General features: G+C 34.7%; 1 pseudogene; it reads right to left on the reverse strand.

Annotated features, from left to right (window-relative positions):
• Nucleotides 1-23,254: 23,254 nt before the first annotated feature.
• LOC137776235 (serine/threonine-protein phosphatase 2A 56 kDa regulatory subunit gamma isoform pseudogene) lies at nucleotides 23,255-43,768 on the reverse strand (annotated as a pseudogene).
• Nucleotides 43,769-72,089: the final 28,321 nt, after the last annotated feature.

The raw sequence follows: 72,089 nt of genomic DNA on the forward strand, positions 1-72,089 counted from the left end.
TCCCGGACCAGGGCTCGAACCCGTTTCCCCTGCATTGGCAGGCAGATTCTTAACCACTGCACCACCAGGGAAGTCCTAGAATGTCAATAAACTTTAAAAAGATATTACAATACTTATTAAAGGCATAAAGCAAAATTAAAAGAGAATGTAAGAGGGCATGTTGCTAACAAAAGTTTGGAAGTTGAAAAGCGTGGGAGTCAAGTAGTAACTGAATTAACAGATTGTTGAAACCTGAAACTTCTCAGCCATGAGAAGTCAGAGAGTAGGCCAATATATGCCAGAAAATAAAACTAAAAATCTCTTTTAAAGTGGGATACATATGAGATAGTACTTAAAAGTGTTGGTTAAACATTTATATGTGAAATAGAGATAACCATAATTCTTTTCCTTACTAAGCCTAGTGAGATAACTACTACTCCTGTCTCCAGAATATAAAACTGATGGTAGCTCCCTGAAAGGGTGAATCTGAGTCATCATGAATTGTGTAGATCAGAAAGAGGAAAGGTCAGACATTTAAGGAAGATCTTGGACATGAAAGACAGATAAAGGAAATGAATAACAAAACCTAATTCATAAGGGTCATAGATAATGAAAAGAGAGGAAATCATAAATAAATATATAAGAATTGTTATATCTTCAAAATGATAAGTGGATACATTATGTTTATGAAACAATAAAGGAATCTATGTACAAAGGTTCATAAACAAAAGAATGATTCTGATTAACACTGTGACAGTATCAATTGAGAAAGATTAAAATGTTAGAAGATAAGTTTGAGTAAATCTCTCAGAAAAATAACAAAATAATCAGTAAATTATAAATCCAGTATCTGAATGAAAGTTTCAGAAATAAAGATGGAAAAAGGGATTGAAATTATGATAAATATAATACAGAAAGAATTTCTATAAGTGACTCATTTGTATCTTTTTATATAAACTCATGAGAGGCCCAAAATGAATGAGATTCTCTGAAAAAAGAAAAATTAGAGAAATTGTTCAACTGCATATTAAAAATTACTAAAATGCTGCACACAAAAATAATCAATATATCTCACCAGCATAGCTCTGAGCAAAGGAGGCCAGACCCCAAAATATATATTTTGCATGATTTCACTTATATAACGTTCTAAAATACAGGTAAAACTATAGTTTTTAGAGATGCATAATTTGGTGGTAAAATATTTAGAAAATAAGGAATTTATTACTGTAACAGCCAGATAGTACTTACCCTGGAGAAGGAGTAAAGGATTAGTAACAGAAATGGATCACATAGGCCATTGTCTCAGTGTTCTCTTGCATCCTAAGTGTTGGTCACACAAATGATTGTGATATTCATTGTTTTGTGTAATTTTCTGTATATATGTTATATTTTATAATTAAAGAAAAAATTCAGAGAATAGAAAAGCTTTCTACAAAAATAATTGTAGAATAACACACTGTAATATTCAATTGTGAATAATAGTTAACTCTTATAAAAATGTAGACACCCAAATACTGTTTTAGTCTAAACAATGGCATAGTATTTTGGATTTGATATAGCAATTAGATGTTCATTTGGAGATATCAAACAGACATGGACATACAGGAGAAAGTTCATGGTTGGAGGTATATATTTGTGAGTTATTAGTGTGAAGATGTTATTTAAAGTCATGGAACTGAATGAATATGATAGGAGATAATATTGTTAGAGAGTCCCAAAGGTTGTGACCTAATGGTACTCTCACCTCACGTGTAAAGGTGAAAGAACAGATGTCAAAAGAAAATGAGAGGGATCAGACAATGAGGTGAGAACAACACCCCTTAGTGAATGGCATGGCAGGTGAGAGAGGTGTTTTAAGAACGGGGGTGTGATATAGTAGGTCAAATCAGAGACAGTACCAACTAGATTTGACATGATGGAAATCATTGGAGTATGCAGAAGAGTGACAGGTGATGGAGATTGGGGGGTGGGAAACAGAGATATATCACTGTGGATAGTGTCAGTATTCAGTGAATTGAGAAGCAAGATTATCAGCTTTAGCTGATGTTTTAGCTTGAATAGGTAGAATTGTTTGAAGTTTGAGAAGAAGGATATATAATTAAGTGCTTTATTGGAGTAGAAATTGTGTTACTAAAGATTGTATTTGTAGAAACTGGAGTATACAAGTATGCTAGGATTTATGTGAAGTGCTGAGGGACCATATTATATTTGTGATAAAAAGAAACAGAGAAATAGAGACAGCAAATGAAAGCTATCAGAAAGATTGTATCTGTGTAATTCTCTAGCTATATTTAACTCACTGGGTACAGGCACAAAGTAGGTGGAAATTTGGGTTTAACCATAATTAGGGTTTTTCCAAGGGAATGACAAAAATAGAGAGGGACAAAGGAATTGAGGTTGGATAAAAGTGAAAACTTCTCATGAAAGACAATGAACTCTAAGCTGGGCTAGGATGGAAGTAAGAATTCAAGGAGTAGTGGAGAGTAAAAAGCAGAGTCAGTGGATAGAGATCAAGGCGGGATTGAATACTTTTGTAGTGTGGTTACTAAAGTAAGTAAACTTGAAAGAGAATAGGTAGTGCTCATATTGGAATGTCTGAAATAAACATTTTAAAGATGATGCAATGATTGCCAATGACAAGTCTGTGTTATTGTGACCACAGTAGCGGATAGCTGGTAGAGGGTAGACTAAATAGAAATGAGGGAGTGAAAGAAATGAGAATCCAAATTCTGAGGAAGGTCATCTTCATGGAGTTTGAACTGACCAAAAATAATTTTGGTGTTAGTGGAGGGGAAGACAGTGATCCAGGTGGTAAATCTGAAGGAAATCAGGAGTGTATTAGGAGTCCCTGAGAGCTTGATAGACTGCAGGCATGAAGGGTCACAGGAGTCTAGTGTGGAGCCATGAGCTTCAGAGAAGCTGATGTTTTTGAGAGAGGAGAAAGTGCAAATGATTCTAGAAGCAGCAAGGTGGGTCAGAGAGGATATCACCTCCTTTCCTGGAGGAGTATGAGAAAAAACGCCCCTCATTTTAATGTGCTACAGAGGTGGTGCATCCTCAGGACAGTATCTGCATTTCAAGGAAGAACAAGAAAATGAAGAGAATGTTCAAAGCAGAATTTGAAGATTTAAGGAATTGGCTGATGACAAATGATACATTCCAGAGGACACCCTGGAAGGGTTTAGGGAGCTCATAGAGATACAGGAGATGCCACCAATTTTGAGGGTATACAGATTGATACAGGGACAGCAATTGCGGTGATGATGGTTGGCCCAGGATCTTTGAAATTCTGTGAACTGAGGCAAACCAGAATATGAGGAATGATTTAATTGATGCTGAGAGTGTTTCAGGGAAAAGTGAGTAATCAGTTCTGATTATAGTTTTCAAGATTTATATTTGATAGGTGTTCAGTATTGAGGCTGATGAAAGGAGGAGGGGAAAATGGCATGCTGGAAGGATATTTCCCATTAGCAGAGGGCACTGTTGTTGCTAGGTGAGGGGCATTGACTGGCTGTCACCCAGAGAAAGTCACAGGCTAGCATTACTTGGTGAAATTTTATTAACACCTAGAAAGAAAACCATAGCACCTAGAATGTGATCGTTTTTATTCAATTGCCTAGAACAGCAGTCCCCAACATTTTTGGCACCAGGAACCAGTTTCGTGGAAGACAATTTTTGCATGGATCGGGGGAGGGGAAGTATGATTTCGGGATGATTCAAGAGCATTACATTTATTGTGCACTTTATTTCTATTATTATTATGTTGTAATATATAATGAAATAATTATACAACTCACCATAATGCAGAATCAGTGGGAGCCCTGAGCTTGTTTTCCTGCAACTATCCCATCTGGGGGTGATGGGAGACAGTGACAGCCGAAGTGTGTTGCTTATGTCCAGTCCACTCTGTAAGATGCAGCTTAATTGTCACTTGCCACTCACTGATAGGGTTTTGATATGAGTCTGCAAGCAATTGATTTATTATGGTCTCTGTGCAGTCAAACCTCTCTGCTAATGATAATCTGTATTTGCAGCCGCTCCCCAGCACTAACATCACTGCCTCAGCTCCACCTCAGATCATCAGGCATTAGATTCTCATAAGGAGCACGCAACCTAGATCCCTCACATGTGCAGTTCACAGTAGGGTTTGCGCTCCTGTGAGATTCTAATGCCACTGCTGATCTGACAGAAGGTGGAGCTCAGGTGGTAATGCGAGCGATGGGGAGCGGCTGTAAATACAGATGAAGTTTCGTTCGCTTGCTCGCCCGCCGCTCACCTCCTGCTGTGCCAGTTCCTAACAGGCCATGGACCAGTAGCAGTTCGTGGTCCGGGGGTCAGGGACCCCTGGCCTAGAGTAAAATGACAACTTTGATTTTTAATATAAAATGGTGCCTATAACTATCACGTAGAATAGAATACTCACAGTAGCCATTCTGGGGGAGATAACTCAAGAAATGCATGCCTGGTCATCTGGAGATCAGAGCAAAGGCAGGTGAATTAAGTGTTTGTGACACCAGAGTAAGCATATTGCACATGAGGGGTAAATGATCACGCCAAAGACTCTAGAATGTCAAAGTCTGAGGGTAAAAGTCTTTCTCTGCACAGCGTTCCCATGGTCCAGCCCGAATTGACCTTTTCAATCTCATTTTTGATAATTTTACAGCTGACTACTCCCATTCTGATTGAAACATTCTTTAAATGTGTGATATATTCAAACAGGGTTCAGTCAACTCAGCAGGTTTTGAAATCATTCTCTCACTTTACCATGAAATTGCAAATTTTTACTTGCAATTAATTCATTGTGTGTTAATTTACTGTTGATATCTCATAAGACAATTTTTTTCTTGTGATATCATGCACTTGAATGAATCTTCACTGTTGCTCTATATGCTAACAATGTGGTACAAGCCTAGATCTCATTTATTGTGATATCCACAGCACATAGCATGGACCTGATGAAGATATTCATACAGTGACTTTGGAGTATTTATTAAAGCGGGTACTAGAGGGTATTTAACACTATTTCTCTCCTTGATCTTCAGCACATGATATGTATCACATTGTTCCTTGGTACTTAGTGCAGGATTTAGAGACTCCTCAACTGGCCTGAATTTGAAACTCAAAGGAATATTTTTAGAATATTTTATAGTACATAAGTGTGTCTACTAATACCTTATTCATATATTCAAATCCATGAGCACATCAACGTCTATATCTGTACACATGTCTGTATTTATATAACTGAAATTTATTTTTCATCCTAAATACCTCACATTCTTCAGAATTCCTAAACAATGACAGCATATATTCCTAGTAATAAACAATTTCCTTTTTCCTTTTTTCCCAGATCTAGGCTTGGGGTATTCAGTGGCAAGCCTTTTTTTCCTGAGGTTTAACCTTATAATCGGCTGTTACTTCAATTCTCTGTGCTGCAAAGTTTATACAGTAGCATATTTAATTTAAACATTTTCCTGGATGGGCCCACCTTCTCTACTTTTAAATAAGATAGTTATCACCTATCTTTTTTTTAATTGAAGTATAGTTGATTTATAATATTGTGTTAGTTTTAGGTGTACAGCAAAGTGATTCAGTTATGTATTGATGTATATATATATTTTCAGATTATTTTCCATTATAGGTTATTACAAGATACTGAATATAGTTCCCCCTGCTATACAGTAAGTCTTTTTTGCTTCTCTATTTTATATATAGTAGTGTGTGTATGTTAATCCCAACCTCCTAACTTATCCCTCCCCCCCACCTTTCCCCTTTGTCTGTCCAAGTGTTTTTACTCAAATGTCATTACTTCATTCTTTTTTATGGCTGAGTGATGTTCCATCTTCTTTATCCATTCTTCTGTCAATGGACATTTAGGTTGCTTCCATGACTTGGCTATTGTCAATAGCGCTGCTATGAACATTTAAGTGCACATATCTCTTTGAATTAGAGTGTTCATCTTTTCCAGATATATGCTCAGAAGTGGGATTGCTGGGTCATATGGTAGCTCTATATTTACTTTTTTTAAGGAACCTCCATACTGTTCTCCATAGTGGCTGCACCATTTACATTCCCACCAACAGTGTAGGAAGGTTCCCTTTTCTCCACACCCTCTTCAGCATTTATTATCTGTACACTTTTTGATGATGGCCATTCTGACCAGTGTGAGGTGGTACCTCATTGTAGTTTGGATTTGCATTTCTCTAATAATTAGTGATGTTGAGCATCTTTTCATATGCCTATTGGCCACCTGTATGTCTTCTTTGGAGAAATGTCTATTTAGATCTTCTGCCCATTTTTTGATTGAGCTGTTTGTTTTTTTGATATTGAGCTGTATGAGCTGTTTGTATATTTTGGAAATTAATCCCTTGTCAGTTGTATCATTTGCAAATATTTTCTCCCATGGAGTAAATACTGCTCCCATATTATAAATACTGCTGCTATGAACATCAGGGTGCTGATATGAACATCAAATTAGAGTTTTCATCTTTTGCAGATACATGCCCACCTCTGGCAAACCCAACATAAGATTGAACTCCTTTTAAGATAGGTGATAACTGGTTTAGCAAAAAACAACCCACAAAAAACCAAAAGCTAACAAACAAAAAAACCAGATAACTGGTTATCACCTATCTTAAAGGAGTTCTAATGTCAGGTTTGACAGAGGCGGATATGGGACAGGGATTGATGTACAAGTGAGTTATTAAGAAGGTATTTATAGTACAAATGAATTGATAAAGAGTTGGGGAAAAAAGGCAGGGGAGGGATAGTGGCCAAGCATGCATGTGACTTTAGGCAGAGTCCCACAGTTGATAGCCCTTGCCTAATTCCTCAAGGAAACTCAGATGTGTAAGGATGCCTAAGAGCTGTTCCTTCCAGATCATGGCTGAGGTCTTTCTTGGTGTTGTACCTGTCTTTCACTTGTTAAGGATCTCCCGGAGTGGGGGTGGGCAAGGGAGAGTCCTAGGCACTCCCGTTCTCCAAGCATAAGCACAGTGGATCCATTAACCCTAAAACAGTCTTCAAAAGTGGTTTCAGATTGAGGAATTTGGAAGCAAAACACATGGAAAATGGGGAAAGTTCACAAAGGAACAGGACATGAGATCTGAGCAAAACTGGGCAGAGTGCCTAGAGTGTCCACTGAAACTTCCCTTGAACTTACTGCATCAGAGATCATTTTCTGATTCTACACATATTTATTAACTATTTGCTATGTGTCTGGCATTAGACTGAATGCCGAGAGCATGAGATAGTTAAGGACAAGTTCCTGTCACTGAACAATTTATAATTTGGTGGGGACAGGGAAGGAGAAGAATGTGTGCAGAATGACAATCAATGCTATAACAGGTCATTTTTCAGGAATTCTAGAAGCACAAATAAGGGGTACTAGTTGACTATGGGGTAGGGTCTTAGGGAAGATTTCTCTGAAGAAGTACCTCTTGTTCTGGATCTTGAAGTATGAACAGGATTATTCTAGTAGTTACATTCTTTTTCTCATTCTTTTACTGGCAAAATTTTTCCACACTCTAACAATTTAAAGTTCTGCTATGTGGCTTCCTGGAGCACAGCTCTCCTAAAACCTACCACTCATAGGTTAATTGATAAACGACCCAATGATCTTTGCTCAGCTGTTTTTTTAAACATCAGTTTCCCTGTAACATTTTATATATATATTTTTAACACTCCAGTCATCACAAAACTCTCTAGTTTTGCTGGTTCTGCCCTGCCCTGGCTTTCTTTGTGCCCACCTAATCCACCTTTTGCCCAGATTGTTTTTTCTCTTTTATTTACTTCTTGTGTGTCATTTACTAAGGTTTAATCTCCTGCCCTCTGCTCTGCTTGCTGGTGTTTGGTTTTCCCCCTTGAGCAGTCTTTCCTTGTGCTTCAGGAGTCTTCATAATGATCAGGTCTAATTTTTTTTTAAGCTTAACTCTGTTCTTTCTCTGAAATCTTAGTTTAGTTCTACACACTACACTTTAAAGAAAGACACAGTCAAAGGACTAAAAGCACATCAAATAATGTTTAACCTAGAGAAGAGAAAGTTCAATGGGACATAAAAAGTGCCTGCAATTATTGAGGGGCATTTTGTGAAAGAAGGATTAAATTTATTTTTTGTTTCCACAGGGAACAGCTAGCACCATAGCTTAGCATTTTAAGGAGGCACATTCTTGAATCACTATAAGAAGGACATTTATAAAAATTGGATTTGCAAAAGTACATTAAATTGATAGCAAAATAGGGAATTTTCCTGTCATTAAAGGATGTCAAACATGAGTTGAATGGCAATTTGTTAGGAGTGATGTTGAAAGGAATTGAAGCCTCAGGTGAGGATAGAGCCTTATAAGTGTTAAAGTCCGTTGCAACTTGGAGATAATATCGTGCTATGATCCCTTTGGGTTTTCCATTGTTCTTTCAAGCCAAGCATATCTCAAATATAATTCATCACGTTCCTTTTTCAGCTGGCTTTCCGGATGACTTCCCATCTGCCAATAGAACTGTCTTCCCACAGATCATCATACACGCTTGACACTTCAGCACCATCACTGGCTCATTTTTCTCTTTCGTTTCTCATTTCTAGCCAGTCTTCCAATCCAGTCAGTTTTCCCTTGGTAAAATTTCTTCGATTCATCCTTTATTCTTCCCATGGTAACTGTTGTGATTGAGCACCTTACCTAGAACTCTAGCAAGGATAAAATTAATTTTATCTTACAGCATTTTTGGCTCCAGAGTCTCTGTCCCCACAATCTACTGTGTAGAACATCCCTCATGAACTTTAAGAACTTCATTTTCTGTAATAAATAAGAGGGATATAAATAACAACTATGCAAATAAAATTAAACTCCTTTAAACTGCTTTTAGACCATACTAAGTATCATTTCATCAACTTCCCCTTTAACCAATGTTCCATTATGTTAAGAGCATAAACCTTCCATTAAACAATGTTTGATTATTCCCTAAGATGAGCTGGCCTGTCTATTAAGAATTGCAAGAACACTTTATCTTGAATACATCTTTCTAATTCTTTCACCTATGCTTTAGTTTCAATCCTTTTTGTACTTTATCTCTTTGTAAAAACAAATTTCGTTTCTGTTTTTTCCCAGAAAGTAGCTCTCACTTCTGAATACTCTATATGTATACTTCATTTGGCACTTAATATATTACTCTATTTTATATAACTTGATTTATATGCTTAATATATGCTAAAAAAACTAACCTCTTGAGAGCAATACTCTTGTACTAAGCACAGTGCCCAGTATTTCAAAACCATTTGAATATATATGTTACAGTTACAGATTTAGCATACTGTTCACATGATTTTTAATTAATATTAAGTGAATCAGGCACCAGCTTCTCCTTTATCATATTAGGTACAGCTGAGGCAAGCAGGGAATATTGTTCACTGAAATATTCTGACTTGCAATTATTAGTGCTTTGTGGCTCCACATGTATATTAAAAATCCACACATAAATTAAATGAGAAAGTCATAATATCTGACTCTGTCTCCTATTTTCCTATTTGGCATAATGTATTTGGTTATCTTTTGACCCTGTGAATAATAACATCAAAAATCCTACTGATGCAGGAGGAAAAGACGTTTAGTTTCTGTTTTACTTTGTTTTATTTTGATAGTAGAAGCCTCCCTATCATGACGGATCTTAAGCACCTTCTGTAGCTGAAGGTCTTTGGGATGATCCTTGCATAACTGGCGTGGGAAGCACACAGGTTGGTGTCATCACAGAGACCCACCAGCTAGGTCTCACTTGGCTCTTGCAAAGCACCACTAGCAATGCTCTGGAAGCACAGATCTCCTTTGAAGTCCTGGGCAATTTCCCCCATCACATGCTGGAAGGGATGCTTCCATCTGATATTAAGGAGGTGTCACAGCTCTAGGCTGTAAGAGATGCCTTCACTGCTTAGCAGAGGGTCACCTTTGCAAGCAGCTTTTGTATCTAGGCCCTTCCTGGTTACTTCAGCCTGTTGTCAATGACATATTTCTTCAGTTTTTTGCTTATTCCTTTCTCTTAGAGTTGCACATCAGCTAGTGAGGTACCTCAGACTCTGGGAGGCAAGAACAATACAAAGAGTGAAGTAAATTGGGGACGTGGTGCTGCATGCAGATAAGCACCCTACTCTCATCTGGCCTCCTGGGCTTCAGCTGCCCAGAGTAAACCTGACCAAAAATAATTACTTAACAGCAGCAGAATCAATACTCCCAATACTTATCTAACTGTTCTTCCTACCCAACTTTTAAATTTTTAATTAAGCGAATATTCTTTAAAAGATGAACACTTGGAAATGAAAAATTTCAAGAAATACTGTTTTTATGTAGACATGCTAAATTGTTCAGAGCTTCAGATTCTCCACCTTTAAATAGGCTTGATAAGGGGCCATGTTTGTTACATTTTGTGGCCAAAAATGTGCATTGAATTGAAGAGAAAATTTAATACATGCTTCAAGCAGATTGGTAATTTTCTTTCTTTTTTTTTTTTTTGCTTTTTTTTAATGTTTTTTTTTAATGTTTATAGAAGTTATCAGTTTAATCCTTGATTTTTGAAATAATTTTAAATCCAAGATAATTATTTTCTTAAAAATAGGTTATTGCTCACATAGATCTATAGAAAAAGGATCTTGTTTATTGCAGTTGGATTGTAATATTAAAGCTGAATTAATAGTGTGTTCTTCAGCCCTCGAGACTATCCTGTGAATAATTCATAGTATCCAATATACCTCCTTTTAATTTGGTATCACCAGGACATTTACTTTATAGACTGAATATGAAAGCAGCTTCTTCTTATCTGAGGATTAATTAACTATGAATGGGAAATGATCTTTTAAGTTAACTTTATGCTTTATTTTTTTCCTTTATCATTCATAAGGTAAGGAAATGACAAGGGATTATTTTTTCCTTTTGGTCATCATTTTCTTTTTTCAAAAAAATAGAAATACATATTCTATGGATGATTGCTATATTGTGGAATGTAAGGACTCTTTATCCGAACTAACCTTTACTTGTCTTTGGTCTTGTCTTCTGTTAGTAATTTTACCCTCAAGAAAAACCTATATCTGCAATCCAGGATATTTTTATTTCTTCATTTTCACCGTGGTTCTTAAATGCCCATGGTGTCCAACGGGTTCCCCAAGAATGTGTAGTTAAAAAGCTACTTTTCTTTTCTTCACAGATACTCTTTTAGCAAGTGTGAAGATAAGGAGCCTTAGGGGTTTTTCTTCTCCCTCTAAAAAAATACTCAAAGTTCTTCCTGTGATTGTATAATTGTGAAGATGATTAACTTCACAGCAACAGCAGAACTTTAATCCCAGCACATGAATAGTACACTTTGATCTTATTTATGACTATAATACTCCACCCATTCATTTAAATATCATAGGAAAATCAGTCGACTCGTGGGAACATATGAGTTTCCTTCTTGGCCTGATTATAATAGGTATGGTATGAATTTAATGAGTTTAAAATATTAAACATATTTTCTTTAAGTAAAGATTTATTCTTTTGTTCTCATGATACAAGTAGATTTTATAGTATTTTCTTCTGAAATATTTTTATCCATTAACTTTTTCATTAGGACTTTATCTTAGTATCTTTATAAATTATGAAAATCCTAAGAAAATATGTTTGTCATCAAACATAAATAATGTTAGAATCAGTGTTCTCTGACAAACTACTTTTTATCCAACAGTTTAAATTCCAATACTTCCTATGGGCAAACTAAAAGGATCATTATGAGGTCAATATATTATTTTTTAAAGAAAAAAGAAAAAAGAAAAGGTTACACTGGACAGTAGTTCTTGGGGATCTGGGACCAGTAAATGTTAGAAGAGGCCTACATGAAAAAAATTTTCCTATGAAAATAAAAATTTTGGTATCTTCTGTCAATAATTTAAAAAAAGGATATAGCAAAATATTTTTCCAGAATTCTGTTCTTTTAATAGTTGAAGTAAGAGGCAATGTTGATATCTATTGGTTTAACCTAGGAAGAGTAAATAGAATTAAGTACAATCATCAAATGTAACACACAAGAAAAAATGACATTGAGGCAAATACCCCGAGAATAACTGGTGCAGAGAAAGGAGTAGGCATGTAGGAATCAATTGAAATTTGGAACCTGACTCCTGTTTGTCTGTAAGAATTTAGTGTCCTTGCTGAGACTCAATTTCACCATATGAAAATTGGAGATAATCATTAAGGATATCCATGTGTGTGTGTATGTTATATGTGTGTATGTATGTAACAGTGATCTTTTCCAGTATGCTATAAGGTGTTTCTCCCAAATCATAACCCATCTGCAAGATTTTTTAATAGACTATTTTTTTTTAGAGCAGTTTTAAAGTCACAGCAAAATCGAGTGGAAGGTGCAGAGTTCCCATGTACCCTGTGTCCCATACTTGCAAAATCTCCCCAGCTATCAACATCTCATCCATTGAAGCATGTGACTGTGTCCAATATGCATTTAAGAACTTGTGAACTTTTGTCTGTGGATCTTGAATTAGTAGGCTCTTTGGTTGAAACAAAGAATAAGATATAATCTTCTACAGCAGTGACACTTCTGGCTTATATTATGTATTGGTGACTTCTGTTTTAAAGAGCCTGTTTGGTGATATTTAAATCAAATTAAAAACCAAAATCTTCTCTATTGCATTCGAGAAGATTTTACATACGAGGTATGTTTTCAGGCAGTAAAATGTGTTTTGATTTCTTTAGCGTGGTAAAAATACAAAACTCTTGTTTGTGTAGCTGTTTTATTTCTGTTTTACTTCTGACTTATTGAGGCCATATTTAGATGTCTAGTCACCTGGCTGTGGAATAGCTTATCACCTCTCGCCACCAGTAGGGGCTTTCTGCATGCTTCCAGGCATAAATAACACATGCAGGGCAACAAAGATGTTCCACAAAATAAAAATAACAACAGTAAATAAAGATGTGCATGAAACCAAATGGATATTAAATCAAGTACCTGAAGTTCTTATTTACAAACAGAGCTCAGTATGTATTATTAGATTTGTTTTATATAAACCATTTTCCCCCAAGGTTATAATGCTTAAAAAGCATTATAACACTTGGTTATTTACATTTTCTTTTTCTTTTTGAGGGAGGGTACTTTGAAAAACTCAAACTGGTGTTTTCAAGCAGGAGAAAGAGTGTCTGATAAAATGTTCATCCTCAAGCTAACTGAAAATTGTCATAAGTCACTGTGAATTTACTCACAATGGATTTGTGAATTCTGAAAGTAATTAAGGGCCCTTATGTGTAGCACTGCTCTTGGTACTAAAGGTGAGGTATCTTATTAGTTCATCGTTTAACAAATATGTTTTTAATATTTAATATATATGCCAGACACTGTGCTATGCACATGGTATTCATAGTGGACTTTAAAAACAAATTCTGTTCTAATGGAGCTTACATTCCAGGGGCTGAAGGGAAACAGCAACTAAACATATAAACACATCAAGATAATTTCAGAGAGAGAGAGATGAATGCAATGAGGAGAATATAACAGAATGCTGTGATTGAGGGGGACAGGGAATGAGTTGGGGCTTGTTTATGTGGAGTGAATTGCGTAGAGTGGCCATCAGGGAAGATCTTGGGATGAGAGAGCTCCAGGCAAACAGAACAACTATAGCAAAAACCCTCAGGTGAGAACAAAGCTGCACTGTTTGAGGAGCAGCAGAGTGGCCTGCGTGCCTGGAACAACGGAGCAGAGGACGATTGTGGTAGGAAACACCCTCTGAGAGATTGTCAGGGTCCAGATTAAGGACTATAGACTTTATTCCAAATACAATGAGAAGACAGTGCTGACATTTCACTTAGGCGAGAGGAAACATCTGATTTATATTTTTAAATGACCACCCTGGCTTCTGCAGATTTAATGGACTGTAAGGGAGAATTCTAAAGAATAGAAGCAGATGCTAAGTAGGAGACAACTGCAGCAATCCTTGGAGGGATAATGGTACCTTGAACCCTGGGTCATATCAGTAGAAATGGAGAGAAGTGGGCATAATACATTTTGAAAATAGACTTGACAGAACTTGATGATGATTTGGATTTGAGAAAGAGTAAGAAAAAAGAAAAATCAAGAACAGCTTCCAGGATTTGGAAACTGAGAGAATACTGTTTCCATTTGGTGAGTTGGCAGTGGCCGTTGGAAGAACAGATTTGGGTTTGGAAATCGAAAGTTCTGATGTGGACACAATAAATCGCATCTCTGTGGAGATTTCTAGTTGGAAGTTGGAGAAATGAATCTGGATTTCAATGAACAGGATATAATAGTACAGTTTAGATCAGGATTAAGAAGACATTTTGTGAATTTATTTTTATAAATCTTTCTTTTTTAAAGTTTAACAATGTTTCCCTAGTTTGGTATCAAAATATTATAGCCTTTGAAATAAAATGACTTAAGGCAAAGTCTTCTACAACAGGTAAGTCATTAGAGCTTATCCATGTGTCATAAATTCATTGTTAATGTATTATTAGAGCAAGGCAGACAAGAACACATTTACTGATGAAACACAAGACATTTTCTTAAGGCAAATAAATAGTTGAAAGGAAATAAAATATATGTAAGGGCAAGAAATTCTTTTGATCCTATTTGGATGGATCTTTTTTGAGCTGCCAAAGGGATTATTAAATAGCACCTCCAGTCTACAAGGAAGATAAAATGTAGGTCCCACACACTGTCCAAAAACTCTTACATTTGGGTGTTAGTGATTCATTGCTACTATCTTGGCCAAACCTGTATTAAGAGAGATGTTTTCTCCCAAATGCATTTACTTTCTTAGAATCTTGTCAATTTTTAAGCTTTGAAGAACTCAGTTTATAATGTATGGATTTAGATTAGAAAGCCTGGGAAGGAAATAAAATTATATTTGTCACAGATTCAATTTCTCTGAAAGAAAGCCCCCCAAAAAATCAAACAAATAAACAATAAAAAAAAATCAAACAAACATAGATCTGCAGCTTCTTTGAATATATTGTCTCCAGTTTAGAAAGCATAATCCTTAAGGGCATGACCCAGTTCCATCAAAGACTACCCAAGTGTTACCATCAAACAAGTCAGGATGCTCAAATGTTATTTTGGTTTCCATTTTCAGGTCATAGAAAATTACCAATCCTCTGGAAACAGTAAGTCTTATCTTTATGACTTGCTTAATGTGCATTGGGCTTTCTTCCCACCCTGTGGAAATGTGCTTTGCTAGGCTTCTAAAAGAAGCCAGGTACAGAAAAACCAACCAAGGTTTGCCACCCTCAACTTGAGCCTGTAGGGAGGTGTCATAGATTTTCAGGTTATTGGAAATCAATGCTAATTGGAATTCTTTTCAAAGCAGCAAAAATATTACCTGGAGCAGCCTTGCAGACATATCTAGATTTAAGTTTAACAGTCCCGCCACTGAACTAAGTATTGTCTGGAGAGATAGACTTTTGATGATGCTTATATTTCAAAGGAAGATTCCTACTCCTTGAATTTGTATCATATTTCTAAGAGTCTGTGAACCTAGAGAACTAATCATTCCTGGTTGATGGGACACAGAAAGCAATATGATTTACTTTGCAGTAACATTCAGTTGATGTTTTCTGAATCAGTGATGCTCAAATAACAATGCCTATTCAAAAGATTACATGTGCATATTTGAAAGCAAAGTTGACCTGATTTCTACTATCACAAATAGAAATCCTCAAAGTCTTTCCTGAAAATGCATATACTCCTGCACACATGCAGGCATGCACAGGCACTTCAGGAACTGAAGCTTGCCTGGTAAATCATTCAGTTCCAAATTCATTAGCCCCCCCCAAAAGCTGAGTTCATTTTGAAGTCCAGGAATGTTAGAAGAAAGCAAAACCAAAAACTGCCTGCCCAACTTTAAAACGGGGTTTTGAAAATTAAGGATACATCAGTCAGTGGCTCATACCTTTAACCTTTCACTTCCGGAATAACTTTCTGGTGCAGGGCATCCCTGTGCCTGTTTCTAGCACAATGTATCATTTCTAAACATGTAAATTCCTTGGCTTCCAAGAAAGGATTCCTGGAGGAAATGAATCCTGATTAAATCTAAAGGCATTCTAGAGTTGTGTAATTACTATGAATTATAAAATTATAGCTGTTTATGTTCCATTCTTTCCGAGTAAGAGAGTAAAAGTGTGTACTAATTCTTAGGCTTGTTCAGGTACTGCTGGGGTGATATATTTATGTTCCAGAATTACACTAAAAGCCATAAATGGCCAGGGAAATCACCAGAATGACTTCAAATATAACTTAATTGTGAACATGCTTATAGGAGAAACTTACGTGAGCAAATATATTTTTTATTACCATGCCATTTTTACTTTTCCAGGTGTTTACATCCTAAGGTATGCTACAAAGGATTTTCTTAAAGTCTTATTTTATACCCAGTGCTGACTTTTAAAAATTTAAGTCAATATTAGCCTATAAAATTTTAGAATGTTAATGTGAAGCATTCTCGATATAGATATTGTGTTTCCTGACGGTGGTTCCTTAAATGTTATGGAGGTAATGAGCACTGCATTGACCTCACTGCTTTTGGTTAGAGGTTTTATAGCTCTGAGATGACAATATGGGTTATAGGTTCCTGTCCATTAAGAATATCTATCCAAGAATATAAAAGAAACCTGTTTCTCATTTGTGTAATCATTTCCCATGTCTGGAACCATGTACCATGTGGCAAACTGAAACCTGGAACTTCTGGCTCCAACATTTTGGTCTGAGGACAATTAATGTGACTATACCAATAATCTATTAACTACAAAGTTAAAGAAATTGTAAATTGTGAAACTGTGAAAAAGATTGTGAAGATCCTTTTAGTGTCTTTCCTGCTTCATCTGGCAAAGGCATGAACTTTCTATAGCTCGTTGTACTCTAACTTCATGGGCTGCTAGATGTCTGAATTAACAAGATGAAAAACCTATGCTCTTAAGATCACTTCATTCCCCTTTCTGGGTTCTTATATTCATTCACAAATATTTACTAAGCCAGTTTTGTGTCATATTCTGAAGCTTTCATGGTTATCAAAAGCAGACAGTATGACTGATTTCATGGAGCTTACCATCCAGTGGAGAAATCAAATATTAATCAGTTGATCACTGAAATAAATAAAAAGTTGAAAAGGCACTAGAGGGGACAGTACTATGAGAGCATATAATAGAACAAGCAGAAATCATGCAAGGCCAGGAAAAGCTTCCCTGAGAAAGTGATGGTTTAAACTGTGATGTGAGAGTAGGTAGGAATTAATATATTCAATGAAAATATAATAACAAAAGGAAAACATGATGTCTTGTGTGATGCTGATTTTTTTTCTTTCAAAAATTATTTGTATTAGAATAGTTTTAGATTCATAGGAAAGTTGTAAAGATAGTGCAGAGAGCTCTCAGATGCTCCACACCCCATTTCCTCTATTGTTAAGACATTACATCAGTGTGGTTCATTCCTCACAATTAATAAGCCTATATTGGTACATTGCTATAAACTAAACCCCATACTTTATTTGGATTTTATTAACATTCCCATAATGGCGATTCCTTTCCCAGATCCCTTCCAGGATATCAAATTGAATTTGGTCCCCATGTCTTCTTAGGCTGCTCTGGGCTCTGACAGTTAATCAGACTTTCCTTGTTTTTGATGACTTTGACAGTTTTGAGGAGTACTGCTCAGGTGTTTCGTAGAAGGTCATTCGACTGGGGTTTATCTAAGGTTTGTATCATATTTAGATGGGGGTTATGGGTTTTGGGGAGGAAGACCACAGAGGTGAAATGCCATCGTATCCTCATCACATCATATCAAGGGGCCATGCTATCAAAAATCCACGCAAATGTTCACTCATGATGTTCGCCTTGATCACCTGGCAAAGGTAGGGTTTGCCAAGTGTCTCCACTGTAAATTTACTTTTCCCTTTCATACTCCACTCTTAAAAAGCAAGTTACCAAGTACAACTTACACTCAGAGGATTTGGAGATAAACTCCATTTCCTTGACCAGGGAATAGCTACTTAAATTTTTTGGAGCTCTTCTGTGTGGTAGATTTGTTTTAACAAATTTTAAAGTTTGTTAAATTTTAAATGGCTCACAATTTAACCATAAAAATATTGACTATGCCTCTATCTGTGCAATGTGGTTTAAGGGGATTTTAAATATAGTATATTTGCCTGTACTTTTCTGTATTTCCAAAATTTGTACAATCAATGTGGTTTTATTATAAACAAATGTTATTTGAAATAAAAAAGAAACCAAGATGTGAAGTAGTCTAGCATATTTAAATTTGGAATCTACACATATACTACAATTAGATTTTTCTTTAAATTTTTGTATTTTGAAATATATTATACAAAGAGTGTATATAAATTACATTTACAGCTTAAAGAAATGAAATTTATAATAAACATCAGTGTACCCATCATCTAACTTAAGATATAACAGTATCTTAGAAGCTCCACTTGCCCCTTTTGTGACTGTAGTTCTCTTTATTATAAATGGATTGTCATCCTGATATTTGTGTCCCTCAGCCCTTTGTTTTGTTTTATAGTTTTAACAAATATTTATGTATGCTTAGACAGTTTTCATAGCAATATAAATGGAAAAGTACTTGTGTCTTTTGCACAATATTATATTTGAAAGATTCAACCATAGTGTTGTATATAATTGTAGTTCATTTTCACTGCTGTATAGTGTTCCAATATATGAACTTATCAATAGTATATTTATTGTCTCTAATATTGATGGCCATTTGAATGATTTTAGGTTTATGAATATCATGAACAGTGCTGCTACAAACATTCCTGTGTACTGTGTCTTGGTGCCTGTGTGTAAGAATTTCTATAAGGTATATATCTAACAGTGAAATGGATAGATTACAAAAAAGCTACATTACTAAAATATGCCAGATTATTTTCCAAATTTTTTGCCCAATTTGTATCTCTGCCAACAGTGTATGAGTTATGATTGTGCCATAGTCTTGCCAATTCTCAATATTCTTAGAGTTTTAAAATATTGCCAATGTTTTGTGTGTGAAATGAAAAGTGGTTTTAATTAAAAGTGGTTTTAATTTTACCTGATTAGTATTCAAAAAGAGCATGTATTTTCTTTTTTAATTGGCCATTTCTTTTCCCACATTTGTGAAACACTTATTTTCACACTGCTTATTTTTAATGCAGATTACCTTATTTTCACACTGCTTATTTCACACTGAAAACACTGCTTATTTTTAATGCAGATTGCCTTTATTCATATTGATTTGTTAGATTTCTGTGTATATTCTGAAATCTTTTCACTGGTAAGTATTACAAATATCTCCCAATTTTGGGTTTGTCTTTACATATTTGTTATTCTATTTATCATGACTTTTAATAAACAGAGGTTCTTCTATTTATCAAATATCCCTTTTATGGTTTACACTCTTTGTTTAATCCTTTAAAAAGAGATTATCCCAACCTCATGATCCTAAAAATGTTCTCTATACTTTCTTCTAAAAGTTTATTTTTCATTTACGTTTATCTTTTTGTTTCATGCAGAATTGATTTTTGTTAATGATATGAAATAAGGATTTTTTAAAATAAATTTGTTTATTTATTCATTTATTTATTTTTGGCTGCGTTGGGTCTTCGTTGCTGTGCGTGGACTTTCTCTAGTTGCGGTGAGTGGAGGCTACTCTTCCTTGCGGTGCGCGGGCTTCTCATTGAGGTGGCTTCTCGTTGCGGAGCACGGGCTCTACGTGCACGGGCTTCAGTAGTTGTGGCTCATGGTCTCAGTAGTTGTGGCTAACGGGCTCTAGAGCGCAGGCTCAGTAGTTGTGGCGCACGGGCTTAGTTGCTCCGCGGCATGTGGGATCTTCCCGGACCAAGGCTGGAACCCGTGTCCCCTGTATTGGCAGGCGGATTCTTAACCACTGCACCACCAGGGAAGCCCAGAAATAAGGATTTTTTTTTAACTTGTTTTCTGTATAGTTAATGCATTGTCCCAGCATTATTAAGTGGTCCGTAATTTATTCCCTATTCTTCAATGTAAATTCTTTATATATTATACTTCAAGTTTATTTAGGTCTATTTCCGAGCTTTCCGTGCTGTTCTCTGGTTATTTATCTCTGCCAAGATCAGACAGATTTTCATCAGTTTGGCCTTATAATCAAGAAGAGGTTGTCTTGTATAATTAGAAGTGGTTTCATTTTTCTCAAACCTTAGCCTCCTGATATCCACGGTATTGTCAACTTTATATGTTCACAAAAACACCCCTCTTAATTGAAATTGCATTGGTTTTTAAATCAATCTGAGTAGAAGTAATCTTTTTAATACATTGTAACTTCCTATTTATAAAATAGATGTGCATGGATATATAATATAATAATATAATATAAATAATATAAACAACAATAGTATATAATCATGTACATATTTGTATAGATCTCCTTTAATATATTTAAAGTAATTTTATAGTACTTACTTATAGTACTTACTTACTCTTTATAACTTTTGGGAAACTTATTCTTGATAATTAATGTATATATATGTATATATGTATAAAATTTATAATTAGTAATAATATTATACAACATACAATTATATTAATTATATAATTTATTAACATATAATAATCAACAACATATATTATAGATAATATATAATACAATGCTGACAATATAAATATTAATTGTTATATATAACAGTATATATATTTATGTAGGCTTCTTTTAATATATTTTAAAGTAGTTTTATAGTACTTACATAGTAGTCTTGATAACTTTTAGGAGACTTATTCCTGATACTTCATATTATGCACTAATATTGTGACTGGTAGGTATTTTTGATAACACTTTCTAACTGTGGGTGGTATATAAAGTGTAATTAAAATTTTATATTGATCTTTTATTTAGCAACAATGCTAAAACTCTTTGTAATCAAATAATCTTATGGATTATTTTTAATGTAAATAAGCTTATCAGCTGGGAAAAGTGGTATTTTCCTTCCTTTCCAAATTTTGTACCTGATCTTCATTTTAGTTGTCTCATTTCAATTGCTATGATGTCTAGTACAGTATTGAATAAACATTATTTTAGCTGTCATTGTAATCTTGTTCTTGATTTTACATTGTTATTTTATATTATTATTTGTTTATAATTATATATCAAATGTATATCAAAATAATATAATTATACCAAAGTACTGGTGGCTGCAGTTTCTTTCATGTTTGATTTGTATATTAGATCAAGAAATGTCCTTTAGTGTAGCCAGAGTTAATCTGATTCAGATGGTAAGATATGTTCACATTAATTGTATTTGTTTTGTGAATATTTTTAAATGTACTATTAGTGCTAAAAATAAATACTAATATATGTATAAAAACTATATTTCCACATATATTGATTTAGTTCAATATTTAATCTAGATCAAGCATACTAAGAATCTATGTTGCATATATTGATTTCAAACTTTTCCTCTATGTAGAAGCTACACATTTAAGTAATATCTGTGTTACTCAATTACTCAGTATGTATTTGGTCCCTTGCAGATTCATGTGTATAGTGGGTAGTAGGACAGAGAAGAAAATTATTTGGGCAATGGATTCTGAAGAACATTAATATAGAGCCTAAGTATCACTAATCTTACCCACACAGGTGTCTAGGAAACTATTTCCCTCTAACTCACACATGTGGCCATCACCAAGTTCCCAAAGAAATCAACAATATTTCACTAATGTACATGAGGTTGCAGATTCCTTAGGTCCTTCACTGGGGAAAGGTCACCCATTATTGTTTCCCTTTGAAGGAGAGAATGAAAAGAGATACAATGCAAACTAGGCTCTTTCAACCCTCCTCCTTCTGACCTTTATCCCTGCATCCTACTTGTTTTAAAAATGTCTTTTTGATCACTCAGTGGAAATTGAATTTGGAAGAAAATGTTTCCCTATAAGTAACCATTGTTGACAGGAGTTCAAAGTGAAACCAGTGAGTGTTTTAAAAGGCGACATCCTATCCTATTGCCAGATTTTGCTTGGGTTGTAAAATATTTTGCAAGTTGAATGCAGAACGATCTTGGAATTGACAACAGTATTTATCCTGCTTTCTTTCTGCTTTATGTAAAGAAAGTTATCTTGTTGTGTGTGCATGTACATGCATACGTTTGAGTGTGTATGCATGTGTGCTTTTGCCTAGCTTTTCCTTTCCTGGGGAGTGAACAGCCCTGGTAACCACCACTGTTACTTTGTCTCTCTAGCTCCTCAATTTCTGTTGCATCGCTTTCCAATCATGTCCAGAGAGGATTGTGATATTGAAATAATAGTATTATGTAAGAATTCCCTGGCCACATTACCTACTCATTCTTATGTAAATTAAAATGACATTTTAAATGGCTGAATGTACAGAGTGCACAGAATAGCTAAGAGTAGGCAAAGAAACATATTTTTTTCAAATTCAGCTATTGTATTACATTGTAAGATAAAGAATTACATGTATTTAAACAGTTTTTTCAATAAATGGCCAGTGTTTATATATGTATGCCCCCTCCATATTCTTTCCCATTCATTCAAGAAAAAACAAGATAGAACAAAACAAAAAGAGGTTGTTCTAATATTCCAAAAATATATTCTTTGAGATGTTTGTACCGCATCTATTCTGAGGAAGGACAATGAACAAAATACTCTGTTGATCCATTGTATTCCAGTAGATTGGGACTAAAAGTAGGACAGAGTTCTGTTGAAATTCAGATTTATTTTGAGGCTAAGTCTATTTCTTTGTAAGGATAAAAATAAAGTAAATCACCATAATTAAATGATTTTAATAATGAATTTTATGTTCTTTTTTGTATCTGGGACATCCTTCTCTCTCTTTTATGGCTTAAATTCTTTCCCATTCTCATGAACCAACTTCTGCCCCATCACTTCTACAAAAACACCTCAATCAATCACCTAATAATGACCTTCTTTTCTTTAAAAATCCAGTGGCTTTCTTTCAGTGTGTGTCTACTATCTTAAAGCTCTTGGAGCCTAGGATTCCTAACTTTTTAAAAACTTAGTAGACATTTTTAAAACAGTTTTAGTTTTATAGAAAAATTGAGCAGGAAGTACTGAGAATTCTCATATGCCCCCTCCTCCCTCCCATACCTTTCCCCCTATTATTATTATCTTACATTAGAGTGATATGTTTGTTCAATCAATATTTTTTAAAGTTGAAAAGTATTTTTATTGCAGATAGTCTCATATACAATGTTAGTGATATTGATTTCCATCCCCTCCCACGATGGAGCCACATTCCTATCTCATAAAAACATTCAAGTTACACCGTAGACGTTTTCATGTTTCTTTTTTAGTAGCTGGGGGTTTGCTTTCGCTAGGTTTTCTATTTTAACCCACGCTTCTTCTCGTTCTTTCATTTTTAGCTTCTCATTCAGTTTCTCTGCTTTAAACTGCTGGGTGCAGTCATCAAATAGTTTTTGGTTCATCTCCATGAAGAGTTTCAGCGTGTTGTACTGATATATCAAGCCACGTCTTGTCTTGTTCCAGTGGGTCTTTCAGTTGTGGTACAAGGATGGAAACATGATGGGCAGAATCTTTGCTGCACTGTCACTGATTAGACTCATGATGTACTCGTTATTCCAGTAATATGGCACTTGTTCTGCCACCTGGAAGTGGGGGCTGGAGACACACTTGGCTAAACGCTTCATGATCTTCACAAACTCTTGACAGTTCAATGACATCTAGAATCTCTTCTAATTCATTTAAGAACATTACTTCTTTTAGACTGTGAGTCTTTGGCCAGTGCTTGAGAAGTGCCATCACCACTGGTTCAGTGAGGGTGCTGTCCTTTTCTAAAAACTGAACTACACAGTATGCCAGCTGAGGATGATAAACGATCAGAGACTTCACTTTTTCCAAAGGTAATAACACCTTCAATAAGAAAATTTTGTGCTCTTCTTTCAGTGGTAAGGCAAATCCTTTTTTAAATATTTTATTGAAGTATAGTTGATTTACAATGTTGTGTTAATTTCTGCTGTACAGCAAAGAGATTGTTATATACACACACACACATATATATTCTTTTTCATATTCTTTTCCATCATGGTTTATCACAGGGTAATGAATACAGTTTCCTGTGCTATACAGTAGGACCTTGTTGTTTGTCCATCCTATTTATACTAGTTTGCATCTGCTAATCTCAAATTCCCAATCCTTCCTTCCCCCACCCTCCATGCCCCTTGGCAACCACAAGTCGTCCTCTATGTCTGAGAGTTGTTTCTGTTTAATAGATATGTTCATTTGTTGTTTCTGTTTAATAGATATGTCATTAGTGTTGTATTTTAGATTCCATATATAAGTGATATTATATGGTATTTGTCTTTCTCTTTCTGACTTACTTTGCTTAGTATGATAATCTGTAGGTCTACCCATGTTGATGCAAATGGCATTATTTCATTCTTTTTCATGGCTGAGTAATATTCCATTGTATATATGTACCACATCTTCTTTATCCATTCATCTGTTGATGGACATTTAGGTTGTTCCATGTCTTGGCTATTGTAAACAGTGCTGCTATGAACATAGGGGTGCATGTAACTTTTTGAATTATAGTTTTGTCTGGGTCTATGCCCAGGATTGGGATTGCTGGATTATATGGTAACTATTTTTAGTTTTACAAGGAGCCTCCATACTGTTCTCTATAGTGGCTGCACCAATTTACATTCTCACCAACAGTGTAAGAGGGTTCCCTTTTCTACACACCTTCTCCAACATTTATTACTTGTAGACTTTTTAATGGTGGCCATTCTGACTGGTATGAGATGGTACCTCATTGTAGTTTGAGTTTGCGTTTCTCTAATAATTAGTGATTATGAGCATCTTTTCATGTGCCTTTTGGCCATCCATTTCTCTTCTTTGGAGGAATATGTATTTAGGTATTCTGAACATTTTTCAATTGGGTTGTTTGTTTCCTTTGTTATTGAGTTGTATGAGCTTTTTGTATATTTTGGAAATTAAGCCTTTGTCAGTTTCATCATTTACAAATATTTTCTCCCAGTTCATATGTTGTCTTTTCGTTTTGTTTATTTTTTCTTGCTGTGCAAAATCTTATGTTCAATATTGATGAACCAATATTAAAACATTATTATTAACTAAAGTCTGTGGTTTACTCTTTATGTTCTACAGTTCTATGGGTTTTGATATATATATTGTCATGTTTCTACCATTATAGTATTATACAGAATAGTTTGCCTAAAATATCCCCTCTATTCCACCTATTCCTCCCTGCCCACTGTCTCTGATAACCACCATTTACTCTCTGTTGCTATGAGTTTGACTTTTTTATATTCCACACATAAGTAAGATCATGCAGTATTTGTCTTTCTGTGTCTGGCTTATTTCACTTAGCATAATGTCCTCAATCTCCATTCATGTTATTGCAAATGGCAGGATTTCCTTCTTTTTAAGACTGAATAATATTCCATTATAGGTATATACATATGTGTGTGTGTGTGTGTGTGTGTGTGTGTGTGTGTATACACATACCGCCCATTTTCTTTATCCATTCATCTGTCAAGGGACACTTAGGTTGTTTCCACATCTTGGGTACTGTGAATAATGCTGCAGTGAATATGTGAATGCACGTATTTCTTTGAGATAGTGATTTTATTTTTCCTTTGAATATACACTGAGAAGAAGTATTGCTGAATCATATGGTAGTTATATTTTTAATTTTTTGAGGAACTTCCATACAGTTTGTCATAATGGCTGTACCAGTTTATAATCCCACCAGCAGTATATAAGGCTTCCCTTTTCTCATCATCCTCAACATTTGCTATCTTTGACATTTTGATAATATCCATCCCAAGAGATGTGAGGTGATATCTCATTGTGGTTATAATTTGCATTTCCCTGATGATTAGTGATAATGAGCATCTTTTTATATACCTGTTGGCCATCTGTATGCCCTTTTTAGAAAAATGTCTATTCAGGTCCTTTGCTCATTTTGTAATTGGGTTATTTGTTCTTTTGCCATTGAGTGTTATGAGTTCCTTTTATATTTTGGATATTAACCTCTTATTGTACATACAATTTGTAAATATTTTCTCTCGTTCCTTTGGTTGCCTTTTCATTTTGTTGATTGTTTCCTGGGCAAAAACTTCTAGGTTTGATATAGTCCTACTTGTTTATTTTTGCTTCTGTTGCATGTGCTTTTATTGTCATTCAAAACAATCACTGCCAAAAACAATGTCAAGGAGATCTTGCCTCTGTTTTGTCTTCTAGTTTTACAGTTTCAGGTCTTAGGCTTATATCGTTAATCCATTTTGAGTTGATTTTTTTATATGTTACCCTTCTTTTCTTTGCTCGAAATATAAGCATTCTACCCTTTATGGATATTTTGGCAACAGTTGTATTCTCTAAATTCCCCACTTGTATTTGTGGCCCTGGTTTCTATTCATTTAATACAAATTCAGTCATAATTTTTGTACATTTGCAACATTGACAATAAAATTAGGTTTAAATTAACATTGAGCCAGCTATGTTTTCACAAGGCACCACAGTGGCTGAAAGCTAATGTGTTTTCTTTTATTTCTTTTTCTGTATTAGGTAAAATGTTTTTGTGAGAAAGTGCTTTTGAGTTCATGGGTGTTTATACTACTTTCTCTTGCTCAACACACTTGTTTTAATCCTCTAATCGTGGTCTAAATGATATAATATGCTAGCCCACTGGGCACAACTAGACTTGAGAAAAAACAGTTTCATGCTAGGTGTGGCTCATATGAGCCTTTACTGCTGGACCCTTACAAAATCATCCCAGAATATCTGCTTAGTCAGTAAAGATAATTTGTCCTAGCATCTCAAAATTTGAAAAGTTATCAGGAAGAAGAACATAGTGCATGAAATTCATAATAATTTTGCCACCTGAAGGATACAGGTTAGAGGTAAACTTTATGATTTTAATAAGAACATGCAAGTTGTCCCATTTTTTTTTCATAGAGCAGTCTCCAGCTTTCTACATTTAATTACACTTGGCTTTGGAAGACCTCATAGAACTTCCGAAATGCTGTGCATCACACCTCTGTGGAACTTGAGGAAATAGTTTTATTTTCCCTTTCTGGTTTTATCCATTGGGGTATTAAAATAAATACTTTAAATTTGAGATTTATGACTGCCTCTTTAAGCAGTGCTGGGACTTCTGTTAATGGTCTGACTTACTAGATTGAAAACTTTATAAAGGGCTATATTTTTTAAATGCATGATTGTAAGACTGTGCAGTACAATTATGCACACATGAAAGAAAAATGCAGAGCTAATAAGGACATCTGTGAAATGCATACTCCTAGAAACACCAGTCCTCACAATATGGACAGAATTCTTTATTTTTCTCTAAACAGAGTTGGATCACTGTTTTATAATCCTTATGGATAGCTGGCTTGTCCTAATTATCTTCTCAGTCCTGAAACATGTATTTCTCATATAGCAGGTATTCCATTTAATAACTACTGAAATAAATTTTATATAAATAGAATTTTCTCCAAATACCAGAAGACTTAGAAAAAATAGGAGAAATTATGCTGTTCCACAAAATATTTATGTAAAAGGAAACATTTGAAGGAAAGTATACTTAGTGCATTATCATGAAGTGTAGAAATACAAAGTTGGAATGTTAAATTATTGCAAGGATTTGGAAGTAAGTCTGACATATTTTGTTTTAATTACATGCCTCAGTACTCACCACATAAGACATCCGACTGTGTTGATCACATGATGGTCAACATTATTATCATATATTTTTTATTGCTAGGCAAAATATGAAATAGAATCTTGAAATTATCTAAATAATTTAGTGCACATAGACTCTAAATTCAAATATGTCAGGCCAATCTAAATAATTTAGTGCACATAGACTCTAAATTCAAATATGTCAGGCCAAATAATACACTTCTGACATTTTATTCATTAAAGTATTTCTTAGTGTCAGCTGTACTCAATGATGAAATTAGCATAAACCATCACTTCTGACTTTTGTCTCAAGCCTTTTGAGAAAAGCAATTGAATAAAAAGGGAAATTGTTTTGCTAGATTCAAGTAAGTAATGTAAAATATTATTCTGATTCTCATACATTTTCAGACACTTATGAGAGCATGCAATGAAATAATAGATGTAAGATGCTTAGTCCTACACTGATGCAAGGCAAATATGCAATATTTGTTTGAAAACATTATTGTTGTCAGTTTTAAGTGGAGCTCTCTTTCCTTTAGAATTAGAATTCTAAATCATTCCATTAAAAATTAGAGACAATGCATTGGAGCACACATTGACTCCAACCTGTCTTTATAAAAACATCTCTATACTTGCCTTTTGATCTGCTGGAAAGGGTTTTCTGATATACTGTATATTGATTATCCATAAAACGTGTTCAATATACTAATTTTCCTTTCCTTCTTTTAATAAAGAGGTTATTTTCTACAGTTGATTTTAAATTTTAAATTGACCAGTAAATTTAAATTTAGTTAGGATTTCATCTTTGCATAGAGAAGACTAGTCTTACAATCTTCACAACTTAAAGTAGTTTACATTTGTATAGGTACCAACCAAGATATGTTGCTTTATTATCAATAATTTCAGCTTGAGAGCTCATAAATTCATAATTTCAGTTGGTAGTGTCTAAGAAATATTTGTATTTTTTGTTAGTTTCAACTGATGATAGACTATAACAGAAATTAATAATATCACAAGAGCTATGTACAAGTATCAAAAATATTATTTAGATGTAAGAGAAATTATAGATATAGTCGTGCTGCCAAATCATGTCACACAAATGCAAGGTAACAGTCAGCATATATATGTGAGGACATCCTTACAACACTAATTCCATGTGTCTGTGAGTGAAATCACTGCACACAAATATTCACATCAAAGGTAGTGTTTTACTTTTGTAGCTGAGATATGTTAGTGCTGTTTGGTTTGGTGTGCTTTTCTATCTTACCTACCTGTATTATGACTTTTGGGGATGGAGGAGGAGATATAAAAGTTTACACTTATTGTGTTATATGATGGCATCTTGTTCTAAATATGCAGCTCTTCCTCTCTCTCTAACCCTTATGTTTGAAATGCATTGTTGGAAACAGCATTTTTCCTTCTCTTGCCTAAGAGGCTTGGGGACTAAAAACATGCAATTCCACGTAAAGGATTAGGAGAGAAATGAAGTATTTTTGAGCTGAAGGGTATCGTTAACTGAGACACTGCTGAGATTGCAGCAGTTCAACACCACCATGTAAACCAAAAAAAAAAAAAAAAAGTTTCAGATACTGTAAAGGAATCAGCCTTTAAAGGAAAGATGAGCAATATCAGAAAAAATTCTGAAAAGTGATATAACTATTCTGGTTGATAGTACAAATTGTGAATAAATCATATACTGCAAGGGAAACATGAAAATAGGTTAGTATCTAGAACGTTGGATGTTGAATTCCTAGAGAAAAAAAAAGGTGATAAACATATTGTCCCTTGCATTTCCTACAGCAGTAAAAGGAACTAATCTGTTGAAATTGTTGACTTCTATTGGACTCTAATAGGAATATGTTGTTTTCTGAAGGCTAGATTACTTATTTATGTTTTAAAAATGTATTCTCTGTGGGTTTAGTCAATGTCTTCTTTTTTTTTAATCCCCAAATGATTGTACAGAAATGTCAAGCATGTCCACAGATTTGTTGGGTGACACTCAAACCAAAACTTGCTCTCAGTTAATGATTGAAGTTATTAATTACTAATTAATTATGAATTTCCCATATTGATATTTTCAACTTTCTAAATTATCACATAACCAAAGGTATGAATTTCAACTCAGAAAGTTGGAGAAAGAGTATAGGAAATTGATATTTTCCCTATTCAGGAAGGAGTAGGGGATAAGCAAGAGTCTCACAGGAAAGTGAGATGAAAATGCTGGAATAATTTCTATATCCAACAATTAGTAAACACAGTTAGAATTCCCTAATTTTATTTGTAATTGGATTAATTCCTATTATTTCGTAAATGTCAGTACTTGTATATACACCCATGTATGAAAACTCAAATCCAAATGATGAACTTCCCACAGCATCTGCATAAGCATATTTTGTTGATTTCCCTCTCCTCTCCCCACCCTTAGACTCGAAGCTCTTTGATGCTTCCTCTTTACCCCATTCTTAAGCACTTGACACAGCCACCAAATGTCAATAGCCCATGTGTATATTTTGAATAAAATGAAAACAATAGCTGAAAATGTTCCCATGACTGCCACAGCTCATTATGACAGAGTTGTGAAGATGTACCTTTTTGACATAAATAGATGAAAGTTGAGTATGTGCCAGGGCTTGGTTTGAAGCCATACCTTCTTTCATTATTTCTTATTCTGGCATAGGAAACTCCAAAAATTAAGCTTCTATAACGTGTCCTAACTATTATCCTTCTCAAACTATTCCAAAATTTTGAAGAGGAAGGAACACTTCGGAACTCCTTCTATGAGGCCAGTATCACCCTGATACCAAAACCAGACAAAAATATCACAAAAAGAAAGATTACAGGCCAATATCACTGATGAACATAGATGCAAAAATCCTCAACAAAATATTAGCAAACCAAGCCTAACAATACATCGAAAGAATCATATAACATGATCAAGTGGATTTAACCCAGGAATGCAAGCATGGTTCAATACCTGCAAATCAATCAGTGTGGTACATCACATTAACAAATTGAAGAATAAAAAATGTATGATCATCTCAATAGATGCAGAAAAAGCTTTTAACAAAATTCAACATCCATTTATGATAGAAACTCTCCAGAAAGTGAGTATAGAGGGAACATACCTCAACATAATAAAGACCACTTATAACAAACCCACAGGTAACGTCGTACTCAATGGTGAAAACCTGAAAGCATCTCCTCTAAGATCAGGAACAAGACAAGGATGCCCACTCTTGCCCATCTTATTCAGTATAGGAAGTCCTAGCCACAGCAACCAGAGAAGAAAAAGAAATAAAAAGAAATCCAAATTAGAAAGGAAGAAGTAAAACTGTCACTGTTTGCAGATGACATGCTATACATAGAAAATCCTAAGACAGCATCAGGAAAATACTACAGCTCATCAATGAATTCAGTGGTTTCAGGATACAAAATTAATATACAGAAATCTGTTGAATTTCAATACACTAAAAACAAACTATCAGAAAGAGAAATTAAAGAAACAATCTCATTTATAATCACACCAAAAAGAATAAAATGCCTAGGAATAAACCTACCTAAGGAGGTAAAATACCTGTACTCTGAAAACCATAAGATGCTAATGAAAGAAATTGAAGATGACATAAACTGATAGAAAGATATACCTTGTTTATGGTTTGAAAGAATTAATATTGTTAAAATGACCGTACTACCCAAGGCAATCTACAGATTCAATGCAATCCCTTTCAAAATACCAGTGACATTTTTCACAGAACTAGAACAAATAACTTTAAAAGTTATACAATTTTAAAAGTTGTATAAACTAACACAACATTGTAAAGCAACTATACTCCAATAAAAATTAATAAAAAATTTATATAGAAACACAAAAAAACCTGAATAGCCAAAACAATCTTAAGAAAGAACAGAACTGGAGGTATCACACTACTTACTTTCAAATGATTTAGCAAGATGATTGATAAATTAATGGCTGGCTGGCTGGCTGGTCGGCTGGCTGGCTGGCTGGCTGGCTGGCTGGCTGGATGGATGGAACGAGAGAGCAAATATGGAAACATGCATTTAATTGTTGAATCTAGTGGTAGGAACTTAGGTTATTGTATAATTCTTTCCAATCTTTGGCATGCTGGAAAACTTTCAAAATTGTAAAGCAAATACTAAAGGAAAACACAAAAAATGCTTTATATTGGCCTTATTAGTAACAAATCCAAGACAGGGATTTTTGAGCAAGTGATATATATAAGGGAGTGCTCTCATGCAAAATCTTTGAGAGAGTGAAGGAAAAATATATAGATTGATGCTAACAAACTTAAAGGTTAATGATTTTAAAGTGGCTGTTTTTCCCATAAGAGAGTATAGGTAATGAATTAATAAAATAAAAACTAAAATTTTCTGATGAAACGATGATTTTTATACTTCCAGTTTTTGCTTGTGAGTAATCATTCTATTCAAGAAATTGTAACTCTTCAAACTGACCCCCCCCCTTTTAAAGTGTTATTATATCCAAATAAGATTGGCATTACATGTTGGCTAGAACACTCAAAGCTCACATATAGATAAAACAGTATCATTTGCCTGTTTGTAAAGCATCATATAGCACACACAAATCATACAATTCAGAACTGCATGAAGTATGCCACTGTTTGAGTATAACATGGCATTTTTCAAGTTGGGATTATTAGATCATCTAGTAATAGTGGTTCTTGAAAATTGAGGGTCTCAGAGGTTAAATGAATTGCATAAAACCAGTCATTAGTCGTTAAGTCAGAGTTCAAATTCTGACTTTTGGACTGAAGATCTCATCTAAATCTACTCTGCCACCCTTCCTTCCCAAGTAGTTTGGATCTGGCTGGACCCTGAATTAATAAAATTCTCATTAGATCTTTCCCCCTCCCAGCTGCGAGAAATTAATTTGAGCTACTGGAATTGGCAGGGACAAATGTCTTTCCTCCCTATAAAAAGAAGATCAAGCTGATATTACATTTCTGGGCTTGAAATAAATCTAATAGTATAATAATAATCAGATTGAAAACAAATAAATGTTGTATTTAAATGATTGAATTTCACTAAGTTAGAAAGCTAAAACATAATCATTGCCAAATAAATTCTACAGCTTCCCTAAGAATCTTGAATATTTAGATACATATTAACTGTTCAGCTGGAGAGAATGTTCTTTTTTCTTCACCCATAACGTATGAACTATTCAAGTTATTATTTGATAAGGTTACTTTTAAAAATCACTATGCTTCTGAGGTGGTACACTTAATATTGAAAACCTGGAAAATTATTATTTGCAAAAAAATATAAAAGCTAAGTACATTTGCTGTGATTTAGGAAGTACTGTTAACTATCCCTGAATAAACTGCTTCTATAAATATGTTTTTATTTTTTGTTTGCTTATTTGTTTACAGGTTGAATAAAATAAAGTTACACATGACACAAATCTGTTTATTTTGATAGCTGAATCACGACTTAACTACTTCTAAAATTATATTAACCAATGCTTGGCTATTAAGGATGCTGTTTATTTCACAAAGTGTAGGTTTAATTCACTATCAACAAGGTTGGTTCATTCATATATGGCATTACATAAGATTCTAGGTTCTTTGTTAAAAAACATAAACGGGACTTATTGCCTTCTCCATTTTAGAAAATGCAACTATTTTCAACCTCCCTTTTTGAAGACTTGTTATCTTTATATTGTATTTATGTTATCAGTAGGGAAGACATAGATAAACATTTGGCTTTGGGGTAGAATGGAAGGGGTAACAGGTGGTTCTAAAGGTTTTCTCTAGACTCAGGGATACCATAAGCTTTCAGTCTTGGTCCATTCATCTTGTAATGTGAATCCAAGAGATTATTAGGAGCACACCTATATACCAGATTCAAGATCAGTGAAACTCCAGTTAAGGAATACACCCCTGACATTGCATCTGGTGGTCATGATTGTGTATTAAGTCCTGAGAACCAGCACTGATGAGACCCAGATACCTAAAGGGTGGAGAGTTGTCTGTATTTCGCAGGCTGTGTTAAGGGCCCATCATGGACACCTGTGGGGCTACATGACTAAACAGTTTTAAACACTAAAGGGATTCCAGAGCCCTGTGTTGGAATTGTAAACACACACTCAACCCTATTTCTCATGACCAAGCACACCCCAAATTCCGATTGACTTGAGCATCACAAAATGGGCTCAGGTTTCAGAAGACTCCTGTTGTGACATTTCAGGATGTGCCATGATGTTTTCTGTCTTCCATCCTGTCTTTTCGATAACTATCTTTGGTGCTGAATACAGCCTATTGTGCCTTATCAATGCAATTATAAATCTGAATCCAGACCATACTACTAAATCAAGCAGAGTTGGTGTTCAGGAGGGCTAAGATTTTTTTTCCCTCTACATTAGAATAATCACCTGATATTTTCGTACCTTAATGAACATTCTGTTCATACTATGACTCCTTGTTGGATAAGCACCACTTACTCCCTTCCTCAAAACATACACATAAAGTCACATACATGTATGCCCATGCTCTGGAGATCTGCTGTAACTTGGAGTGACTAAAAAAATACTGTACCTTGAACCACATTCAAATGTGTTTAGTCATCAGTGCTACTGGAAAGAACAGTGGCTTTAAAAATTTAACAGTCCTTCCAATCAGCGGAAGTGTTTTTTCAGCTACATGGCCGCATCCTACCAATTCTTATTCTTTATGGGTGAGGACAGTGAGGTGCTTTTCTAACAAGCACCTTCTGTGATTCTTATGAAGAACCTCAACATGCATGAAGTTTCTTTCTTGTGTTTAGTTTTCTGGTTTACTCTTTTTATGTGGAACACCTTAGGGATTTAGGGGGGAGAAAAGAACAAGAGATGATTTCCATGTACATTCTTAACGTGACATAAGATGGCTTTTATAGATGTGAATTCAATACTCCTCTTTTAATCTTGGGAGGAAATGTGGCTGTAAACTGTGGTATATAAGGATAATTACATGTACTAGAAATCTGTATAACTTTGGAAAGAAGATCTAAGCTTCCTTTCTCATGGGAAATATTAAGGACTGTAGTGTCCTGTAAAATGGATAGGAAAGGGATCCCAATAATATGTTATGCTTGCTCTCAAAAGACGCAGCAAGATCCTCAGCATAACAACTGCGCAGAGACCCACAAACTGAGTACAGAGCAGGCCGCTGCAGTGGGCGTATAGATACCATCCCTAGAAATAAATAACAGTGGCCATTCTACTCTAGAATCTACTATCATGACTAAAATTATAAACTAGCAATGTTTAATCCAAATATTATTTAAAACTTAGAGGGAATCTTTTTCCTAAATTGTATATTTACAATGGGAAAAGTAATTCAGAATGGCTGAATATGAAGGACAAATATATTCAAATAGCATAACAAATTAATAACAAATTAATATTCATTGTTTTTGAAATGGATTGTGGTTAACTCTTGCCTTTCTTCTTTTATAAGAGTGTTGATTTGATCATTTGCATTCAGAATCTTTTTGCATCATATCTGTATATCTCCATCTGAGAGTAAAGACATTTAGAGTGAGGGTTGTTGGGAGGCAAAAGAACAATTGGTTGCCTAAAGAAAGGAAAAAGAGACTATCTAAATTCTTGGTCAAACATAAAGAGTTCTCTATCCCCGACTATAGAAAATATTTGTGTTAAAATAAGTCATTTTTGAAGTTAAAGTATCCCACCTTTTCTGCATACGGTAATATATTATTTTCTATAAAATCTGTTGACTTACAGGAAATTCCCAAATACTCACAATTGGGAATCACTAGGGAGAAAGATGTGTGGTCAGTGGCTATAATTTATTGAAAAATATATGTCAATACACACACACACACACACACACACACACACACTCCATATACATCTAACCCTCCAAACCACCCTGAGGAGTAGGCATTATTAATCTTCATTTTATAGATGAGAAATCCAGGGCTCAGCATACTTAAGTAACTTGCTTGTGGTTACACAGCTAACAAATGCTAGTACTGAGTTAACAACAAAATAGGTCTGCATGGTCCCACACTTAGTCTTTTTTTCCCCATATTTGTCATTCTATTTTACTTTTTTTTAAATTTTCATTGAAATATAGTTGTGTTAGTTTATGTGTACAGCAAAGTGATTCAGTTATACATATATAAATATATATGTATTCTTTTTTTATATTCTCTTTCATTATAGGCTATTACAAGATATTGAGTAGAGTTCCCATGCTCTACATTAGGTCCTTGGTGGTTATCTATTTTATATATAGTAGTGTGTATATTTAATCTCAAACTCCTAATTTATCTCCCCCCTCCCCACTACCCACTTTGGTAACCATAAGTTTGTTTTGTATGTCTCTGAGTCTATTTCTATTTTGTAAATAAGTTCATTTGTATCATAAGTGATATCATATGATATTTGCCTTTCTGTCTGGCTTACTTCATACTTATTCTTCACCATTATACGCTGTTCCCAGAGACAGAAACAGAGGTAGAAACAGAGGATCTGAGTCTCGTTGTTGACCAAGAAATCCAAAAAACAATCCCAGACAGACATAGAACCACATTACTGTTGAGGACCCAAATGATACCTTAAAATAAGACCCCTTTAAGCGGGATAACTTTAGTGAGTTTCTCTTCTTTGGAAAAAAAAATAAGTAAATAAAATAATTAAAATGAGGCATGCAAGTGGGAAAAAACCTTTTTGCATCAATGCCTTTCCATCAAAGACACATGTAAGCAAATAGTTTCAATGCCATACTTTACATAGCAGAAATCAGTATTTTGGGATACAGAGAAGAGGAAAATTCGAAAGGCTGTATGTGACTGTCAAGGAATATTTTGAAAGGAGGTACCATTTCAGGTGGGTATACAAGTAAAGGTAGGAATTTGTTATTTGTAGGAAGAGGGAAGTCATTTTCTTGCTAATGCAAGAAAAATGATGTGCTCTATTGATCTAATTAAGTACAAACGTTGTGCATAATTTGAGGACTGCTTCACCTTTACAAATCATTTAAGTGACCCTACATTTCTAGGGACTTCCATAACTTCTGAACCATGAAACCTGAGTGATTAACAGTTCGAAAGAATTAATTTACATTTCCAAAGCAAGACAGAGGTTTTTATTTTCATTTGTCAACTTCCTCTATTAAAATGGACCCCAGCCTTTCAGAGATCACTTCATGGTTTTGCCCTTTTTCCTGCTGACCCATGTTGCTTTATACTGAATTTAAGGAGACTCAAGGTAGGTTAATTAAATTTGCTGAAGCTCTTTGCAAAGCCACATTGGGGGCAATTTAATTTTTTTTTTCTGTTTAGCTGGCTGAGAAAAGAAATTCAGGCACAACTGTATAAAATACTGTTTTAATTAGATCCAAAGAGAAATGTAGCCTTGGATTCTTACTAAAGTTCCTTAATTATGAAAATTAATTTTAAAAGACATAGTAGCTTTGTTTTACAAAAGTGAACATGTTTGTGAAGTTACTTTGTCCTTAAGAAAAAAGGTAATGAGTCAAATTTTGTTCCTTTCATTATTTTTGTCAGTAAACAAAGTCTCAAATCAAGACAGGGTAATTTTCAGGAACTCCTGAAAAAAAAAAAAAATCAGACATAAATTCACATCTCAAAGTGTTAAAATTTTCCAAAGCAAGAAAGGGGAGCCACCCACTATGTATCCAAATGAACTTCTGAAGAAATACTTGAGCATATTTTTAGGCAATTAATATATATAGTTTGGTCTCTCTTTTCTAAAATATATTTCTTTTTAATAAAGTAAAAATCTCAGTAACAAAAATCAACAATAAATAAATTCAGTGCTAAATATTACTAACATCTCTCACATCTCTTCAGATGTCTAAGTAAATTATCATTGAAATTGTCTTTTCTCAGTGAGATTGGTGAATGATTTCTGTGCTTTGGCAACGTGTACTTTCTCATCCCAACACACAACAAAGAAATATAGATCCATATGCCTGATACGTTGCAAAACTCTAACTAGTTTTATGGTTTCCATATATAAAATTGACTTAACATTAAAATAATGAATTTAGAACATCTTCACCATATCAATGCACTGTGATGGAACCAAAATGTTGCCTGTGATACTCCTGTATGCACCATAGCCAGCTTAATTGTTTGAACAAAGTCAGTAACTTTGTCATTGGTTTAAACATCCAATGTAATACAGTATCCAATCAGTATATAATACAGTATTATATACAGATTGTATACAGTAATATACAGTATACAATCAGTATATTACAGAACTAGAAGTAACACATTCAAATAGAGATAGAGAGAGGGATAGATTTCAGAAAAATGTTTACACACTTACTTCTACTAACATATTCTCTCTCTGCTCTCTCTTTCACAGACATACATACATTACAAATACATACCCTACTCTGTTTTCACTTTGCATACTCCAATTTGCATTGTGTGAATAGTGCTACAGTTTGAAGATTAGTTATACTTATTAAATTCACTGGATAGATAGATATATAGATAGAGGTATAGATAGAGATAGAGATGTAGACATAGATGTAGATGTATACATAAATATTGATTTTTTTGATTAGCTACTTGAATTTATCCATATAGATACAGTTTGAGATGATAGATTTCTATATTATTTCTCAGATATGAATTTTTCATACTTTCCAATAATTTTGTCCACTGTTTACTATTTATGGTTATAATAAAATCTTGTCAAAATAAAGCATAAATAAAATATATTTCATTTCAAATTTCTATTAATTTTTGAAAATCAAGATTTGGCATATCATTTAACAGACTACTTGGTGGAAAGAACATAGGCTTTGGAGCCATATCTAGGCTGAATATATGCTTCGTCACTTAGAGCCCATGTAATGTAGAGAAAGTTGCTTCACGACTCTGGGATACAACATCCATATCTATAAAAAAGAGGTTAACTCATACTCATCTCACACTCTATAAATATTAGTTATTGTTTGACTCAGAACCACTTATTCTCATGTCCTTATGTTTAATTCTTATGTTGAATATAAACATTTATAATTGTAGACATATATTTATATTTTTCTGTCTATCTCTCAAATTCTTTTTGAATTCATTCAATGCTAAATTTCATTAGTGAATGATGAAACCGTCATATTAAAACAGAGAGAGCTATAAAAACACTGAGCTGAACTGTATGAGGTTTTTTTTTTATATAATTAATTGTCTATATTTATCCCCAAATGTGTTTTAATCATTTTTTAAAATTTTTATTTATTATTTGTTTATTATTTATTTTTGGCTGTGTTGGGTCTTCGCTTCTGTGCGAGGGCTTTCTCTAGTTGCGGCAAGCAGGGGCCACTCTTCATCGCGGTGCGCGGGCCTCTCACTGTCGCGGCCTCTCTTGTTGTGGAGCACAAGCTCCAGACGCGCAGGCTCAGTGATTGTGGCTCACGGGCCCAGTTGCTCCGCGGCATGTGGGATCTTCTCAGACCAGGGCTCGAACCTGTGTCCCCTGCATTGGCAGGCAGATTCTCAACCACTGCGCCACCAGGGAAGCCCGAACTGTATGAGTTTTAAGTATTATTTTGATGTTTATATTTGTTTTACTGTTGGGGAGTGGGAAATTATCTAATGAATATAGTCTGAGGAGAGATTGATAGCACATCATGGTAACACACATTTAAGTTTCTACCTCATCTTGTTTTCAGTATTAAAAAGGGGCAATGACCAAAAACAATTCCTAATAAGTGGTTTTCTTAATTGTTCACTGTTCATCATATGTATAAAATCTCCTCTAGGATTGAATTTATTACTTTGCCTTTGTGGATTAAATTTGCTTTGCTATATCTCCAATTTTTCATCTTGTCTTTTAAACAGTTTGCTATCAAATTGTGGCCTAAGCTCACAGGGCATTATCTTCATGAGGGGAGTTCACCTCTGTAACACTGGAAAGTTGTGGAACTGAATTCAGGCAAGATGAGAAAGAGGCTTCAGGATTATGTATTAAATTCTAATGTATTTTCACAAAATAACTTGCCAAGTGTTCATAATTAGGATATCCTCCTCATTGTTATTGGCTACCTTATAAGAGACTATCTGGTATCAAGCTCAATGAAAACAATCATAACAATTTCTTTTCTGAAGTATATATATAGGTTAAAAATAATTTGTTTTTTCGTATACATTAAAGTTGCATAAGTCGCTTAATCCAAGGGTTCATTTCACACATTTTATGTAATTTTCTTTTTTTTTTTTTTTTTTTTTAAGATTTTTTTTTTTTTTAAGGTGTAGGCTTATTTATTTATTTATTTTTTGGCTGTGTTGGGTCTTCGTTTCTGTGCGAGGGCTTTCTCTAGTTGCGGCAAGTGGGGGCCACTCCTCATCGCGGTGCGCTGGCCTCTCACCATCGCGGCCTCTCTTGTTGCCGAGCACAGGCTCCAGACGCGCAGGCTCAGCAATTGTGGCTCACGGGCCTAGTTGCTCCGCGGCATGTGGGATCTTCCCAAACCAGGGCTTGAACCCGTGTCCCCTGCATTGGCAGGCAGACTCTCAACCACTGCACCACCAGGGAAGCCCTGTAATATTCTTATACTCAGACTTTTCCACTCATGTCAAGTTAAAGTTTCAAGTTGAACATATACACTGTTGACCTGAAACAAATAGACTGCCAGTTATTTCTCCAGCAAAGATGGGTTTATTTGGGATTAGCAGAGAGTCGCAATTCAGGGTCTGCAACCATGGTGAGCCACTTGTGTGTACCTGCAGGGGAAGGGAAGGAGGTCATTTTACAGAGGGGAAAAGGAAGTTGGAAGGCTATGGTAAACAGAGTCCATGGCTTTTCATTGGCTGAATCCTTGTCAGGAAAGAAAGGTAGTCTTTCTTCATGTTGGGCTTGGCTGTTGTCACAGGATATGAGAGTTCCCCTTTCTGGTGTCCCAACACCGTTTAACTGAGGTTTCTGTTTATTAATTTTTACAATACTTTCCATAAGCCAAAAGACAATGTTTGTCTAAGTAATAGTTTTCTAAGAAATAAGAATAAACATCTTAAGCTAAGCTGGAAAAGTAATTAAAATTGAAACGAACACAAACTTGTTTTTCTCGTTCTAAGAAATTTCCACTTAAAACTAGGCATGTCATTTTAAGGCAAAGCTATGCTGATATATACACAGAATATTTTGAACAATAGTTTGTAGTCATTTTGCCAGAATGGCAGTAATGCCATTGATCTAGTGAAAGAATTTTGTCTCATTTTTATAAATCCTTATCATTTATTTGCTTAATGTAGTGATAATCTGATGATATGAATATAGCCAATTAAAAATCATCCATTTTTTTTAGATTTACCTTCATAAAAAATGAAGAATATGTTTTGACATTTGCAAAAACTTCATTAGTATTTTGTGAGTGAAGTTAGCAAGAGGCAGAATTCTTTTTTGCTGAGTTATAATTGCATATAAAATAAATATTAAAAAAAATAATAAAATAAATATAAATATGAAAAAAGTAAGAGAATTCCAGAAATGCTGGAACTCTTGGAATATTCTTGGGTGTAAGCTTGTACAGACAATGCTGCTGTGTTTGAGGGGATAAGGATTGCTTTAAAACCATTCCTTATTCAATTCCAGAAAGATAATATCTAAGGGAGTATGTATGTTTTCACTTACTCTTCTTATGCTAAGTGTGTAAGAGAAGAAATAGTCAATGATGTGGGCTGTTATGTGCTCAACACTCACAATGAATTAGTTTAAGATACATTTTGAACTTTAAGAAATAAAAACGATAGCTACAACTCTATATTAATATACTTTTTAACCATTTAAGTGGCATGCATTTTCAGTGCTAAACAGAAGGCCATAAAAATCAACACTAGTATATTATTTATGCTTAGGTATTAATTGCTTGGGGACATAAAATGTCATTATTTATTTTTATACCAGCTAACTGAAGTGGAAAAATGAGATAATTCTCACAAGCAGAATTCACATTTGCTTCAATTATGTGGATACTTTGGATGAAAAAAACTTTTATGTTATAATTACTACATCTTTCAACTTTACTTCATGTCTTGATACAACTTTAATATGTCAGTTCCAGTTCTACCAATGCTAGGGATTTTTTTTTTCTTAGCACAGTATGTTGTACTTTGCCGAGTATGTTCTAAAATTAAGTATGGAAATCTTAGGTATCAAAAGGCATTGGAAGAAATAGGATAACAGTTTCAAAGTTGTTACAAGAAGGTGTAAATCTGTGGTGACATATACAAATAAGTATCTTAAAGATAGTCTTTTTCAAATGGACTCTTTTAAAGGTCCTTGTTTAAAGTATCTAATGCAACCAGATCGAATTTTGGAAGTAAGCATCAGCAGTTACTTGGTAGAACATGTGGTTTAAAGATTTCTTACACAAGGCACAATATTGCACAGCTTTACAAGGGCATAAATATAATTTAACACACAGTGATCTAAACCTTATCTTGATTTATGACTGCTGACAGCATCTAAGCACAAGAAATAAAGACAACAAACTTTCCTCAGTCGTTGAAATGCTTAGTGTTAATTTTGTGTGCACGTAATTGGTTTTTTTTACCTTGTACCATAAAGAAGGTTTTCCTCCATTATTTTCAGTTTTCTCTGTATCACATTTCAAGGGCATTAGTATTTGAGGCACATTTTTGCTAATCCCCTTTTCCATGCTTGGCCCTATCTAGGACAAAGGACACATTTTCTCCCAAATCTTGGGAGACTAGTTTACATTGATGTCCAAGTGTTCTTATATAAAATAAGATAAACAAGTTAGCATTAACTGTTCTATTTTTACTTAGAACTTTAAAAATTGAGAGACTGGTTAAAAACAAAATTGTTATAAATGACTGTGATTTGGAGGAGAAAAATATATATATTAGAATATTCAGTATTCATTCAATAAGTATGCCTCAATTAATGACTGCAGTACACAATAAATGTTAGTATATCAATCAGGTCACCAAAGAGAATTGCATTATTAACATTCATTAACTTTGTAACAGATAACTTAATTGTACAAATAACCCAAAACTATGTAATTAGGATGTGATTATATTCACATTTCTTTATGACAAAATGAACTTATAGTTCAAGGAACTGGTGCAAGTAAAAAGGAAAATGTGAAATGAGGTTATAAATCAACTATTAAATACATATTCTCCTTTGCTACTGACTAGGTACAAAAGGATGTTTTAATTCTCTGTGTTTTAATAACAATTTTCTATTAAGTAATTATGTAGAATTGAGCCCAATAATAGTCCCTCTTTTCACATTATAGTCAAAATGTTCCCTCTTTTCTCATTATTTGGGAAAGGCGGGACTGTTTTCTTGTTGCTTTAATTATGTTTATATTATGTGTATATTCATGGGCTAAAATAAGGAAAATTTAAACATTAGGATGTACTGCCTCTTTTTCAATCTTTATTATAAATCTTCATTTCTTTCAGGGAGGGAGAAGTAGTCATTTATTGGTTAATTAGTCCTAACTCCATCCTTGGACAAAGAGATGTTGAGAATGCCAACATCTGATAAAGACTGATGAAAGCTTAACTCTTGGTTTCAGATGAAGTACTCGTGCTCATCTAGTATTTATATCTGTACTTCAACATTCTGGAACAGGACATCCATATCAAAAAAAAAAAAAAAGTTTACTGGAAATACAATAATTAGTACACTCCTTTTTATATTTAGTGTGGCAGATAATTTTCTTTCCACTCAAAATTATGCACAATTTAGAATTTTATATGCTTTAGATTGAATAAAGAACTAGTTTGACAAATAAATTGAAATCATATGATTATCTTAACCCCGATTTATTAACTATGGTACAATTGGAAGTAATGAGTAAAACTCTCTGACTCCTAAATCATTGAATGAGAGAAGCAAAATTTAGTAGTACAATCTATTCTAACATCATTTATTTTTGTGTTGTCCCCCATTACCTATCTTTTTGTAATCCACAGCGTTGCTTGACATAGGTGAACTCACTCTCTTTCCGATACTTATTTGAGTATATTTTAAATTCCAAATCCACCTGGAGAGTCAGCCCAACTTTTATGACTTTCTCCCTTCCAGCAAGATCTCCCAGGTTCATCTTATTAAGAAGAGATAACGTGTACCGCAGGTCTCCAATATGCCTGGCCCTAGGCTACCATTCATCAGTTCTGCTTCTCTTTAAACACAGTTTTCCATGTTTTTGGTTTTTCCATGTCATGCTTATTAATTTTCAACAGAGAAGTGAACGTTTGGAATGGCTACCAAGATATGTTTGTTTTAACACTCCCTGGTAGTTATAGAGACAAAAATTCCAAAGGTTTGAAATCTAATTTTAACCCTAATATTAAATAAGAAGTCTTTGGGTACTTTACTATTATAACAGCCCTAAAAACATTTTATTTTAGAATTTTAAATTTTTTTAATGAGAAATGATATATGTATACAGAAAAATGCACATACTATAAGTATACAAATTAAATTTTTGCAAAATGAACACACCAGTGCAACCAGATAGAAATAAGAATTAAATCATTACCAACATCCAGAAGTCCCCTTCCATTCACTACTGATTCAAGGAGAGCTGTTTTACTGACTTCTAGCAACACAGATATTTTTTACCTACTTTTTTAATATAAATTGTATCATAGATACTTTTCTCAGTGGCTTCTTTTACTCCATGCTGTGTGATGCTCATCTAAATTTTTTCATGAAGTTGTAATCTTTCATTCTCTTTGTTAAATAGTATGTCATTTTGTGAGTAAACCACGATTTCTGTAGCTACATATTTATCCAGTTTTCAGATATTATGAATTATACATTTATAAGCATATACATTTCTCTTGGGTACATACCTAGGAATGGAATTGTGTTATATGGTATTCATATATTTAGTTGTTTTTTAAAAATAGATTTACAGTATTCCAAAGAGTGTGAGCATTGTATGGAAGTTCTTGTTACTCCAGATGTGTGTCAACACTTAGTATTTTCTGTCCTTATGACAAATGAAGTTGAGCACCTTTTCATTTTAGTGTCCCCTGAAATTTGAATAAATTGATCTGCCAGATCAATTTAGAGGGCTTGTCCTGGCTGCTTGTTTTTGGAAAACTTATTTCCTAAGATATTTGAAGCATTCTAACTCACTTCAAAAACTATTAAAATCCTAACCTGTTAATGTTGATTGTATCCATATCCAAAGATTTTGGCAAAGTTTGGTCTTTGTAGACATTTAGATAAGAGATTTTCTACTGAAACAATTCTTTGTTGTATTTTAGCACTTTTGGTGACATTAGGAGATCAATTATAATGTAAAACAGGGTCCACAGATCCTACAGGTCATCCTTGCTGGGCCTGGGTCATGTTCTGTGACTGGGCAAACAGATACTCTGGAGCTGGAGAGTTAGATGAGGGCTCTCATGGTATCTGAAAACTCATGGAAAGTTATATGAGGGTGGTAATGGGGAACTTAAGAAACGAATAATGCAAATGCAGATTGAAAACGCTACGTCAAAAGTTTTTCTCAATAAATAAAGAATAACTGAGTATTTCAATGTCAAGCATTACTTGAATCATCTTTCATTATGTCTACTGATACTCGATAGAGTAACAGCAATGACTCAAGATCGACCAAATGCATATTCAATGGATGTACATACAGAATCAAAATTATAAAAAACTATTGCTTTGATAATAGCAAATATCAAATGAAGATCTCTATTCATTGATAATAAAACTATAATCCGTGTTTTAAGCGTATTTTTTTCTTTTTTGCACTTGAACAGCGATTAAGGACTACCATTTGGCAGGTAAAAAGCAGCAGGCCTACTTGTTTTCATGAATTGCATAATCATTCTTTCTCTTCTGAATTCCACATTTTAGTACATGCAAGGAGAATGAAACAAATAAACACAGAAACTTTTCCTTCAGAATTGATTTAATAAAACCTTGAAAGGTGGAGTAAAGATGGTGGAGTGGGAAGACGCGGAGTTAGCATCTCACCACAACTAGGGCTCCTGCTGGCTGCTGGTGGGGAACTCTGCCACCCAAGGAGATGAGAGGAACCCCAAAGTGAACCGGTAGGATGTAGGGGGACTGAGGGGGGAGGAGAAGTGGAGGCCAGACAAGATCGGCACCCCTGAGGCCAGGGAGATCAGGAGAGGCAGGCAGGAGGGACTCTCCAGGAAAAGCGGGAGAGGAGCAGAGGGTGATTGCCCGGCCCACTCAGGCCGGGGAGCCTGCTGAGCTCCCAAGCCAGTACCCCCCCTCCAAAGCCCCATCCAGGCCACGTGGGTCCTGGGGGCATAGGAGGGAGGCTGGGAGATCAGGAGAGGCAGGTTGGAGGGGCCCTGGAGGAGCAGGAGAGGAGTGGAGGGCGATTGCCCTGCCCACTCAGGCCCGGGGAAACTGCTGAGCTCCCAGACTGATCCCTTGTTCTCCAAAGCCCTCTCCAGGCCCTGTAGGTCCTTGGGGGCATAGGAGGGAGGATGGGGAGATCAGGAGAGGCAGGTGGGAGGGGCCCTCCCAGACTGGAGGAGCAGGAGAGGAGAGGAGGGCATTTACCCTGCCCACTCGAGCCCAGGAAGCCTGCTGGGCTCCCAGGTGAGGTCCCCTGCCCTCTGAGACCAGGGGTGGGGGCACACCTGGGTACCTTCTGTTCCTTGAGCCTAAGCCCCACCCCCCACAGCTCCCAGGGCCTTTGCCAGCCCTGTGGGTCCTAAAAATTGGCCCCACCCACTGCTCAAACCTCACCCTTACTTAGGCCCCACGCTCCACAGCCAAGGCCTTTTCCCCACTTTTTTTTTTTTTTTTCTTTTCCCTCTTCCTCTTTCTTACTATTGTGGTACTGATGTACATTCCAGTTGTTGATTCATCTATATTTTAATTTTTATATTCTTCCTAACATATCTGTTAGTTTCCTAGTCTAATTTTATTTCTACTTTGTTCTCTTTTTTAAATTTTTTGCCACCCCAGGCAGCTTGTGGGATCTTGGTTCACGAGCCTGGGGTCAGGCCGAAGCTCCAGAGGTGGGAGCTCTGAGTCCAAACAATCGGACAAACAGAGAACCTCAGACCCCAGAGAACATTCATCAGCATGAAGTCTCACAGAGTTCCTCATCTCAGCACCAAGACCCAGCTCTACCCAATAGCCTACAAACTCTAGTGTTGGAAGCCTCAGGCCAAACAACTACCAGTAAGACAGGAACACAATGCCACCCATAAAAACAATTAAAAAAAAAAATGAGATGGCAGAAAAATATGTCACAGATGAAGGAGCAAGGTAAAAACCTACAAGACCAAATAAATGAAGAGGAAATAGGCAATCTTCAGGAAAAAGAATTCAGAGTAATGATAGTAAAGATGATCCAGAATTTCGGAAATAAAATGGAGGCACAGATTGAGAAAATACACGAAATATTTAACAAAGATCTAGAAGAACTAAAGAACAAACAAACAGAGATGAACAAGACATTAACTGAAATGAAAAATACAGTAGAAGTAATGAATAACAGAATAACTGAGGCAGAAGAACGAATAAGTGAGCTGGAAGACAAAGTGGTGGAAATAACTGTCGAGGAGCAGAATAAAAAAAAAAACAATGAAAAGAATTGAAGACAATCTCAGAGACCTCTGGGACAACACTAAATGCACCAACATTCAAATTATAGGGGTCCCAGAAGAAGAAGAGAAAACGAAAGGGTCTGAGAAAATACTTGAAGAGATTATAGTTGAAAACTTCCCTAACATGGGAAATGAAATAGTCACTCAAGTCCAGGAAGCACAGAGAGTCCCATACAGAATAAACCCTAGGAAAAACACACCAAGACACATATTAATCAAACTAACAAAAATTAAATTCAAAGAAAAAATATTAAAAGCAGCAAGGGAAAAACAAAAAATAACATACAAAGGAATCCCCATAAGGTTATCAGCTGATTTTTCAGCAGAAACTCTGCAAGCCAGAAGAGAGTGGCAGGATATACTTAAAGTGATGAAAGAGAAAAACCTACAACCAAGATTACTCTACCCAGCAAGGATCTCGTTCAGATTCAATGGAGAAGTCAAAATCTTTTCAGACAAGCAAAAGCTAAGAGAATTCAGCACACCAAACCAGCTTTACAACAAATGCTAAGGAAACTTCTCTAAGCGGGAAACAAAAGAGAAGAAAAAGACCCACTAAAACAAACCCCAAACAATTAGGAAAATGGTAATAGGAACACACATATTGATAATAACCTTGAATGTAAATGGATTAAATGCCCCAAACAAAAGATACAGACTGGCTGAATGGATACAAAAACAAGACCCATATATATGCTGTCTACAAGAGACCCACTTCAGACCTAGGGACACATACAGACTGAAAGTGAGGGGATGGAAAAAGATATTCCATGCAAATGGAAAACAAAAGAAAGCTGGAGTAGCAATACTCATATGAGATAAAATAGACTTTAAAATAAAGACTGTTACAAGAGGTAAGGGGGGACACTACATAATGATAAAAGGATGAATCCAAGAAGAAGATATAACAATTATAAATGTTTATGCACCCAACATAGGAGCACCTCAATACATAAGGCAAATGCTAACAACCATGAAAGGGGAAATTGACAATAACAGAATAATAGTAACACCCCACTTACACCAATGGCCAGATCATCCAAACAGAAAATAAATAAGGAAACACAAGCTTTAAATGACACAATAGACCAGATCTAATTGATATTTGTAGAACATTCCACCCAGAAGTGGCAGAATACACTTTCTTCTCAAGTGCACATGGAACATTCTCCAGGATAGATCACATTTTTGGTCACAAATCAAGCCCTGGAAAATTTAAGAAAATTGAAATTGTATCAAGTATCTTTTCTGACCACAACGCTATGAGATTAGAAATCAATTACAGGAAAAAAATGTAAAAAGCACAAATGTATGGAGGCTAAACAGTGCGCTACTAAATAACCAAGAGATCACTGAAGAAATCAGAGAAGAAATAAAAAAATACATAGAAACAAATGACAACGAAAACATGACAACACAAAACCTATGGGATGCAGCAAAAGCAGTTCTAAGAAGGAAGTTTATAGCAATACAATCTCACCTCAAGAAACAAGAAAAATCAAATAAGCAATCTGACCCTACACTTAAAACAACTAGAAAAAGAAGAACAAAGAAAACTCAAAGTCAGTAGAAGGAAAGAAATCATAACGATCAGAGCAGAAATAAATGAAATAGAAACGAAGAAAACAGTAGTAAAGATCAATAAAACTAAAAGCTGGTTCTTTGAGAAGATAAACAAAATTGATAAACCCTCAGCCAGACTCATCAAGAAAAAAAGGAAGAGGATGCAAAGCAATAAAATTAGAAATGAAAAAGGAGAAATCACAACTGACACTGCAGAAATACAAAGGATTATAAGAGACTACTACCAACAACTATATGCCAATAAAATGGACAACCACGAAGAAATGGACAAATTCTTGGAAAGGTACAATTTTCCAAGACTGAACCAGGAAAAATTAGAAAATATAAACAGACCTATCATAAATAATGAAATTGAAACTGTAATTAAAAATCTTCCAACAAACAAAAGTCCAGGACCAGATGGCTTCACAGACGAATTCTATCAAACATTTAGAGAAGAGCTGACACCGATCCTTGTCAAGCTCTTCCAAAAAATTGCAGATTCATTCTAGAAAGCCACCATTACCCTGATTCCAAAACCAGAAAAGGATATCACAAAAAAAGAAAATTATAGACCAATATCACTGATGAATTTGGATGCAAAAATCCTGAACAAAATACTAGCAACCAGAATCCAATAGCACATTAAAAGGATGATGCACCATGATCAAGTGGGATTTTTTCCAGGGATGCAAGGATTCTTCAAAATATACAAATCAATCAATATGATACACCACATTAACAAATTAAGGAGTAAAAACCATATGATCATCTCAATAGATGCAGAAAAGCCTTTTGACAAAATTCGACGCCCATTTATGATAAAAAGTCTCCAGGATATGGGCATAGAGGTAACCTACCTCAACATAATGAAGCCCATATATGAGTAACCCACAGCAAGCATCATACTCAATGGTGAAAAACTGAAAGCATTTCCACTAAGGTCAGGAACAAGACAAGGATGTCCACTCTCACCACTCTTATTCAACATAGTTTTAAAGTCCTAGCCACAGCAGTCAGAGAAGAAAAAGAAATAAAAGGAATACAAATTGGAAAAGAAGTAAAACTGTCACTGTTTGCAGATGACGTGATACTATACATAGAAAATCCTAAAGATGCCACCAGAAAACTAGTAGAACTAATCAATGAATTTGGTAAGGTTGCAGGATACAAAATTAATGCACAGAAATCTCTGGCATTCCTATACACCAACAATGACAAATCAGAAAGAGAAATTAAGGAAACAATCCCATTTACCATTGCAACAAAAAGAATAAAATACCTAGGAATAAACCTGCCTAAGGAGGTGAAAGACTTGTACTCAGAAAACTATAAAACACTGATGAAAGAAATCAAAGGTGACATAAACAGATGGAGAAATATACCATGTTCTTAGATTAGAAGAATCAATATTGTGAAAATGACTCTACTACCCAAAGCAATCTACAGATTCAGTGCAATCCCTATCTAACTACCAATGGCATTCTTCACAGAATTAAAACAAAAAATTTTACAATTCATATGGAAACACAAAAGACCCCGAATAGCCAAAGTAATCTTGAGAAAGAAAAACGGAGTTGGAGGAATCAGGCTCCCTGACTTCAAACTATACCACAAAACTACAGTAATCAAGACCATATGGTACTGGCACAAAAACAGAAATATAGATCAATGGTACAGGATAGAATGCCCAGAGATAAACCCACACACATATGGACACCTAATTTATGACAAAGGAGGTGAGAACATACAATGGAGAAAAGACAGCCTCTTCAATAAGTGGTGCTGGGAAAACTAGACAGCTACATGTAAAAGAATGAAATTAGGACACTACCTAACACCATACACAAAAAAAAACCTCCAAATGGATTAAAGACTTAAATGTAAGACCAGACACTATAAAACTCTTAGAGGAAAACATAGGAAAAACACTCTTTGACATAAACCACAGCAAGATCTTTTTTGACCCACCTCCTAGAGTAACAGAAATAAAAACAGAAATAAACAAATGGGACTTAATTAAACGTAAAAGCTTTTGCACAGCAAAGGAAGCCATAAGCAAGACAAAAAGACAACCCACAGAATGGGAGAAAATATTTGCAAATGAAATAGCAAAGGATTAATCTCCAGAATATAATCTCCAGACAGCTCATGGAACTCAGTATCAAAAAAACAAAAAACCCAGTTAAAAAATGGGCAGAAGACCTAAATAGACATTTCACCAAGGAAGACATACAAATGGCCAAGAGGCACGTGAAAAAATGCTCAACATCACTAATTATTAGAGAAATGCAAATCAAAACTACAATGAGGTATCACCTCACACAGGTCAGAATGGCCATTATCAAAATATCTAGAATCAATAAATGCTGGAAAGGGTGTGGTGAAAAGGGAACCCTCCTGCACTGTTGGTGGGAATGTAAACTGATACAACCACTGTAGAAAACAGTATGGAGGTTCCTTAAAAAACTAAACATAGAACTACCATATGACCCAGTAATCCCACTACTGGGCATATACCCTGAGAAAACCATAATTCAAAAAGAGTCATGTACCACAATGTTCATTGCAGCTCTATTTACAATAGCCAGGACATGGAACCAACCTAAATGTCCATCGACAGATGAATGGATAAAGAAGATGTGGCACATATATACAATGGAATATTACTCAGCCATAAAAAGAAATGAAATGGAGGTATTTGTAATGAGGTGGATGGACCTAGAGTCTGTCATACAGAGTGAAGTAAGTCAGAATGAGAAAAACAAATACCGTATGCTAACGCATATATATGGAATCTAAAAAAAAAAAAAAATGATACTGATGAACCTAGTTGCAGGGCAGGAATAAAGAGGTAGACATAGAAAATGGACTTGAGGACATGGGGTGGGAGGGCGAAGCTGGGGCGAAGTGAGAGTAGCATCGACATATATACACTACCGAATGTAAAATAGTTGGGTGGTGGGAAATAGCAGCATAGCACAGGGAGATTGGCTCGGTGCTTTGCGATGACCTAGAGGTGTCGGATAGGAAGGAGGGAAGGGAGGCTCAAGTGGGAGGGGATATGGGGACACGTACATGCATATGGCTGGTTCGCTTTGTTGTGCAACACAAAGTAACACAGTACTGTGAAGCAATTATACTCCAACAAAGATCTATCAGAATGGAGAAATGGTATGAGTAGTCCATTAATTTCATAGTGATTATATTTGTTTCATTTGGGGGTTTTCTGCTTCTAGTTTGTGTTTGTTTGGACAACAAATAACCCACCAGTTTTTCATTATGTTAAGCCCCTGGGAAAGGAAAACGATTATTGCTTCTTTTTCTTCTATTTCTTAATTTCCAAATTACTTTTTTTGCATTCATGGGAAATAGAGCCCAACTATATTCTGGATGAGTTTTATCATAACATACAATTTCACCTCAACCCATAACAAAAGAAACATGCACTGAGAACTAAGTTACTGAATATAGCAGGGCTACTTATAGTGGCTTTTAAAAATACCTCTTCCATCATTCATATTTCTACAACCATTATCTTATCTCAATTCCTCATTAATTTTCATATTGTTTTAATAGAACACTTTACTACCTCAAACCTTCTTTCCAGTTTCTCCAGCTACTAATCTGTTTGCTGCTTTGCTTCCAAATGGTTGTAGTGTTTTGTTGATTTAGTTTGCACCATTTGAGTCTGAGAGATGTGTCATAAGTATGTGCGTGAACAAGTTTATGTGTGTGAACAAGTCAATCCTACTTTCCATGCACACTTTGTGGTTGCTTTATTAGAAGTAGTTTGGGGATGCTGGCATTTGTGGGGCTTGCTTTTTTATAGAAAGTATAAAAATCACCAGAATCAACCCTATTGGTTTTGACTAATTTCCCTTCACAGAAGCTCCTGCTGCCCAATCTGACTATGAGTTTTGCCACTTCTGCCAGAAGTGGCAAAACTAACAGCTGGAGGGTTAACTAAACTAAAAACTAGTGGGTTATTTGACTTCTTCTCTGTTTAGGAGCAATTGTTTCATACAAGGAGTAGTATTTTTTCAGGAGTAGTAGAAAGGGATTCGTTCTAACTTGCTTTTTTTACTGAGAGACCACCTGTGATGATTGAGGACAGGGATGGAGGAAAACAGCACCCTCTCTTTGTCCCCCCATTCCCCACTTGCTTACAAATAGTTGAGACTATCTATATGCACCATCCTGACCCTGTCAAACTATCATATTGGCTCATATGAGTTCTGAACATGTTCTGAACAGTTCTGAACATGTTAGTGACCTCAGAAAACTTCAAGATTTATCTCGATTTCTCAGACTGCTTTCAAGAATACTCCCTCTTTAAAGTCCATTTCAATCTCATCTGCAGTTATTCCTTCTCGCATGCTAAGCTCCAGCCAGATAAACCCTCTCTCCATCTCTTGAGGCTCCTTTCTGTTTCTGCGTCTCCAAATCTTTGCTCTAATCTGATTTTGGCTTAAAGTATTTATCCCTCACAAGCTTCACTTATCCAAATTCTATGTCTCTTTCAACTTCAGAGGAGCTGACATCTTCCTGTTCAAGTGTGTGTTGGTCTCCCCACCTTCAAAGATTATCTTCTTTCTATTTGTTGAGCATATTTTTTTTTCCATCCCACCATACTTTCTGTGTTCTCATAGAAGATTTGGTTACACAAGTCTTGACCACAAGCACATTCCTTCCATAATTTCTAACAGCATAGTTTCTTGCATGTTGTGGAATTCAACAAATATCACAGTATATTGTTTAAGATCGTCTTTTTTCACATTATGCTGTCTCTGAAATATGGATCATTATTTTTCAATCAATGACATCTTGCAGTCACAGTGGCTAAGGAGTAAGTGTGAGCCAGTTGTCGTTGCTTATGCATGCGAGAACTCCATCAAAGCTGGTCGTGTTTTCAGCACTTCAATCAAGTTGTGTGCATTGTTGTCACTTTAAGTGTTGATTTTAATTGCCATTTAAATCTTCCAAAGATTACAAATTGCTTTAGCACTGAAACAAGAAGTTATTGTGTTCAAAGAAAGGGGAAGAAAGAGAGCAGTGGGGCATCACATTGATAATAGCAAAACAAATAGCCTTCACGGGGGGAAAATGACAGCTATTCCATATTATCCTGCAAAGCTACCTCCAGCTGCTTTATGGCAACCGAGAAAGGAAAATACCCACGAGCAGATAATATTTAACTATCGATACACATGGGAAATGATCGCCAGTCCCATGCCAGGGAATGCAAACTAAATACAGTTAAAAATTACAAAATTCCTTTGAATAGATGAAAGAAACCTTAATGTAATGAAAGGATTGTGTAACCAGTTAATTTATTACATGGGCTTACTGTTCACGTATGCCAGATTTGAATTCACAAAGTTTTTTTTCTTAATTAGTGATTCATAAAGTAATGTCATATCTTATAATTGATGGCTTATTAAAATCAAAGGTGAAGGAATGTGTGCTAAAAGATTGAATGAAAACATGCAAGGATAAATGGTTAAATCTCATCTTGATACTATAATTCTGATATTATGTTCCTAATACTGCAAGTCTTCAGTCCAGGACATAATTTGGGCTATACTTTCTCTGATTAGAAAAAATATAGGAAAATCAACATTTATTCGGACTAAATAACTCTTTTTCCCCACAAAGAAATCAAACTATTCTTTTTGAAATGTAGTTTGTTCAGTAACACACACACACCCGCTGTGTGTGTACATATACATGAAATATGATTGTGGGTATATTTTGTCAATAATTGATTGTGCTGTTACTTTACAACATGAAATAGAGATGAGCCATTTTTTTTACTTAATGTGAACATTTAGAAATCAGGAGACGTTCCTCTGTAGATGATATACCTATTTTCATAGTGGCCCAATACATGTAAAACATACTGCCCAAACTCCCCAATTCAATGCACTCTACCTGATAACTACAAAACATGCTGGTAACTCTATCACAGCTAAAATACTCTTCATGAAGAGATGAATGATAGAAAATGAAATTTACAAGTACATGCCTAGTTGACATATTTATAATAAAAATATATTTGTCGAGAGGTATCTTTGTTTAAAAAGTTGAAAGACTTAGTTTTCCCCTAAAGCTGCAGCCCTACTGAGAGTTGCTTGAATGTTTTTCCACTCCCACTTGAATTTTAGAGATATAACATTCTCCTTTCCCGCTATTTAGTGCTAACATTTATCTGTTTTCCCTCTGAACTTAGTACTAACTCCAAACTTGTGGGGGGGGGGGACGAATCATGTATCACTTTATACATACAACCAAAACCAAATCGTTTTAAAAGATCACTCTTGAGGTAACCTCTTTACAATTCATTAAAATTATTTTAGTGACTGAGGTAAGAAAGAAAATGCTAAAATGTGAAGAGTTTCAAAAAAGAAAAACACAGTTAAATTCTCTGCATTTGAAATTTAAGAGAAATTTCAGGTAGGAGGCAGAGAGAGGAAAGAGAAAAGAGAGATTGACAGGACACTTGGTTTGTGCCTTAAAGACATTTAACAACAGAGGTGTCTAATAAAAAGCTGGTTATGCCTCTGCAGAACATCCCTCTCCCCGTCAGGTTCACTCTTCCTTCCCCAGGCTCCATTCTTCCTCCCCTCCCTTAAGCCACTCTGCATCTCAGCTACCTCAGTGATCCCCAGGGAATGCCATTTTCTACAGAGAAAGCTGAAGGGTTGTGTGTGTTTGGAAATGGAGGAATGTGGCTAGGATTCGTATCTGGGTCTAAGGTGAAGAACTTTACATACGAGAGAACAGACAATCCATAAGCTAAACTGATTCCGTAGCAGTAGAAGAAAAGCTCCAGAATTCATCATGAGAATGTATGCCTGTCTGCAGAAATCTTAGGGTGGGCACTGAACTTCTCTTTGGTGTAGGATTCGAATGGTTCATGATGGCTGAGGTTAATAGATTGGAACTGAACTTACTTGAGTGTTAAAGGCAAAGAAAGAAAGCTCAAAAGACATCTTGGTTATATCTGCATGACAGGTGCAAGAAATCAGGCTGAACTGGCATAGCTATACCACCGATTTGTCTTTGCCTATATCAATCACCTTAGACAGAAGATTATCTGTGTAGAGATCAATTAAGCCAATCACATAAACTGAACAAAATTCTCATTACTTCTTTCGATAACTTGCAGTACAAGATGGGTATTTACATTATAGTCAATAACTGAAAATAGCTAAAATTATAACTCTTTGTCTGTTTCTGAAAAGTTTGACCCCAACTGTCTCTGCCTTGCTTTTAGCTGGCTTGGGTGGTACCTGATTTAGGATAATAAGTGTGCAATTTTCACATTAAAATTAGATACCAATTAAATCCAAACCTTCCCCATTTCTAATCATGAATTCTCTTCTCTGTTTTCAATCCTGTCACTTCCTGCTTTGCTCAAAACTTCACATACTTAAGGAATAAAATTTATTTTATAATTTTTCTATAGTCTTGATTTTTAAGTATAGGGAAGAGAAAAAAACTTTACTTGGCCCTAACAAAACATGTGTCAATGTAAATGCATTTTTAGGGCACAGTGAAAAACATCCAATGAGATTGACATATTAAAATGAATGAATTCTCTCCAAGGTGGTAGTTTATTCACAATATCTTAATTGACTTAAGATTGACTGACAGGATAGAGGAGCATCTGCTTGCTGGTGACTGAGGTTAATTTTAGAGTTTCCATTATTCATGTAATCTCTCGGCATCATCATATAACTTTGTCATAATTCTTGTGTTTGACTTCATATATGAAATTAGTGTCCTTGTGGGTAGTGAAGCACAGATGATAAATTTTCTATTGTCTCCATAGTCCTTTGACTAATTTAGACTTAAAATGCAGTAACTTATTTCCTAGTTTTTGAAAAATTGGATTAATTGCACGATTGGCCTTTTTCGGAATTCAGTGCTATTTTAAGTAACTTCTTTCTGATTTTAGTACCAAATTCTTATTCAAAATTTAAAAAGACCACTATTTAAAGGAAACTATTAATGTGATTTGGAATGAAATTTAATGCCATAGGTTTCCTTAAGGAACCAATTTACATATTCTGGTTTCTGTTAATACTACGCAGTCAGACTTAAATATGCTTGCATATTTCTTTCCAAAACTAATGTCTGACTCCTGCCAGGCGGCCATAAGTTAACTTATTATCATTTACTCTTGTGTGTTTATTATATGTATATATGTATATATAGTGTGTGTGTGTTTATTGTATGTATTATGTATGTGTACTCTGCAGTCATACCTGTAAGCATGCTGAGGTTCTATGTTCTTTCATTTTTTTCTTCCATGTGTAAGTTAGGATGATTATAGCTTTATCAAAGGGAGAATCATATGAGAACTAGCAATACAGTGACCACAATACGTAAATACGGTATGTGTTGGCATTTTATATTAGACCAGACTTTGAACTGAGCTATTCCTCCCAGGGAAACAAAAAAGCATAAAATAGTTTTTCCTTCTTTGGAGGACATAACAGGTAATTACTTAAATTAGCAGAAAATGCAATATTTTAATAGCTCTGATGTATCTTCTTCATGATACCTTATCAGCATGTTGTTGCAATTAGCCTTGAAAAATAGGTAGTAATGAAACTCATGATTGGAAAGAGATAAGGTATTACTAAGAAGATATTGAAATGGGGTATGTAATTATAACCAGGTAATGTTATTGTGATGTGAATATAAGAGTAAAAAAAATAACAGTCTGGAAACTAAATACATACTAAGAAAACCCCTCTGTGTTAGCATGTTGATTTAAAAGGTGATAATGTACATGTTTGCATATATAGTGCTAGAAAAAATAAGATAAATACATAATACTTAGTGCATTTAGTTTTCCTTTTTAAAATTAATTAATTTATTTATTAATTACTTTATTTTTGTTGTGTTGGGTCTTCGTTGCTGCACGCGGGCTTTCTTTCGTTGCATCGAGGTGGGGCTATTCTTCGTTGCGGTGTGCCGGCTTCTCACTGCAGTGGCTTCTCTTGTTGCGGTGACGGGCTCTAGGCACGTGGGCTTCAGTAGCTGTGGCTCATGGGCTCTAGAGCGCAGGCTCTGTAGTTGTGAGCATGGGCTTAGTTGCTCCACGGCATGTGGGATCCCCCCGGACCAGGGCTCGAACCCATGTCCCCTGCATTGGCAGGCGGACTCCCAACAACTGCGCCACCAGGAAAGCCCCTAGTTTCCCTTTTAAATTTGAAAAATTGTCATCATTTTGATATAATTTGACAGAGTTTTAACTGCTCTTTAGTTTGTCTTCTTTAAATAATTACTATAATGGAGAAATATTATAAGGTGTATACACAAAAAATAAGATAATAAGGTAAATAAGATAATAAGGTAAAAATCATAATATTCTCATTTCTAATGTGTTTTATGTATGCAGATTGGGTATACAGAATCTAAGATATATAAAGGAATATTGGCTTTTAGCATAACATGTAAAATATTTTACAGTAGTTTCATTTACACATGTAGACATCTTTAAAAAATAATTATTTAACTCTTTTGATTGATTTTAACCAAGAAACCAGGATTACCTCCTTTAAATATGTGAATATCCCCCTAAAAATATATGAATAACTTAATTAATTACCTTTAATAAAGATATTTCAGTATGTTTATTACAATTTGGAAACTTTTAAATGTATGGCACTCTAGCTTATTAATAAATTAATCTTTCTGATCATTTTAATATTTCTTGAATAGCAATAATATATATTTTAATGTAATAAGTTATAGCTAGGATTTAGATAATATACAAAACAGAAATCAGAAAATTGACATTTTCAGTAATATACATTGATAGAGAATGTTTTCATTGTTATTAAAGAAAAAAGAAAAACGTTTTCATTAATTCAAGCATATTAATGAGAGATTAAATTTTATTTCTATAATGCTGTCAGTAGTTACTAGGTTTTTAACATGTTTTTATTGAAGTGAAATACATATAACATAAAATTTAACATTCTAATGTGTACAATTCAATGGCATTTGTTATTTTCACGATACTGTGCAGCTACCTCCTCTATCTGATTTCAAAACATTTTATTATCCCCAAAGGAAATCCTACACCCATTAAGCAGTTTTACCCCATTCCTCCCTCCCCATAGCAGACTGACAACTACCAATGTGCCTTCTGTCTCTGTGGATTTACCAATTATGAATATTTCATATAGCACTTTGGTGGTTCCTCAAAAAGTTAAATATAGAATCACCATATGACTCAGTAATTCCACTCCTAGTATATACTGAAAACAGATAGTCAAGCAAATACTTGCATAGACATGTTCATAGCAGCACTTTTTACAGCAACTAAAAGGTGGAAACAACCTAAATGTTCATCAGTGATTGAATGTATAAACCAATTGTGGGATGTACATACAATGGAATATTATTCTGCCTTAAAGAGTAATGAAATACTGATATGTGCCACAACATAGATGAAACATTGAAAATATTATGAAAACACCATGCCACTTGAAAGAATCTACTACAAAAGCTCACATATCACAAAGCTTTTAAAAAAAAACTATGGTAAGAACAGTTAACATGAGATACAACAACACATTTTCAAGTGTACAATACAGTATTATTAATTATAGGCATAGTGTTGTACAGCACATTTCTAGAACTTAATCATATTGTGTAACTGAAGGTGTCAAAATATATCAAACTGTACATGTTAAGTAAGTTATTTATTGTATGTCAATTATACAAATATGTGTGTAAGCATATATATATTTGTATGTCATTATTGGCATATAATAATCAACAAATATGTATTACACAAGGGGAAAAATAAAAACAAGATTCTCATGAAAATATAAACTGAATATGTGTCAAAGATTTTATTCAACTCATTAATTAATGAGGAAATTATTAAGATGTTAAAACGGATTCAAAATGCATTTGAGGAGCTGAATATTTATAAACAATTAATAAATGTTAAGTTTGCTGGGTCAGATTCAAAACTGGTTGATGTTCTGCACAGTCGTAACAGTAAAATGTGGGTATTTAGAGACAAAAATTATTTGCATTTCCACTAGACAAAAATCTGTAAATTCACATTAGCCTTTACAGAGCTATGAAGTAGCCTAGTCAACAGTAAGTGAATCAGAGGCACAGCCCAGAACAGTACCTAAAGAACCTCTAGTAATCTTTTGTCTATTTCCAAGTTTCTCATAATTTTTCTACAAATAGATTTCTGTCTGTCTAATGTTTATATTGTAAGATGCTTCAATTCATAATTCGAAGCATTTGCTATAAACAAAAATATAGAATTTTGAATAGTTTCAACAGAATTCTCAACAGTTGTTATTGTGTTTTTCTAAAATGTTGTCTAGTTCATTTCTCAGGGAATAATACATTTGCCCTTAAGGCATAAAACAAGAAAAATATGTTAATAGTCTTGATCAAAAACCCTAAGGTATAATGTAAATACATTGATAGGACCTATTAAATAATACCTTGTTTATTTATATTTAGATGAAAAAATTCTTTGCTTTTATTTTCTTATATTATAAATCTTTAATTATGTTCATTTGCTTTCTGCTAATCACCTAAAGTTAAAAAATTAGCTCATTTCCCATCCGATATATATGTCAGCTACATTTTTCCATATCAATGTAATACAGTCTATATCCTGCTGAAACTCATTTAGTATAACTGTGTATGCTTCAGTTGTCTAGAATTCATCTGTGTATAACATTTCAAAGAAAATAGTTATGTGGTAAATTACTTTTTATCCTCAGATGAAATCAGTTTTTGTAATAAGTGAAAATTTCATTTCCTCCAATTGTCATATGCTTTATTACTTCAAAAAATACAATTATGCATGAATGAAGAGGGAATTTAAATTAATTTGTGTATTAAAGTTAAGTCAAAGTCTTGACCTCACACTATCTTTGAATACTTCCTGAAGTTCCACAATATGTTCATCCACTTAACAAATATTTACGTATGTAATGTGAGCTATGTGCCAGGCATTGTTCTAGGCTGAGAACATAAAAGACCAAAGCTCCTTAGAAACTACGTTCCAGTGCATGGAGACATATCATATGCCAATAAACTAGTAATTAAACAGTATATCAGATGGTCCTAAGTATAAAAAGAGGAAACAAAAGTGGGGAAATATTAGGGATGCAGATTAGATAGTTGTAATTTTATTTATATTTTTTTTATTCATTTTACTCTGAACTTTATTAATTTTTAAATTTGTCTTTTAATTGAAGTCGAGTTGATTTACAATACTATATTAGTTTCAGGTATACAACATAATGATTAATATTTTTATAGATTATACCCCATTTAAATTTATTATAAACTGATGGCTATATTTCCCTGTCCTGTACAATATATCCTAGTAGCTTATTTATTTTATGCATAGTCGTTTGTACCTATTAATCCCCTACTTCTCTCTTACCCTTCCACCTTTCCACCTCCCCACTGGTGACCACTAGTTTGTTCTCTACATCTGCTTTGGCTATTTGCAGTCTTTTGTGTTTCCATGCAAATTGTAAAATTTTTTTGTTCCAATTCTGTGAAAAATGCCATTGGTAATTTGATAGGGATTGCATTGAATCTGTAGATTGCTTTGGGTAGTATAGTCATTTTGATAGTATTGATTCTTCCAATTCAAGATCATGGTATATCTCTCCATCTGTTTGTGTCATCTTTGATTTCTTTCATCAGTATCTTATAGTTTTCCGAGTACAGGTCTTTTGCCTCCTTATGTAGGTTTATTCCTAGGTATTTTATTCTTTTTGATGTGATGGTAAATGGGATTGTTTTCTTAATTTCTCTTTCTGATCTTTTGTTGTTAGGGTATAGGAATGCAACAGATTTCTGTGTATTCATTTTGTATCCTGCACCTTTACCAAATTCATTGATGAGCTCTAGTAGTGGTTTTCTACCATACCAGTTTTCTGGTACTCAGTGTTTATTATGCATTTTCCCATTCTTTTACTTTCAACCCATCTGTGTCATTATATTTAAAATGAGTCTCTTATGAACAAAATGTAGTTGGTTCTTGCTTCTTTATGTTGTCTGAAAAGCTTTATATCTTTAATTAGATATTTTGTCAATTCACATTTGATGTATTAGTTAATATTGTAGATTTATAACTATCATTTGGCTATTTGTTTTCTTTTTCTCCACTGTCCCATAGTCCTTCCATTTTCTCTTTCTTTTGGGTTAATTATATATATACATTTTTTTCTTTAGTACTCTATTCTACATGTTCCGTTGGTTTATAAGCTACACCTATTTGTATGTTTTAAAGGTTGTACTAAAGATTAAAATATTAATCATCAACTCATCTCTATCTTGATTAATTTTAAGGTACTTCATGTAAAATATAATAATAACCTTACTACAGTGTAATTTTATTTATCTCCCTCCTGTCTTTTGTGTTATTTTCATATATTTTACTTCTACATTTATAGCAATCCCAAGCCACTTATTTTTGTGCTTCTATTGTCTTTTGAAAATATGGTAACCAATTGAAAATAATCTTCTAAATTTATCAACATATTTAACTTTACAATATCTTCACTTCTTTCTGAGACCTTTTATATAGTTTTTTTTTAACATCTTTATTGGAGTATAATTCCTTTACAATGGTGTGTTAGTTTCTGCTGTATAACAAAGTGAATCAGCTATACATAAACATATATCCCCATATCTCCTCCCTTTGCATCTCCCTCCCACCCTCCCTATCCCACCCCTCTAGGTGGACACGAAGCACCGAGCTGATCTCCCTGTGCTATGTAGCTACTTCCCACTAGCTATCTATTTTACATTTGGTAGTGTGTATATGTCCATGCCCCTCTGTCACTTCGTCCCAGCTTACCCTTCCCCCTCCCCGTGTCCTCAAGTCCATTCTCTATGTCTGCGTCTTTATTCCTGTCCTGCCCCTAGGTTTTCAGAACCAATTTTTTTTTTTTTTAGATTCCATATATACGTGTTAGCATACAGTATTTGTTTTTCTTTTTCTGACTTACTTCACTCTGTATGACAGCCTCTAGGTCCGTCCACCTTACTACAAATAACTCAATTTTGTTTCTTTTTATGGCTGAATTTATATAGTTTTACTTTAGCCTGAATGGCCAATAACTACATTTCTTGACCTCTTGGCAATAAACCTGTTTGGCTATTGCTTTTCTGAATGTGTGCTTATTTCATCTTATTTTCAGTACGTTAAAGCTGTTCCATTTTTTTTCTGGTTTCCATTATTTCTGATAATATGTTAGCTGACACTTTTATTATTAGTCCTTTTCATATAATAGCTCCCACTGCTGAGATGCTTTCCAGATGTTTATATTTACTTTAATTAGAATTTTTGAATGTGCTGTTCCTAAGCTTATTTTTCTATTTATTTATCTTATATGGTTTTGTTAAACTTCTTGGGACTATATGTTGCTTTTAAACAACTTTGAAATAATTTTAGCCAGTATTTCTTCAAATATTTGTCTGTCCCTTCACCACTTTCAGCTCATTTTCTCTAGTGCATATGTAAGTTAGACTATCTTATATGCTTACAGAGTATTGAAGTTTTATTTTTTTCTCATTTGTTTTTTTCCTTGGGGAGGGTTGTTTGCTTGAAGAATTGCTCTCCAGTTTTCTGAACTTTTATTCTGCATTGACTAATCAGTTGACTGTTCCATGCAACGTAATTTTTGATTACAGATATTTTATTTTTATATCTAATATTTGCAACTACTTCTGTTTTCCATAGTTCTCTTGATATTCCCCATTTCTTCTTTTATTATGTCCATCATTTTCTATAGTTTTTAGGATATATTTTTGATGGTTCTTTAAAATCTTTGTCTTCTGGTATAAGAATCATCTCTGGTTCTCTATTTGCATTGTTTGTTTCACATCTGATTATCTTTTTATCACATAATGGAGATTGTAGATGTTACCTTGCAAAGAACCTGGATGTTTTGTCTTCCTCTGAAGAGTGTTGATTTCTCTTCTAGCAGGAATTCCCTTACTGACAGATCACCTTGATAATGTAGAAGCTTAGCTTTATGCTTGGTTCAGCTGGCATATTTCGGTTTTTCCAAATTATCAGTGCTGTGAAATGATCGTTAATCCTGAGGCATGGCTCTGTGATGATTTTGATAGAACTCCCAAGGTATTTATCGAGCCCCTCAATTATTTAGACTTGAACTTCAAATTGTAACTTTTTTAGAATGGAGAAGCTGTTGAAATCTCTGCTCAGTCTTTTTAGCCTCTATCTATTACTTTTCTCAGAACTTCTTGGATTCATGTCCTTCATATGTGCAATTTAGGCGTCAGCCAAGACTTTGAGTCAATCTTGTACATAGGATCTTTGGGCCTCCCCACTGTGGCATCTTCTATTTTGGGATTTCTTGCCTAAATTGGTAGCCACTCTGCTTCACCTAAATCTTTATTTCTATTTTTCAATCTAATAATATTCTCACTTTCTGCATAAACTATATTACTTGAGAACCATGCTGACCAGTGAGTATTTCCAGGGGGAAATTAGATTAAAATTGACTCTTTAAACACTGCGAATTCTATCCTTCAAGGGCCTTCAGTTTCTACCTGTATGCTCTCTAGTACTTTAAGACAGTTGATTTTTTTTAGACTTTTTAATTGTATTTGTTAGAATAATAGTCTGCTACAAACTACTCAATCATTACCAGAAGCAAGAATATAATGTACATGTTTGAAATAAGGAGATACATTATATGTGTTTAAGCTTGTATCATTCTCATTGAATTACTAGCAGTTTGTTATCCTGTTGGGTAAAGTTTTCACATTTGATCGATCAATGAATTGTTTTAGAAGTGTGAGAACTGGGCAAGGAATTTTATTTTAATCATGTCTTTTCTAAATTTTGGAATGTTGTGTGTAGACAAGACAAGATAATGATTTTCTATCATCCAATCGCAATATCATTTTCACATAATGGCTTATGCAAGTCTTATAAAAAGTCACAGGGGATTTATACAAACATTTAGGGCTATTGCAAATAAACTGTTGGGTGAATTCATTTTGCAAGTGTAATTATTATGATGAAAAAATATAATTGAAGATTTTAGTCACATCCTTGAAAGGAGAGAATTTTATTAAAAATAGATACTTATCTACATTTTAAAAATCAGGTTCATTTTAAGTTTTTGTTAGCAGAAATTGGAAAAAATGTCATTTTATCTTTTACAACTACACTTTCACAGTCTAATATCAACAGCAAGTAGTTTGGTAGTTCTCATAATATAGTCTAATTGTGAGAGCTGGTTAAAAATGCAAATATGTAGAGTCTAGGATTTTGAATTTATAAGTTCTTCAGGTGATCCTTCTATACAAAATTTGAAAACAACTGGTTTAATAATAGATGATTATCCAGATTAGTGACAAAATTCTGATTAATTTTCAAATTACTTCCTTTCTCAAGGAGCTTCTAAAGTTTCTCATATCTTATATAAAATATGGAAATAATAGCACATGAGCCAACCTTATAAATAGGAATTAAAAACAGTTGGCTCCTATGGAGCTAATAAAAATGGCTTATAAAGCAGGGCAGAAATAAGAGTGTCTTGCTTTACGTTAAATGTTGTTCTTCATGAATACAACCCAAAAGGACCACATTGGCTGAGAGGTCAAGGTTAGCAACATAGCCAACAATATTTTAATTACTTGCCCAAATAAGAAATGATGAGAAATGAAAACCATATAATATAGTATAAACAATATAATAAAAGTATTCAAAGTAAACTTAGGACAGCAAGGAGAACCTGGCATGTGACACAGATTAAAAGAAGGCTAGGGCTTTGCTGGTGGCGCAGCGGTTAAGAATCCACCTGCCAGTGCAGGGGACATAGGTTCGAGGCCTGGTCCAGGGAGATCCCACATCTTCAGATGAAGATCCCACATCATCAGAGCAACAAAGCCTACGTGCCACAACTACTGAGCCTGTGCTGTAGAGCCCATGAGCCACAACTACTGAACCCACGTGCTGTAACTACTAAAGCCTGTGTGCGTAGAGCCCGTGGTCTGCAACAAGAGAAGCCACAGAAATGAGAAGGCCGCATACCACAATGAAGAGTAGCCCCCACTCGCCACAACTAGAGAAAGCCTGTGTGCAACAATGAAGACCCAACACAGCCGAAAATAAAAATTAATTAATTAATTAATTAAATTTAAAAAAAAAAAAAAAGAAAGACAAAGCTCTGAAGACTGACTTAGGTGGCCACATTAGGGTGAAAAGAGCTCTACAAGCTCCATATTCTTCAGCCCACTAGGAGAAGAGTAGATGGGAATCTGATTTGGGTATAAGTGATAGCTAGGACTATAGAGCATATTCTTACCTAATATACCCTGAGGCTTTATCATGTTGGTCACTTTGTGCAGTACTCACTAGCTAGCCGTGGGTTCAATATGCCTAGATGTGGAGGCTTGAATTCAGGAAAACAGGTTTAAGTATTATCTTTTGTATGGGGCATTTTTGACCCTTTGTGACATCCTGACTAAAATTCAATGGAAGACATGAGTTTTTTAAGGTGAAATTAAGAAGGTGTAATTTTTATATAGAATTTTATGTGGAATTTTTGTGTCTCTTCTCTCTTTATTTAAATATAACAATGCTTTTTTAAAAATAAATTTTGATTACTTTACAATATATGGAAGTAAATATATGGACTATATGGAAGTAGCGTAAGTCCAGAGTGTGGTAAAAATGGTAATTTCTTAGGGTTTACTTTCATTTTTATGACACCTGCTGTCATCCTTAATGGTTATGGATTTCTTATGGGTTCTTATAGGTTCTGTGCCATGGAATGTACCTCACCCACGTGTTATATAGAAGCAGTAAACCTTAATGTAAAAATTGGTGAAATCCATATGAAATTTCTAGCTCAGTTAATAGCATTAAATAAAAGTTTCAAAATTTTCAAAATTAAGAAATTTTCAAAATTTCTTAATTTTGACAAATGTGCATAGTTATATAAGATGTTAACCTTAGGAGAATTGGTAAAGGCATATGGGAACTTGCTATACTATCTTTGAAACTCCTTCTGAAAATCTAAAATTACTTCAAAATAGAAAGGCTTAAAAACGTATCACGTAACAGTAATGAAAATTTAGTTGGGAAATTTCTGATAATTTTCTTCAAAAGGATAGGAGCAAATTTTCACAGCTGTCCTTCACTCCATTTTTTTTTTTTTTTTCCTTGAGGACCCTTTAAATCAATGATTGGCCCCTGGTCCTCTTGATGCTCACGGAATAGGCACCGGATAAATGCTTTCTGAATGAATCAGTCCTTTTGATGTATTTAAAGAACCTTTTATTATTGGGATTTGTAGTGCCTTGAGAGGTGCTCCTAAAATTTTCTTTTGACTCACTTAAGTTTGAATTGCCCCTGACCTGCCACATTGTGTGCTTTTAGGTTCTCTTCATGAAAGATACCCATGATGGTTTAAAAAATAACGTACTGAGCTCACCCGTCTCCCCCTTCAGCTGTCATAATGGATTCTTTGAACTTTACTAGTTATCTGCCCCTACATGGATTTTATTTTACTATCTCATCTTTGATGAGAAATGATAAAGTAATCATTCTTTTAAGTTAGTACATATCAATACAGATCAAAATAGGACAAATTAGGTCATTGACTAGAGAAAGTAGAAGAGCCTCTTGGATGCAATAAGACTTTAAGTCCTTTTGAAATGCTCCCTGCATTTTCCCAGAGTTTTCCAATATTTTGTATCCTCTAAGTGAATACTATTTTGCATGCTAGATGTGCAAGTTTATCTGCATACATATGCTCCTTAGATTACTGAAGTTTCAATCCTTTTGCTCTCTAACTCCAAACGTTTCTGTGTGTTCTTGATCCATTCACTCACTTTCCTGATTCCCTTGCTATCTTAAACCTTCAATTATTTTCTCTGGTCTCATCTTTTTTAAAAAAATTCTTTTTTCAGTCTTCTCATTCAGCCATTTAAAAGTGCTCAGATCTCACAGATTGTGAGAAAGACACATTGTCCTATCTGTGTTTTCTACCTCAAATGGGAAAAAAAAATCTCTACAGAAGTTTATATGCACTCTCTTGTACTCTTTAGCAACTACTGAGTCTTTAATTCTCTAGCATTTCTATCGACATGATTCTACTGAAGCTACTCTTTAAAAAGTTCCATTTACTTATTAGCAACCCAATTCCTTAGTGCTCCTGTTCATTGATGTCTCTGGACAATTGGACACTATGGAACCGCAGCTTCCTAGAAACCCTTCTCCACTTACTTCCATAACATTCTAACCTGGGACTATTCTGACTTCCTCAACTGCCCTGTTTATCTCCTCTGGTTCCACCCTTTCAACCAACTTTTTAATGGGTTCTGACTTTGACATTCTTATTACTCCTTGCCTATACTCTTTTCCTTGTCTTTACAACTATGCACTTTGGCTTTACTAATCACCCATACGTAATGACTCTAAAATCTACCTCCTTCCTTGATTTTGCCCCTGAGCAGCAGTCTTACCTTACTGAGCTTACTGCTATATAGTTTTACCAGGATCTTCCAAAAATATTTCAAGCTCATTTCCAAAATTAAACTCATTCTCTTCTTTCCTCAGACTGATCCTCTCCCATGTATTTATCAGTGTCAAGGATACCAGCATACTTCTTTTTATAGTTTCAGTCCTTCTCTTCAGCTTGCTTTAAACAGTTCTATATTTAAGATCTGTCAAGTTTACCAATTTTTTGCTACCCTTTATGTTTCCACTTCCACTAACCCTTTCCAACACTCACCTCTTATAGACTCTGGTAGCCACCCATTATTGGTAGATTCATCTGTTTGTAAGCACGTGGTAAACTTAGGAGAATTTAGCTCTAACCCTAGTTAAGAGCACTTGCTGCCCTTATTCTGATGGTGGCTTGTATTTGCCATCAGAGTTTCAACGTCTTTATTGAGATAAACAGCATAGGAATTTATGTTATTGCTTTTCGTTGAAAATAAAAGAAACATACAAAAAGCACAGAATGTCTAAGTGTGACGACTCTAAACATGTTGTTCGACTTCAGTCCTATCTCTAACTTGCTTCAGCTTCTGTGCTCCTCTTTGCGCCCTTTACACACACTTCTTGATTTACCACCAATTCTCCGTCAGTGCAACCAGAGAAAACTTGACATGGACTCCACCCACACGCCCAAGTTACTGTGTTGGCTCCGGCCAGGCTGTGTGTGGAATAGCTTGCACAAACAAGGTCTGAGGGATGAGGACATGGCATTGTGGGGAGAGAGGCCAAAGTCAGAGACAGAAGAACAGTTTAGGGGCTCAGATTCAAGGAGAAAGTGCAAATCCACAGACACTGGAAGAAGTCAGAACTTGAAGGGATTTGAACGAGCTTGAAAAATAAGTGGGTGTCTGCATAAAGGGAAAATATTGAGGAGTCAGGACAAGCAAAAATGCAAAAATGCTCATCTAGATATGTGGGACTAGGAGATAAGTTGGCTGAGAGGTGATCAGGGGAAGAAAGATAGAAGTTGGCCCTGGGCTTTTCTACCCTTTGTGTTTTTAATTGATGTACTAGATTAATATTATGTTTCCTGGGACCTAAATTGGATTTATTATCAGTGAACTAGTGAACCCAGTTTAAGCTATCCAGTCCTTAAAACTTTGTCCTTAGATACTAAAGTTGAATTAATATCCTTAGACTCATTATTATTCCAATATAATTATTTGGTTTTGAGAGCCCCCTTCATTAAATTGTTTCTGTAAGGTCTATTTTCTATGTCCAGGAGTCTGACCAATAGCTCTAAAACTTCAAATACCACTTCCCTATAGTGTAAGAAGCTTTAGCATGAAATTCCGTGGCTCTGTGAACTCTAAAATTACATGCATTTCTGAATGACTGTGCAAATGTGCATGTTCCTGGGTGTCTGCTTAAACATTTTAACAGACCCTTAAAGACACAGGAGATCTGAAAAAGCTGTTGTCCCGGAGGTTTATGAATGTGAGCAGGATGCTGGAAATCTCTTAAAATATAAATCTGATCATGCCCTGCTCCTCTGTTTTATAACAGTTTGGGTTTTCCTTGGCTCTTGAATGAAGACCAAATCTAAGGAATGTGACCTATAATACTTGAGGGGTATGTCAATTTTGAAATCTCTAGACTAGGTTTGCATTGCTTTTTTTTCTGGACATGTAGCTCGAGAATATATTACTTCATTTCAATTCCTTTAGCAAACTATGCTTCCTCTCATTTCAGGGTCTTGCATATTTCTGGGGGGAAGGAACTGTCCCCATCATAATTTCCCAACCTGCTTCCACCAGCCCTTTCTCCCAATTACTATCTCACTTCTCATCTCAGCTTAAACACTGTTTTCTCGTTGTCTTTCCCGACCGTTCTGACAAAATTGGGTTTTACTTATTCATATGTTCATAATTGCCCTCTACTTTTATGTCATGATGTTTATCACAGCTTATAATTATAAATTTGAGTCAAAATTTTATTAATATTTATTTTTTGTATGTGTAAGCTCAGAGTGCAGGGAAGTGATGGTTAATTTTCATTGTATTATTTGTAGCACCCAGGATGGAGTTTGGTACTCAGTACATGTGCAGTACAGATTTGTTGAATGAATACATGCTTTGATTTACTATCTTGGAGCTCGTCATTTGAGTGCGTAGTTACATTCATACACCCCACAGCATCCTTCACAGAATTTTAGTACATAGTAAATCCTAATTAAATAATTGTTGACTGAATGACAAGATGCTTTCCTAACAGAGAAATGCTGCTTTCCTGCAGTAACCTTAATCATGTGTTCTTCTTTTTATTTCCCATATGTAAAAATGCTAAATGGTGTAATTTCTAGGTCAATTGCTTAAAAAGGTATTTCCAAAGTGATGAACTCTAATGATCATGTTTAAGTCTTCATGAATTTCACACATTTTCCATACCTCCCTACAGTATTTGTGTACATGAATACGTGGAGAACTTATCATTTGATTTTTCATATTCCGTAGCTGATGTGAGTTGATATGCAAATTAGACCATATAACTTTCTGCACATTTTAAAGAATTATATGCATGTGCCTCATTGTATGTTAACTGATATATGGAAGCAGTAAGTACTGACAGAGCACTTAATTGCTTAAACCATCATCCTGGCACAGTGAACCTTTCATAATTCTTGATAATATGTTTCTGATTATTTGTTGCCTGAGTGCCATATCGTAAGAACTTATGTGAACGTAAGGGTCTATGTGTAGTTAGGTCATATGCCATTTTATATAAGTGAGCTATAAACCAATTCGATTACACTGGAGTTAAATTTTAAAAAGGTGATTCATAAATAGAGAGAAATGAATGTTTTCACAGTTATGCTTCTCTAACACTGTGAAAGCATAACATCTCTATTACTATTTTCAGTAATAGATGCCTTTACTGATAAGGCTAAACTTGTCCAGGATATTCACAACATTGTAATATTTGAACAGTTTTTTTGTCTCATAGAAATGACCTTGAGAGGTGTTGTTAGCTAGACAGTGCAATGCATACTGATAAATTAGAGAAAGTATAAGAAATGAAAGCCCACAGGAGATGTTTTATCTGTTTTAAAAATCATTTTGTAGTTTCACAATGCATAGTAGCTAAACTCAGTGTCCCAGGATCTATTGAACTGATAGAAAGTGGAGCTTAGCAGTTGCACTATCATAATAAGACAGTTGTCAGCATGCTAGAATCTCATTTTGACTGTGGTTTGACGAAAGTTGCCCGCAAAGGTGTGTAGTAGCTCTATTGAAGACACCCACATATGCAATACCACTTAATTGAGATAAGAATAGAGTAGTATGATCCTGGACTTTCAAAAGTAAATACACCCTCATTGATTACCTCTCACCCAGCATTCCTGTGGCAACGGAGCTGAAGCACCTGCGCTTCAATTAGGACTTAGTGGCAATTCATAGCAAAGATGAAAGATTGAACATGAATATTGAAAAATAGAAGCTAAATATGCTTTTTCAGAATAAAATAGTATCTAAATGTATGGAGAGCCTATTATGAGTCATAAATTGTGCTGTAGATTTTACATGGGCTATCTGAACTCTTCACAACAAACCTATGGAATAGGCACTATTATTATCATTTCTATATTACTATCGAAATTAATAAAATGAGGCTCAGAGGAGAGTTATATAACTGGCCTTCTGCCACAGAGTTTACATGACAGAACTTTGGAG

The sequence above is a fragment of the Eschrichtius robustus genome, chromosome 14 (genome assembly GCF_028021215.1).
Source record: "Eschrichtius robustus isolate mEscRob2 chromosome 14, mEscRob2.pri, whole genome shotgun sequence".
Lineage (NCBI taxonomy): Eukaryota > Metazoa > Chordata > Mammalia > Artiodactyla > Eschrichtiidae > Eschrichtius > Eschrichtius robustus.